We start from the raw sequence: 72,089 nt of genomic DNA, 5'->3' as shown, positions 1-72,089 counted from the left end.
ACTTGTGGGAAATGAAGTTGTTTTTTTACATGTTGCCTCAAAGGGAACCTAAAAAGAAAAATATAAAATATTATTCATATTCTTAAGAACAATCTTTTTCAAGTTATTTATAACTTACTTACGGGAAACTGAAGACGTTTTCTTCCATGTTGACTCTAAGGGGACCTGAAAAAGACAAATATCAACTGTTAATCATATGCTTAAGATCAATGTTTTTCAAATAATTTATAACTTACTTACGTGAAACCGAAGTTGTTTTTTCCATGTTGACTCAAAGGAAACCTGAAAAAGAAAATTTTCAAATATTAGTCATACGCTTAAGAATATTTTTTTTAAATAACTTATAACTCACTTACGTGAAACTGAGGTTTTTTCTTTCATGGTGACTCAAAAAGAACCTGTAAAAGAAAAATATCAAATTTTATTCATATGCTTAGGAACAGTCTTTTTCAAATAATATATAACTTACTTGTGTGAAATTGAAGTTGTTTTTTCTATGTTGACTCAAAGGGAAGCTGAAAAAGGCAAATATAAACTATTAGTCATATTCTTAAGAACAATCTTTGTCAAATTATCAATAACTGACTTACGTGAAACTGATGTTATTTTCTTCCTTGTGGCCTCAGAGGGAACCTGAAAAAGACAAATATCAAATAGAATTCATATTTTTACTAACAATCTTTTTCAAATTATCTATAATTTACTTACGTGAAACTGAATATGTTTTCTTCCATGCTGACTCAAATGGGACCAGAAAAGAAAAATATCAAATTGATTTAGAATTATCAAATTAGATTTAATTTAAAAAAATCAAAATTTGGAACAATCTTTTTCAAATAACCTTACTTATGTGCTCTTGGGAATATTTTTTCTTAAATAATTATAACTTACTTACGTCAAACTAAGGTTTATTTCTTCCTTAATGACTCAAAGGGAACCAAAAAAATTATATAAATATAAAATATTATTCATATGCTTAAGAACGATCTTTTTCAAATCGTTTATGACTTACTTACGTGAAACTGAAGCTGTTTTCTTCCAAGATGACTCAAAGAGAACCTGAGAAAAAATCAAATATTCTTCCTATGCTTAAGATCAATCTTTTTCAAATAATTTATAACATACTTACGTGAAACTTAATTTGTTTTCTTCCATGTTGACTCAAAGGGAACCAGAAACAAACAAACAAATATTAGTCATATGCTGAAGAACAATTTTTTTCAAATAATTTGTAACTTACTTACTTGAAACTCATATTCTTTTATTCCATGTCGACTATAATTTATATTTTGCTTCTATAAAACTGGAATTGTTTTCTTCCGTGTTTATTCAAAGGGAACCTGAAAAAGAAAAGTATCAAACATTATTCATATGCTTAAGAATAATCTTTTTCAAATAACTTATAACTTACTAACGTGAAACTAAAGTTGTTTTCTTCCTTATGGACTGAAACGGAACCTGAAAAAAAAATTATCAAATATTATTCATAAGCTTAAGAATATTTTTTTGAAATAGTTTATAACTTACTTATGTGTAACTGAGGTTTTTTTTCTTCCATCTTGACTCAAAGTAAAACTAAAAGAAATATAAATATCAATTATTATTCATATGCTTAAGAATAATCTTTTTCAAATAATTTATAATTTACTTACGTGAAATTGAAGTTGTTTCCTTCCATGTTGACTCAAAGGGAACCTGAAACAAACAAACTAATATTAGTCAAACGATTAAGAACAATTTTTTTCAAATAATTTATAATTTACTTACGTGAAACTAAATTTGTTTTCTTCCATATTGACTCAAAGGGAACCTGAAAAAATATATCAAATATTATTTTTATGCAGAGGAACAAACTTTTCCAAAAAAATTATTATTTACTTACGTGAAACTGAAGCTGTTTTCTTCTATGTTGAAGAAAAGGGAATCTGAAAAAAAATACCAAATTTTATTCATATGCTTAAGAAATTTTTTCTGAAATATTTAATAAGTTACCTACGTGAAACTGAGGTTTTTTTCTTCCATTTTGACTCAAAGGGAACCTGAAAAGAAAAATATCAAATATTGTTTATATAGTGTATTACAGGTAATAACTTGGTCCAAAAAAATTGTCTTCTTAATTTAGTAACTGAGATAAATGAGCACCTGAACAAGGTCTAGACCTTATTCATCCATCTAATCACCTAGAACAAAACAGTAAATCCAAACCAATAGTCCAAAAAACCTCTTAAGTTCAATTTATGGCTAAGTAATTTATATTTTACTCACGTGAAATTGATGTTGTTTCCTTCCATGTTTACTCAAAAGGAACCTGAAACAAACAAAGTAATATTAATCAAACGATTAAGAGAAATTTTTTTTAAATAATTTATAATTTACTTTCGTGAAACTAAAGCTATTGTCTTCCATGTTGACTCAAATAGAACCTGAAAAAAATATATCAAATATTATTTTTATGAAGAGGAACAAACTTTTCCAAAAAAATTATTATTTACTTACGTGAAACTGAAGTTGTTTTCTTCTATGTTGAAGAAAAGGGAATCTGAAAAAAAATACCAAATTTTATTCATATGCTCAAGAAATGTTTTCTGAAATATTTAATAAGTTACCTACGTTAAACTGAGCTTTTTTCTTCTATTTTGACTCAAGGGCAATCTGAAAAAAAATATCAAATATTGTTTATATAGTGTATTACAGGTAATAACTTGGTCCAAAAAAAAACTGTCTTCCTAATTTAGTAACTGAGATAAATGAGCACCTGAAAAAGGTCTATTCCTTATTCATCCATCTAATCACCTAGAACAAAACAGTAAATCCAAACCAATAGTCCAAAAAACCTCTTAAGTTCAATTTATGGCTAAGTACTTTACTTCTACTTTTAAAATCAATGTAATTAGTACAAATTCTCGCATATCTAAATAGTTGGGAATAATACGATGAACATGTTATATTCGAATGTATATTACTTTTAATGAATGGGAAATTAACTATTTCAAAATCAAAATCTTCTGTTTTATTATATATTTTAAAAACTAATGTATTCCTAGGTGAAACATTAATATCTAAATCTAGAAAATGGTCATAATTGCCTTTCCCATTGGTCAGTTCCATATTTAACTCTGGTGGGTAAATCGTATTCGATATCTCTAAAAACTCTGCACAATTTATCACCAGAAGGTCATCTAAATATCTTTTATTATTTGGGTTCTTTTTATCAATCATAAGTTCATATTCTAAATGGCTTAAAAACAGGTCCGCTGTAATGGACTGGCATTACCCCCGTAGAAATTCCAATACTTTACTTATACAGATTACCATTAAAATTATAAAAGTATTAAATAGAATAAATTCTAGTAAATCGTAAATCATATCAGTAGTAAGCGCCCAATTACCACTGGTCGTGATTGCGTAATATGCCTTACCACGGGTTAGTGACCTATTACTATGAAGTATACATGGCTCGGCAGACAGGTTTTCTAATGTGAAATCCATGTTTTGGAGGTTAAACAGAGAGAGAGAGAGTAGCGGTCACACTAACTTGATTAGTAATTGGATTCAGATATTCTACGAACGGACTTTCAGTCCTACATTCACGGGTTTCTGCAAAGTGTTATGGGCTTCATTGAAAAAATATCAGTATAAAAAAAAAAAATAATAAATAAACATTTATCCATGATCTTTCTTCTGGCAAAAAAATACGAATTCCAATCAAAACTGGTAAAACGTGTTAATAAGCTGTATTCTTTACATGGTGTTCGTTCAAAAAGTGAGGATTTCTGTTAAATAAATAATTCTTATATTTTTTCCGTTCAATTGAAAGTGAGGATTTCTTATAAATAAATAATTGTTTTAACTTTTAAAATACCTTTACGGGGTTTGAGGGACTCTGTCGTTTTTGTCCTTGTGGTTTTTTATTTAAATGGTGTTCGTTCAAAAAGCGTGGAATTCTGTTAAATAAATAATTGTTATATTTTTTCCGTTCAAATGAAAACGAGGATTTCTGGTAAATAAATAATTGTTATACCTTTTAAAAGAGCTTTACGGGGTTTTAGGGTCTTTGTCGTTTATTCTGTGGGATTTGTTCTGTACATGGGGTTCGTTCAAAAAGAGATAAATTCTTTGATATAAAATTTTATATAATTTTTTTTCCGTTAAATTTACATCAAGGATTTACGATAAAAGATTACCTTCTATTAACTGTGCAATAGCTCTACGGGGTTTTAATGACTCTGTCAATCTATTGCTTTTTATTTTCAAATATAGTATCTGTTTTTGAGGGACTATGTCGTTTTATTCCGTTTGGTTTGTTAATTAAAATGAGTTAGTTAAAAAAAAGAGGATTTATGTGCAATAAATAATTATTATATTTTTTTACCTTCAATTTAAAGTGAGAATTTATGTTAAATAAATAAATGTTATACCTTTTAAAATAGCTTTACGGGGTTTGAGGGACTCTGTCGTTTTATTTCAAAAAGCGAGGATTTCTGTTAAATAAATAATTGTTATATTTTTTTCCGTTCAATTGGAAGCAAGGATTTCTGTTAAATAAATAATTGTTATACATTTTAAAATATCTTTACGGGGTTTGAGGGACTCTTTCGTTTTTTTACGTGTGATTTTTATTTAAATATTGTTAGTTCAAAAAGCGAGGATATCTGTTAAATAAATAATTATTATATTTTTTACGTTCAATTGAAAGCGAGGATTTCTGTTAAATGAATAATTGTTATACCTTTTTAAAATAGCTTTACGGGGTTTGAGGGGCTCTGTCGTTTTATTCCGTGTGATTTTTTCATTAGATGGTGTTCGTTCAAAAAGCGAGGATTTCTGTTAAATAAATAATTCTTATATTTTTTCAGTTAAATTTAAAGCGAGGATTTCTGTTAAATAAATAATTGTTATACCCTTTAAAATAGCTTTACGGGGTTTGAGGGGGCTCTGTAGTTTCATTCCGTGTGATTTTTTCATTACATGGTGTTCCTTCAAAAAGCGTGGATTTCTGTTAAATAAATAATTCTTATATTTTTTCCGTTCAATTGAAAGCGAGGGTTTCTGTTAAATAAATAATTGTTATACCTTTTAAAATAGCTTTACGGGGTTTGAGGGCCTCTGTCGTTTTATTCCGTGTGATTTTTTCTTTAAATGGTGTTCGTTCAAAAAGCGGGGATTTCTGTTAAATAAATAATTATTATATTTTTTACGTTCAATTGAAAACGAGGATTTCTGTTAAATAAATAATTGCTATACCTTTTAAAATAGCTTTACGGGGTTTGAGGGGCTCTGTCGTTTTATTCCGTGTGATTTTTTCTTTACATGGTGTTCGTTCAAAAAGCGAGGATTTATGTTAAATAAATAATTCTTTTATTTTTTTCCGTTCAATTGAAAGCGAGGATTTCTGTTAAATAAATAATTGTTATACCTTTTAAAATAGATTTTCTGGATTTTAGGGACTCTTTCGAGTTATTCCGTTTTATTTTAAAATATCATTAAAGTGGTTGATGGGTTTCTGTGGTGTTTTTACGTGTGATTTTTTATTTACATTGTGTTAGTTCAAAAAGCGATGAATTATGTTAAATAAATAATTCTTTTATATTTTTTCGTTCAATTTAAATTGAGGATTTATGTTAAATAAATAATTGTTATAGCTTTTAAAATTGCGTTACGGGGTTTGAGGGTCTCTTTAGTTTTATTACGTGTGATTTTTTAATTAAATGGTGTTATTTAAAAAAGTGAGGATTTCTGTTAAATAAATAATTATTATATTTTTTACGTTCAATTGAAAGCGAGGATTTCTGTTAAATAAATTATTTTTATACCTTTTAAAATTGCTTTTCGGGGTTTGATGGGGCTCTGTCGTTTTATTCCGTGTTATTTTTTTATTACATAGTGTTCGTTAAAAAAGCGTGGATTTCTGTTAAATAAATAATTATTATATATTTTCCGTTAAATTTAAAGCGAGGATTTCTGTTAAATAAATAATTGTTATACCTTTTAAAATAGCTTTACGGGGTTTGAGGGCCTCAGTCGTTTTATTCCGTGTGATTTTTTCTTTACATGGTGTTCGTTCAAAAATCGAGGATTTCTGTTAAATAAATAATTATTATATTTTTTCCGTTAAATTGAAAGCGAGGATTTATGTTAAATAAATAATTGTTATACCTTTTAAAATAGCTTTACGGGGTTTGAGGGCCTCTGTCGTGTTATTGCGTGTGATTTTTTCTTTAAATGGTGTTCGTTCAAAAATCGAGGATTTCTGTTAAATAAAAAATTCTTATATTTTTTACGTTCAATTGAAAACGAGGATTTCTGTTAAATAAATAATTGTTATACCTTTTAAAATAGCTTTACGGGGTTTGAGGGGCTCTGTCGTTTTATTCCTTGTGATTTTTTAATTAAATGGTGTTCTTACAAAAAGCGTTGATTTCTGTTAAATAAATAATTGTTTTATTTTTTACGTTCAATTGAAAGCGAGGATTTCTGTTAAATACATAATTGTTATACCTTTTAAAATAGCTTTACGGGGTTTGAGGGCCTCTATCGTGTTATTTCAAAAATCGATGATTTCTGGTAAATAGATAATTCTTATATTTTTTTCCTTTCAATTGAAAGCGAGGATTTCTGTTAAATAAATAATTGTTATACCTTTTAAAATAGCTTTACGGGGTTTGAGGGACTCTGTCGTTTTATTCCGTGTGATTTTTAAATAGCTTTTCGGTAGTTGATGGGGTTTTGTCGTTTTATTCCGTTCTATTTTTTCTTTAAATTGTTTTAGTTAAAAAAGCGAGTATTTATGTTAAATAAATAATTCTTTATTATTTTTCCGTTAAATTGAAAGCGATGATTTATATTATATAAATTATTTTGATACCCTTTAAAATAGCTTTCAGTGGTTTGAGGGGCTCTATTGTTTTATTTAAAAAAGCGAGGATTTCTGTTAAATAGATAATTCTTATTTTTTACGTTAAATTGAAAGCGAGGATTTCTGTTAAATAAATAATTGTTATACCTTTTAAAATAGCTTTACGGGGTTTGAGGGACTCTGTCGTTTTATTCCGTGTGATTTTTTCTTTACATAGTGTTCGTTCAAAAAGCGAGGATTTCTGTTAAATAAATAATTATTATATTTTTTCCGTTCAATTGAAAGCGAGGATTTCTGGTAAATAAATAATTGTTATACCTTTTAAAATAACTTTACGGGGTTTGAGGGGCTCTGTCGTTTTATTCCGTGTGATTTTTTTATTACATGGTGTTCGTTCAAAAAGCGAGGATTTCTGTTAAATAAATAATTCTTATATTTTTTCCATTCAACTGAAAGTGAGGATTTCTGCTAAATAAATAATTGTTATACCTTTTAAAATAGCTTTACGGGGTTCGAAGGACTCTGTCGTTTTATTCCATGTGATTTTTTCTTTACATGATGTTCGTTCAAAAAGCGAGGATTTCTGTTAAATAAATAATTGTTATAGCGTTTAAAATAGCTTTACGGGGTTTGAGGGACTCTGTTGTTTTATTCCGTGTGATTTTTTCTTTACATGGTGTTCGTTTAAAAAGCGAGGATGTCTGTTAAATAAATAATTCTTATATTTTTTCCGTTCAATTGAAAACGAGGATTTCTCTTAAGTAAATAATTTTTATTCCTTTTAAAATAGCTTTATGGGGTTTGAGGGGCTCTGTCGTTTTATTCCGTGTGATTTTTTCTTTAAATGGTATTCGTTAAAAAAGCGAGGATTTTTGTTAAATAAATAATTCTTATATTTTTTTCCCTTCAATTGAAAGCGAGGATTTCTGTTAAATAAATAATGTTATACCTTTTAAAATAGCTTTACGGGGTTTGAGGGACTCTATCGTTTTATTTCAAAAAGCGAGGATTTCTGTTAAATAAATAATTGTTATACCTTTTAAAATAGCTTTATGGGGTTTGAGGGGCTCTGTCGTTTTATTACGTGTGATTTTTTATTTACATGGTGTTCGTTCAAAAAGCGAGGATTTCTGTTAAATAAATAATTCTTTTATTTTTTTCCCTTCAATTGAAAGCGAAGATTTCTGTTAAATAAATACTTGTTATACCTTTTAAAATAGCTCTAAGTGGATTGAGTGAATTTGTCTTTGTGATTCAAAAAGAAAGGATTTCTGTTAAATAGATAAATTTCTTATTTTTCTCCGTTAAATTTAAAGCGTGGATTTATGTAAAATAAATAATTTCTATAAATTTTCAAATATATTTACGGGGTTTGTGGGTCTCTGTCGTTTTATTCCGTGTGATTTTTTTTTTAAATAGTGTTCGTTCGAAAAGCGAGGATTTCTGTTAAATAAATAATTCTTATATTTTTTCCGTTCAATTGAAAGCAAGGATTTCTGTTAAATAAATAATTGTTATACCTTTTAAAATAGCTTTACGGGGTCTGAGGGGCTCTGTCGTTTTATTCCGTGTGATTTTTTCATTACATGGTGTTCGTTCAAAAAGCGAGGATTTCTGTTAAATAAATAATTCTTATATTTTTTACGTTCAATTGAAATCGATGATTTCTGTTAAATAAATAATTGTTATAACTTTTTAAATATCTTTAAGGGGTTTGAGGGGGCTCTGTCGTTTTATTACATGTGATTTTTTAATTACATAGTGTTCGTTCAAAAAGCGAGGATTTCTTTTAAATAAATAATTATTATATTTTTTACGTTCAATTTAAAGCGAGGATTTCTGTTAAATAAATAATTGTTATACCTTTTAAAATAGCTTTAAGGGGTTTGAGGGGCTCTGTTGTTTTATTCCGTGTGATTTTTTCTTTACATGGTGTTCGTTCAAAAAGCGAGGATTTCTGTTAAATAAATAATTCTTATATTTTTTACTTTCAATTGAAAACGAGGATTTATGTTAAATAAATAATTGTTATACCTTTTAAAATAGCTTTACGGGGTTTGAGGGGCTCAGTCGTTTTATTACGTGTGATTTTTTCTTTAAATGGTGTTAGTTCAAAAAGCGAGGATTTCTGTTAAATAAATAATTATTATATTTTTTTACGTTAAATTTAAGTCGATGATTTATTTAAAATAAAAAATTTTTATAAATTTTAAAATAGCTTTAAGTTGTTTTAGGGACTCTGTCGTGTTATTGCGTGTGATTTTAAAATAGCTTTACGGGGTTTGATGGGGTTCTGTCGTTTTATTCCGTGTGATTTTTTCTTTACATGGTGTTCGTTCAAAAACCGAGGATTTCTGTTAAATAAATAATTCTTTTATTTTTTTCCGTTCAATTGAAAGCGAGGATTTCTGTTAAATAAATAATTGTTATACCTTTTAAAATAGCTTTACGGGGTTTGAGGGACTCTGTCGTTTTATTTCAAAAAGCTATGATTTCTTTTAAATAGATAATTCTTATATTTTTTCTGTTAAATTGAAAGCGAGGATTTCTGTTAAATAAATAATTGTTATACCTTTTAAAATAGCTTTACGGGGTTTGAGGGACTCTGTCGTTCTATTCCGTGTGATTTTTTCTTTACATAGTGTTCGTTCAAAAAGCGAGGATTGCTGTTAAATAAATAATTCTTATATTTTTTCCGTTCAATTGAAAGCGAGGATTTCTGTTAAATAAATAATTGTTATAACTTTTAAAATAGCTTTACGGGGTTTGAGGGGCTCTGTCGTTTTATTCCGTGTGATTTTTTCATTACATGGTGTTCGTTCAAAAAGCGAGGATTTCTGTTAAATAAATTATTCTTATATTTTTTCCGTTCAATTGAAAGCGGGGATTTCTGTTACATAAATAATTGTTCTACCTTTTAAAATAGCTTTACGAGGTTTGAAGGACTCTGTTGTTTTATTCCGTGTGATTTTTTCTTTACATGATGATCGTTCAAAAAGCGAGGATTCCTGTTAAATAAATAATTGTTATAGCGTTTATAATAGCTTTTCGGGGTTTGAGGGACTCTGTTGTTTTATTCCGTTTGATTTTTTCTTTACATGGTGTTCGTTCAAAAAGCGAGGATTTCTGTTAAATAAATAATTCTTATATTTTTTCAGTTCAATTGAAAACGAGGATTTATGTTAAATAAAAAATTGTTATACATTTTATAATATCTTTATGGGGTTTGAGGGTCTCTGTCCTTTTTTTCCGTGTGATTTTCTCTTTACATGGTGTTCGTTCAAAAAGCGAGGATTTCTGTTAAATAAATAATTCTTATATTTTTTTCCGTTCAATTGAAAGCGAGGATTTCTGTTAAATAAATAATTGTTATACCTTTTAAAATAGCTTTACGGGGTTTGGGGGACTCTATCTTGTTATTCCGTGTGATTTTTTCTTTACATGGTGTTCGTTCAAAAAGCAAGGATTTCTGTTAAATAAATAATTCTTATATTTTTTATGTTCAATTTAAAGCGAGGATTTTTTCTGTTCAATTGAAAGCGAGAATTTATGTTAAATAAATAATATTTTTTCCGTTCAATTGAAAGCGAGGATTTCTGTTAAATAAATAATTGCTATACCTTTTAAAATAGCTTTACGGGGTTTGAGGGACTCTGTTGATTTATTCCGTGTGATTTTTTCTTTACATGGTGTTCGTTCAAAAAGCGAGGATTTCTGTTAAATAAATAATTGTTATACCTTTTAAAATAGCTTTACGGGGTTTGAAATAGATACCAAGAGTTCAATGACTCTTCCCCGCAATGACTTCCAAGGGTTTTATGACTTCTCCCCATAATGAATTCAGATGGTTTTAGGGCTCATCCCCCATAGCCATAACTCCATTCAACCTTGATCGAAGGTATAAAAGTTTGATAAAGTATTTCTCTACTTAACAACTACATTAATATCTTTCAAGATGATAGGACTGTATGATACCGAATTTATAAGTTTGAAAAAATCATCTTGTGGTGTTATATTTGAATGTGCATTTTTAATATTGTCTATGGAACTCGAAGAAATTGACTGTTATCATTGGCTAGTGAACTATAACATGTTTGAGTATGATATTACGGGGTTTGAAATAGATACCGAGAGTTCAATGACTCTTCCCCGCAATGACTTCCAAGGGTTTAATGACTCCTCTCCACAATGAATTCAGATGGTTTTAGGGCTCATCCCCCATAGCCATAAATCCATTCAACCTTGAGCGAAGGTATAAAAGTTTGATGAAGTATTTTTCTACTTAACAACTACATTAATAACTTCCAAGATGATAGGAGTGTATGACACAGAATTTATCAGTTTGAAAAAATCATCTTGTGGTGTTATATTTGAATGTGCATTTTTATTATTGTCTATGGAACTCGAAGAAATTGACTGTTATCATTGGCTAGTGAACTATAACATGTTTGAGTATGATAAAAGCTTGTGGAGTACTACATTATGTCATATAAACAGACTGGGATTCTATGATAGAGTGATTACACCACTTAATAATGCTGGTCAGGAACTGAGAAATGTTCAGGAGGAAGTCAGTGAAATTTGCAGCTTTTTCGGGGTTGAAGCACTCTACGTAAAGGGCAATGTACCTACAGATAAATTTTTAATTCAAAACTGTGACCCTAGGATTCCACTTTTCAATTTAGGAGAGTTTAAATGTCCTAACTTTGAAGGGGCTTATCACTGTCCCGAAGACGAGGTTAGGTTCTTCGCACAGTGAATACGGAGGGACATACCTGATCGTGATAAGTGCATACGACATGGTAAAAACAATTCTATATCATAAGACCATCGTTTGTGGATGTTTAAGAGTGAACTCTAAGTACTATTTTTTATTTAAACATTTGTTGTTGTGTTTTTTTTCTCAAAAAAAATCTGTTAATACGTTCAAGCAATAAAAATCTTTAAGCTTAAACCGTCTTTATTCTTTAGAATAGTTCTATTCTTTTCATTAAATTGTGAAGAAATTGTAAGTAACAATCGCTTTCTTGAATTCGCTTCCTGGACACAATACAGATATTTAATTCGAGAAATCATGATAAAATGGCAAGTAAGTAATAAACTCTTTATTGTTTTGATATTTAATTCGAGAAATCCCATGAATTGAATTCAAGAAAGAGTTTGCTACTTACGATACTTTGATTTTGTCAATGCTATCCCAAGTACCTGTCAATAGATGTCGATAGAGAATTTATTCATTCTTATACCTAGATTTTCTCTATGTTAACCTATTTATCCAATATATGATGTCTGTAAATTCCTTTTCTTACATCTCCTATGTTTTAATAGACATTCTAAACGTTCGATCTGCTATCTTACTCTAAAAATAATGAACACATAACAATGTAAGGTATAATATATTTTTAATTAAATAATGTCATGTAGAATTGAACAACTTTGAACATTTTGAATCTGTTCCATAAAATGCCTCACCATTTACTCTCTTGATAGTATAGCTATTGTCTTCTCTTAGTTCGTAATCAGTAGAATAATCATTATTCCATTTTGACTCATACACAATTTTTATAGGTGTGTCATCGACAGGGTCAATATGCTTTTCTTCTTTTGTATTATTTGATTCATTGACTGTTTGATCAATGGCAGTAACATTTGCTGGTACTTTGTTTTTCATCGATTCATCTTTATATTCCTTAGTGATATTTTCTGCCAATGCCCTTTTTATTTTTCTAGGAATTTCACTGTCTATTATCACACTATTTTTAAACAGGTAACAGTTCTAGCACGTAGACAGGATATGGTTTATGATATTAGTAGAAGAGTAGGCCTTTCTTTTCGTCTTTGCTTTCATTTGAATGCTAATACCCGAAAGCTGACGATATGGTTTAACACTGGGTAACATGTTACCACAAGCACTAGCAAGAAGATGCCCCTCTTTATCAACTATTATTTTTATGTTGGCATTCTCTTTTTGAGTGTATTCATCTCCGGAGATCTCAATCTCGCATATCCACCATCATAAGAGTTGAATTTTTTTGGTACTCCAAAGAAATTCAATTCCTTACTGTCATGACAATGCACGCATACGTTTCCGATAGTACTACCACTTGTACTTATTTCATAGTTTAAATACTTCTCCTTCTCAGCATTCAATGCTACAATAACACTAGCATGTGAACACACTTTCTTAAAATGCTTCATCTTCATTTTTTTTGGAGATATTAGTTATGTGTTTATCGTTCCACTGTGTAAAAAATACTGATTTAATGCATGCAATAAACTAGGTAGCGTCGATAACCGGCCATAGAGCAATAGCGGTAAAGCCACATCGTGTCTCAGGGACAAGCATAGAGTACAATTGTTAGAGCTATAAAAATATATGTCGAGGAGGTATCATTAGCAATAACATGTAAAAATTAAATCCAAGCAATTATGAAAAAATTCTGGGTTTTCGAAAGCAATTCATGCCAGAGTACAGCACTATAACTAGTCTAAGACATCCACTACATCGTGTCTCAGCGAAAAGCATAGAGTACAATTGTTAGAGCCATAAAAATGTCTGTCGAGGAGGTATCATTAGCAATAACATATAGAAATTAAATTCAAGAAATTATGAAAAAATTCTCAGTAAGTAACCATTTCTTTCTTGAAGTCAACTCTTGGATACACAATACGGATATTTCATTCAAAAAATTATAAAAATATTTGTAAGTAAGTTACAAACTCTTTATTGATTTCACCTCTTGGATATACAGTACAGATACTTCATTCAAGAAATTACGAAAAAATCACAAGTAAGTAACTTTTTTCTCTTTATCACAAACAATTTTCACCTAGCTAAACGATATAGAAAGTTAATTCAAGATATTATGAAAAAATTCTCAGTAAGTAACAATTTCCTTGTAGAAGTCAACTCTTGGATACACAATACGGAAATTTCATTCAAGAGATTATAAAAATATTTGTAAGTAAGTAACAAGCTCTTTATTGTTTTCAGCTCTTGAATATACAGTACAGATACTTCATTCAAGAAACGTGATTAAACACGTTTTGAAACTACATGCCATTTGCATGGCTTTCCTTGGCACCTTTCCAAACCAGCGGGGATCCCCACTGGTTCCTACACATTGCAAAAAGTGAGCAGTACGAAAACTCCACGTTTTCAGCCAGACTGGTTTTTTAGACAACACCCATTTTTAGGGACCAATCAGAGACAGCGGAGGTTGCTCAATATACAATAACCATGCAAAGTCGACATAGCTTTATTTAATTTTTTAGGTTAATTTAGACGACGTTACGTGCGCGCTCGTAACTTCGTCTAAATTAACCTTAAAAAAATTAAATAAAGCTATGTCGACTTTGCATGGTTATTGTATATTGAGCAACCTCCGCTGTCTCTGATTGGTCCCTAAAATGGGTGTTGTCTAAAAAACCAGTCTGGCTGAAAACGTGGAGTTTTCGTACTGCTCACTTTTTGCAATGTGTAGGAACCAGTGGGGGATCCCCGCTCGTTTGGAAAGGTGCCAAGGAAAGGCATGCAAATAGCATGTAGTTTCAAAACGTGTTTAATCACGTTTCTTGAATGAAGTATCTGTACTGTATATTCAAGAGGTGAAAACAATAAAGAGCTTGTTACTTACTTACAAATATTTTTATAATTTCTTGAATGAAATTTCCGTATTGTGTATCCAAGAGTTGACTTCTAGAAAGAAATTGTTACTTACTGAGAATTTTTTCATAATTTCTTGAATTAAATTTCTACATCGTGTAGCTAGGTGAAAATTGTTTGTGATAAAGAGAAAAAAGTTACTTACTTGTGATTTTTTCATAATTTCTTGAATGACGTATCTGTACTGTATATCCAAGAGGTGAAATCAATAAAGAGTTTGTTACTTACTTACAAATATTTTCATAATTTCTTGAATGAAATTTCCGTATTGTGTATACAAGAGTTGACTTCGAGAAAGAAATGGTTACTTACTGAGAATTTTTTCATAATTTCTTGAATTTAATTTCTACATGTTATTGCTAATGATACCTCCTCGACAGATATTTTTATGGCTCTAGCAATTGTACTCTATGCTTGTCCCTGAGATACGATGTAGTGGATGTCTTTGACTAGTTATAGTGCTGTACTCTGGCATGAATTGCTTTCGAAAACCCAGAATTTTTTCATAATTTCTTGAATTTAATTTCTACATGTTATTGCTAATGATACCTCCTCGACAGATATTTTTATGGCTCTAACAATTGTACTCTATGCTTGTCCCTGAGATACGATGTGGCTTTCCCACTATTGCTCTATGGCCGGTTATCGACACTACCTAGTTTATTGCATGTATTAAATCAGTATTTTTTACACAGTGGAACGATAAACACATAACTAATATCTCTAAAAAAAGTGAAGATGAAGCATTTTAAGAAAGTGTGTTCACATGCTAGTGTTGTTGTAGCATTGAATGCTGAGAAGGAGAAGTATTTAAACTATGAAATGAGTACAAGTGGTAGTACTATCGGAAACGTATGCGTGCATTGTCATGACAGTAAGGAATTGAATTTCTTTGGAGTACCAAAAAAATTCAACTCTTATGATGGTGGATATGCGAGATTGAGATCTCCGGAGATGATTACACTCAAAGAGAATGCCAACATAAAAATAATAGTTTATAAAGAGGTGCATCTTCTTGCTAGTGCTTGTGGTAACATGTTACCCAGTGTTAAACCATATCGTCAGGTTTCGGGTATTAGCATTCAAACGAAAACAAAGACGAAAAGAAAGGTCTACTCTTCTACTAATATCATAAACCATATCTTGTCTACGTACCGGTACAGTTAGCTGTGTTAAAATAGTGTGATAATAGACAGTGAAATTTCTAGAAAAATAAAAAGGGCATTGGTGGAAAATATCACTAAGGAGTATAAAGATGAATCGATGTCAAACAAAGTACTAGCAAACGTTACTGCCATTGATCAAACAGTCAATGAATCAAATAATACCAAAGACGAAAAGCATATTGACTCTGTCGATGACACACCTATAAAAAATGTGTATGAGTCAAAATGGAATAAAGATTATTCTACTGATTACTAACTAAGAGAAGACAATAGCTATACTATCAAGAGAGTATATGGTGAAGCATTTTATGGAACAGATTCAAAATGTTCAAAGTTGTTCAATTCTACATGACATTATTTCATTAAAAATATATTATACCTTACATTGTTATGTGTTCATTATTTTTAGAGTACGATAGCATATCGAACATTTAGAATGTCTTTTAAAACATAGGAGATGTAAGAAAAGGAATTTACAGACATCATATATTGGATAGATAGGTTAACATAGAGAAAATCTAGGTATAAGAATGAATAAATTCTCTATCGACATCTATTGACAGGTACTTGGGATAGTATTGACAAAATCAAAGTATCGTAAGTAGCAAACTCTTTCTTGAATTCAACTCATGGGATTTCTCGAATTAAATATCAAAACAATAAAGAGTTTATTACTTACTTGCGATTTTATCATGATTTCTCGAATTAAATATCTGTATTGTGTCCAGGAAGCGAATTCAAGACAGCGATTGTTACTTACAATTTCTTCACAATTTAATGAAAAGAATAGATCTATTGTAAAGAATAAAGACGGGTTAAGCTGAAAGATATTTATTGCTTGAACGTATTAACATATTTTTTTTTTAGAAAAAAAAAACATAACAACAAATGTTTACATAAAAAATAGTACTTGGAGTTCACTCTTAAACATCCACAAACGATGGTCTCATGATATAGAATAATTTTTACCATGTCTTGTGGATTTATCACGATCAGGTATGTTCTTAGGTATCCACTGTGCGAAGAACCTAACCTCGTCTTCAGGACGGTGATAACCCCCTTCAAATTTAGGACACTTAAACTCTTCTAGATTGAAAAGTTTACATTGACATTGCCCTTTACGTAGAGTGCTTCAACCCCGAAAAAGCTGCAAATTTCACTGACTTCCTACTGAAAATTTCTCAGTTCCTGACCAGCATTATTAAGTGGTGTAATCACTCTATCATAGAATCCCAGTCTGTTTATATGACATAATGTAGTACTTCACAAGCTTTTATCATACTCAAACATGTTATAGTTCACTAGCCAATGATAACAGTCAATTTCTTCGAGTTCCATTGACAATAATAAAAATGCACATTCAAATATAACACCACAAGATGATTTTTTCAAACTGATAAATTCTGTGTCATACACTCCTATCATCTTGGAAGTTATTAATGTAGTTGTTAAGTAGAAAATACTTCATCAAACTTTTATACCTTCGATCAAGGTTGAATGGAGTTATGGCTATGGGGGATGAGCCCTAAAACCATCTGAATTCATTATGGGGGGAGTCATAAAACCCTTGGAAGTCATTGCGGGGAAGAGTCATTGAACTCTCAGTATCTATTTCAAACCCCGTAAAGCTATTTTAAAAGGTATAACAATTATTTATTTAACAGAAATCCTCGAGCCCCTCAAACCCCGTAAAGCTATTTTAAAAGGTATAACAATTATTTATTTAACAGAAATCCTCGCTTTCAATTGAACGGAAAAAATGTTATTTATTTAACAGAAATCCTCGCTTTCAATTGAACGGAAAAAATCCTCGCTTTCAATTGAACAGAAAAAATATAAGAATTATTTATTTAACAGAAATCCTCGCTTTTTGAACGAACACCATATAAACAAAAAATCACACGGAATAACACGACAGAGCCCCTCAAACCCCGTAAAGCTATTTTAAAAGGTATAAACATTATTTACTTAACATAAATCCTCGTTTTCAATTGAACGGAAAAAATATAAGAATTATTTATTTAACAGAAATCCTCGCTTTTTGAACGAACACCATGTAAAGAAAAAATCACACGGAATAAAACAACAGAGTCCCTCAAACCCCGAAAAGCTATTTTAAACGCTATAACAATTATTTATTTAACAGAAATCCTCGCTTTTTGAACGAACATCATGTAAATAAAAACTCTCACGGAATAAAACAACAGAGTCCTTCAAACCCCGTTAAGCTATTTTAAAAGGTATAACAATTATTTATTTAACAGAAATCCTCTCTTTCAATTGAACTGAAAAAATATAAGAATTATTTATTTAACAGAAATCTTCGCTTTTTGAACGAACACCATGTATTGAAAAAATCACACGGAATAAAACGACAGAGCACCTCAAACCCCGTAAAGCTATTTTAAAAGGTATAACAATTATTTATTTAACAGAAATTCTCGCTTTAAATTGAACGGAAAAAATATAAGAATAATTTATATAACAGAAATCCTCGCTTTTTGAACGAATACCATGTAAAGAAAAAATCACACGGAATAAAACGGCAGAGTCCCTCAAACCCCGTAAAGCTATTTTAAAAGTTATAACAATTATTTATTTAACAGAAATCCTCTCTTTCAATTTAAATTAAAAAAATATAAGATTTATTTATTTAACAGAAATCATCTCTTTTTGAAATAAAACGACAGAGTCCCTCAAACCCCGTAAAGCTATTTTAAAAGGTATAACAATTATTTATTTAACAGAAATCCTCGCTTTCAATTGAACGGAAAAAAATAAAAAAATTATTTATTTAACAGAAATCCTCGCTTTTTGAACGAACACCATGTAAAGAAAAAATCACACGGAATAAAACGACAGAACCCCAACAAACCCCGTAAAGCTATTTTAAAATCACAGGTAATAAAACGACAGAGTCCCTCAAACCCCGTAAAGCTATTTTAAAAGGTATAACAATTATTTATTTAACAGAAATCCTCGCTTTAAATTTAACGGAAAAAAATATAAGAATTATTTATTTAACAGAAATCCTCGTTTTTTGAACGAACACCATGTAAAGAAAAAATCACCCGGAATAAAACGACAGAGCCCCTCAAACCCCGTAAAGCTATTTTAAAAGGTATAACAATTATCTATTTAACAGAAATCCTCGCTTTAAATTGAACTGAAAAAATATAAGAATTATTTATTTAAAAGAAATCCTCGCTTTTTGAACGAACACCATGTAATGAAAAAATCACATGGAATAAAACGACAGAGCCCCATCAAACCCCGTAAAGCTATTTTAAAAGGTATAAAAATTATTTATTTAACAGAAATCCACGCTTTCAATTGAACGGAAAAAATATAAGAATTATTTATTTAACAGAAATCCTCGCTTTTTGAACGAACACCATGTAATGAAAAAATCACACGGAATAAAACGACAGAGACCCTCAAACCCCGTAAAGATATTTTAAAAGGTATAACAAATATTTATTTAACGTATATCCTCGCTTTCAATTGAACGTAAAAAATATAAGAATTATTTATTTAACAGAAATCCTCGCTTTTTGAACTAACACAATTTAAAGAAAAAATAACACGTAATAAAACGACAGAGTCCCTCAAACCCCGTAAAGCTATTTTAAAAGGTATAACAATTATTTATTTAACAGAAATCCTAGCTTTCAATTGAACGGAAAAAAATATAAGAATTATTTATTTAACAGAAATCCTCGCTTTTTGAAATAAAACGATAGAGTCCCTCAAACCCCGTAAAGCTATTTTAAAAGGTATAACATTTATTTATTTAACAGAAATCCTCACTTTCAATTGAACGGAAAAAAATAAAAGAATTATTTATTTAACAGAAATCCTCGCTTTTTGAACGAACACCTTGTAAATAAAAAATCACACGGAATAAAAGACAGAGCCCCTCAAACCCCTTTAAGATAATTTAAAATCACACGTAATAACACGACAGAGTCCCTCAAACCCCGTAAAGCTATTTTAAAAGGTATAACAATTATTTATTTAACAGAAATCCTCTCTTTCAATTTAACGTAAAAAAATAAAATAATTATTTATTTAAAAGAAATACTCTATTTTTTAACGAACACCATGTAAAGAAAAAATCACACGTAATAAAACGACAGAGCACCTCAAACCCCGTACAGCTATTTTAAAAGGTATAACAATTATTTATTTAACAGAAATCCTCGATTTCAATTGAACGGAAAAAATATAGGAATTATTTATTTAACAGAAATCCTCGCTTTTTGAACGAACACTATGTAAAGAAAAAATCACACGGAATAAAACGACAGAGATCCTCAAACCCCGTAAAGCTATTTTAAAAGGTATAACAATTATTTATTTAACAGAAATCCTCGCTTTCAATTGAACGGAAAAAATATAAGAATTATTTATTTAACAGAAATCCTCGCTTTTTGAACGAACACCATGTAAAGAATACAGCTTATTAACAGGTTTGACCAGTTTTGATTGGAATTTGTATTTTTTTGGCAGAAGAAAGATCATGGATACATGTTTTTTTTTTTTTTTTTTTTTAAATGTTATTTTTTAAATTAAACCCAAAACAATTTTCAGAAACCCGTGAATGTAGGATTGAAAGTCCGTTCGTAGAATATCTGAATCCAATTACTAATCAAGTTAGTGTGAACGCCAGCTCTCTCTCTCTCTCTGTTTGACCTCCAAAAAATGGGTGTCACATTAGAAAACCTGTCTGCCAGGCCATTTAGGGTTCATAGTAATAGGTCACTGGCCCGTGGTAAGGCATATTACGCAATCACGACCAGTGGTAATTGGGCGCTTACTACTCATATCCAAGCTACAACATCTTGAACTAGTAGTACTACTAAAGAAATAAGTCCATCTAGTCTTCTTATTATTAGTATCAATTTTTAGAAAAACAAAATTAGGTAAAAGAAAAGCTTTCTTAATAATTTTTTTCAATTTTAAAAATACTAAAATAATTGGTAGATTTGTCTATAATGTAGTGTAATCAAATGAATCCACTCTTTTGGTTAAAACTAAAGCCTGAGAATCTATTTCTTGCAATGAATTGTTAACGCTCCAATATGGATTAAAAGTAGAAATTTTTTGAATTCCATATGCCTTAAATTTAGTTTAATTTTCCCTAAACTACACGACAGGTCAGTCACCGAAATTCTTGTAGGGTATCGGGCTGCACCAGCAATAAAGTGTGGTTTCTGGGAATTATTTTGAAATTTTGACGTTCAATATAAAAAAGAGAAATTTTTATCATTATCATCATACTTATTATTAATTTTTTTTAAAGTATATCTTCTATTCTTTTCATTAAACTATTATTAACATCTTGAACCTTTTCATATGTATTCGTAGTACTTAGCTCCTTTGATAAAATATCCGAATATAGCTTCTGACAAATTATTGCAAAATTATTATTAGATTTATCAATTGCTACAATTACAAAATCATTCTTTATATTAGCAATCGCTAAGGTAATTTTAGAAAATTACCATATTATTACAATTATTTGCATTATTATATATCTTATTTCTAACCCTATTAATAATTAAATTTTTCCCATTCTGAAAACTATTTTTATTAAATTTCTCTTTTTTTACCACTTACCACTAAATAAATATAAATCATTATTTAATCCACTAAGCACATTACAGGGTCTTAGATGATTAGAAAGACGGAATTTAGCACCCATTTTCATTGTACTCTGCAGATCCATTTGTTTTATTATTGCCAAATCACCTTTTATAATATGATCACAAATTGGATTTACAAATGATAAAAATTGCTCGCACTTACACATAGGTTTTCAATTACTGTCCAAGTGAAAATTCCTAAGTATTAAATTATAATTAAAAATCATTTGTCCTATCGTTTTTGAGAATTTATATGCTATAATTTGATTATTCTTATAATTTAAATTACTAGGAAGGGCCTGTTTCATATCACGCTTGTTTAAAATTTTAGAGTGCTATCAAATTTTATTTATATTCTTAAGAACAGTCTTTTTCAAATAACCTTAAGTAAGTACTTAAGTAAAACACAAGTTTCTATTTCCATGTTGACTCAATGGGGACCTGAAAAAGAAAAAATTTCAAATATTCGTCATAATTTTTATATTATATACGAATATTTTTTTTAAAATAATTTATAGCTTGCTTTAGTGTAACTGAGGTTTTTTCTTCCCTGTTGACTCAAACGAAACCTAAAAAAAAAAATATCAAATATTATTCATATTTTTAATGACAATCTTTTTCGAGTAGTTTATAACTTACTTATGAGAAACTAAAGTTGTTTTCTTCCTTATTGACTCAGAGGGAACCAGAAAAAAAAATATCAAATATTAGTGTTATGCATAGGAACAAAATTTTTCAAAAAATTTGTTACTTACTTACGTAAAACTGAAGTTGTTTTCTTCAATGTTGACGCAAAGGGAACCTGAAAAAGAAAAAAATGCCAAATTTTATTAATTTTCTTAAAAATATTTTAACAAAAAAATAGTTTATAGCCTACTTAAGTGAAACTGAGGTTTTTTTCTGCCATGTTGCCTCAAAGGGAACCTGAAAAAGAAAAATATCAAATATAAGGTATATGCTTAAGAACGATCTTTTTCAAATAATTTATAAATTACTTATGTGAATCTATGGTTGTTTTCTCCCGTGTTGACTCAAAGGAAACATAAAGAAGACAAATATAAAATATTATATTTTTAAGATCAATCTTTTTCAAATTATTTACAACTTACTTACGTGAAGCTTAATTTGTTTTCTTCCATGTTGATTCAAAAGGATCCTGTAAAAGACAAATATCAAGTATTAGTTATATACATAAGAACAATGTTTTTCAAATAGCTTATAACTTACTTATGTGAAACTAAAGTTGTTTTCTTCCATATTGACTTAAAGGGAAAATGAAAAAGAAAAAGAAAAACCAATATTATTCATAAGCTTAAGAACAATCTTTTTCAAACACCTTACTATCCTCATCTGCGTGAAACTGAAGTTGTTTTCTTTTAAGTTTACTCAATAGGGACCTAAAAATGACAAATATCAAATATTAATCATATGCTCAAGAACAGTTCTTTTCAAATAATATATAGCTTACTTACGTGAAGCTAAAGTTGTTTTCTTTCATGTTGACAAAAAGGGGACCTGAAAAGAAAAAATATCGAATTTCATTCATATGCTTGAGAACAATCTTTTTCAAAAGACCTTACTAACCTTTCTTACGTGAAACTGAAGTTGTTATCTTCCGTGTTGACTCAAAGCAAACCCGAAAAAGAAAAATATCAAATATTAGTCATATGCTTAAGAACAATCTTGTTCAAATTATTTATAACTTACTTACATGAAGCTGAAGTTGTTTTCTTCTGTGTTGTCTCAAAGGGAACCTGTATAAGACAAATATCAGAGACTAACAACAATCTTTATCAAATACTTTATAACTTACTTACGTGAAACTGATGTTTTTTCTTGCATGTTGACTCAAAGGGAACCTGAAAAAGAAAAATATCAAATATTCGTCATATGCTTGAGAAGAATCTTTTTGTAATAATTTATAACTTACTCACGTGAAAGTGAAGGTGTTTTCTTCCTTGTTGACTCAAAGGGAACCTAAAAAAATAAAATCAAATATTAGCCATGTGCTTAAGAACAATCTTTTTCAAATAGTGTAAAACTTACTTACTTGAAACTGAAGTTGTATTCTTCCGTGTTGACTCAAAGGGAGCTTAACAAAGAAAAATATTGAATATTAGTCATATGCTTAAGAGTTTTTTTTTAATAATTTATAACTTACTTACCTGAAACTGAAGTTGTTTAATTCCATGTTGACTCAAACTATTACTACTAGCAACTAACTGCAGCACCAAGCCACCTGAGGCAAAGACAGCTACGCAAGCCCCTCCTCTATCCCAATCTATTCAGAGCCTCCCTTTTTACACCCTCCCAGGAAGTTCACAATTCCTTTAAATATTTCTTTATGATGTCCTCCCAGACGAGGACGACCTGCTTTCCGTTTAGCCCTAGACTGTTGGCCAAAAAGAACAATCTTCGGCAATCTGTCATCTTTCATCTGCACAACTTGCCCAAGCCACCACAACCTTTCTTTAATTACAGCCCTAGAGAGCAGTATTGAACCACTTTTTTTGTACAGCCTATTGTTTGAAATACGGTCAGTCAGCCGGGTATCCCGTACAATCCTTAAGCAATTTCACTTGAAAACATCTAGTAAATCTTCATCCACTTTTTGGAGTGACGACAAGCATGGGCGCTCCGAAAAGCGGATGAAGATTTACTAGATGTTTTCCAGATGTAAAACAGTCAAGATTTTAAAAGTAGAATAGCCCAGGCACAGGGTATTTCTTCACAGTTTAAAAAAAATTTTGAAGTTGGAAAGTTGTAAAAAAGTTTCTACTTTTAACACCTTCACTGCTCCCACCTTCTTTACTAATAATACTACCAAGGTAAGTGAAGCTGCCCACCTGATCAATATTTTCTTTACCCAACGTCACCTTTTCATCTTCTCTTTTTCCTAGGTTTAGTAACTTAGTCTTTTTAACACTCATTTTCTATCCTATTCTAGCACTCTGAACTCGTAAAACCTCTAAAAGTTCATTCATTTTGCTCACACTCATCAGGAGGATGCTTAAATCATCAGCATAATCTAAGTCCAGGAGACTTGTTCCTCCCCATTTGATTCCGTGGTCTCCCATTGTGTTTTCTTTGCTCCTTAAGACAAAGTCAATCAAAATAATCCATATAAAGGGGGATAGAACACAACCCTGCTTAACTACTGATTTAATACAAAACCAGCTGCTAATCTCATTTCCAACCTTAAGCGCAGCAGTTTTATTCTCGTATATAGTACTAATCACTTTAATGTATTCGTCTGGTATACCACACAAGGATAAAACCTTGACTAAAGCTCTTCTATGAACCGAATCGAACGCTTGCGCATCTATAAAACGCAGAATCTATAAAACTGAGGACCAAAGGTGTCTGACAACTCAGGCACTTCTCAATTACTAACCTAAGAGTGAAAATTTGGTCGACACATCCTCTACCTTTTCTAAAACCGCACTGTTCTTCTCTTAAAACTTTGTCTACGGCATCTCTTACTCTAAAAAGTATCATATTACCAAGTAATTTGCTACCTAGAGAGACCAGACTAATGCTTCAATAATTACCACACTCCCTTTTATCACCTTTCTGATAAAGCGGCTTAATTAAGGTTTTTCTAAAATCGTTAGGTATTTCTTCTTTTTCAAAAATCATATTCATAATCTTCAGTAACTTATTTCTAACCTCAGAGCCACCATATTTAAGAAACTCATTACCACCCTGTCAGCACCTGGAGCCTTATTACTTTTAATACTTTTAGTACTGTCACCAATTTTTCATCACAGAATAAATCTGCCTTCACAACCCAGGCGTCGCAAACTTTTTCATTTCCCTCTATATCTTTTCCTGCAACTCTATCTCGGTTAAGCAAATTACCAAAATGTTCTGCTCATCTCTCTTTAGTTCTTTCCTCATGGCTCATTGTGGCCCCATTCCTATCTTTAACTGACCCAAGTCCGGATTGACTACTCACTCTCAATTTATTAACATGCCAGTACAATATTTTTGCCGTCTAGCTGCATCTTTCAGATCCTCGGCAATTTTATCCATGGCCTCCACTTCACGCCTCCTTAGTTCATTTTTAATGCTTTCTCCACTTTCTTTACATTCCTTTTGTTTTCAAATGATCTATCCCTCAGATAATTCTTGTACAAGACCTTTCTCCTTTCTATTAAACATAACGCTTTGCAAAATGCTATGTTCCACCTAACCAATTTGGATTCCAGCCACGTATCGGTTGTGCCCATGCTTTGTTGGTTGTCGCGAACGCATTGATCGATGCTGATGCATCAGGTGAAACTCTCGTGTTGGCTGGGCATGATGTTCGTAAAGCGTTCGACTCTCTCATTCACGCCGCTATGCTACTCCATGCAGCAAAACGTGGAGTGAGCCCCTCATATATCAGAGCCCTTCGAGACATGTATTATTGTCTTAAAGTTCACCTAATACTTCACCTATTAGCTAAAGTTGACGGCTCTCAAGTCTACGCACCAACCCCTAATATTTTTGTCAATGTTGAAAAAGGTACCCGTGAAGGTGCTGTTTCTTCCCCTTCACTCTTAAATAATGGAGTTCTTGATGCACAGTCAGCTGTTCCCATATCATTCATCTTTGCCGGTCTTGACTTATCGCTTGTATGTTATGCAGATGACATTTTGAATGGGAGCCGCACTATCCAGCGCATAAGTAAGACTTTCGCAACGCTACAATCTGAGTATGCGAAACTAGGTCTTCAGTTCAATGCTGAAAAGTCCGAAGTTGTGTTCTTCAATTGGAAGCAAGCGTCACCTAGAGATATTCCTCTCTGAAATAGTAGGATTAAGCCAGTAGATCATATCACGTACCTCGGTCTTCCCATTGGTTCGTCAGTAATGCACACGCGACAACTATTAATTGCTCACATTGAGCGTAGAGTTTGGTTATCATATGCTTCTTTTGTAACTAATAAGTTACGGTTCAACCGCCGTCTTCTCTCGAAACTTTTTAACTCTGTCGCTCTACCACATTATTTGTACATATTGCCGTTTTGGAAAATGCTTACAAATTCTGACAAGTCAAAAATTTGTTCAGTTTTCTTCTGGTTCGCAAAATGTCTTTTACGTTATCCCCCTTGGACGCGCAATTCTTATCTGATTAGAAAATTCAGCATTGCTGACCCCATTATAGCTACGGAAAAGCAAATTCGTGCTTATAATTCCCGTTTAATGAAGATGAATCATCCCTGGTCGTCATTATTAACCCAGTACTTAAGATTTTTTTTTTTTTTTTTTTTTTTTTTTTTTAAGTGTTCGTTTTCGCGCTTAGTGTAATTAGTGTTTTTTTTTTTTTCTTTTTTTACCAATTACGGCTTGATGCAATGATGTTCATATTATTTATGTTTGTTCAGTATTTAGGAGCCTAAAAAAAAGAAAAGAAAAATGTCGCGTGCCTACAGAGCAGTGTATAATTGTGTTTTTCTTTCTCGTTTTGTGTAATTTGTTCTAAGTGCTGATTTAGATCTTAGCTCCAGCGTTCGTCACTACAAACCGCATGTATAACTCCTAAGTTCATGTGCATTGCTTTTTTTGTTGTTTTCCTTATTGCTCCGTCTTTTCCTTTTTTGTATGACGGGTTTTCCAATAAATAATAATAATAATAATAGTCTTAGCTCCAGTTCGTAGCTTTCTTCCCTAAGACACCTTCAGCTACTTCATAGATCATTTAAACTAAAATTATTCCAACCACATGGGCGCCCATATGGGGGGGGGGGCAGGGGGCTCTTGCCCCCCCCCTGGATGAATGATGCTGCCTTATTTTTACATTTTTGTTCTGAGATTTCTATTATATAGCATTAAAAGTAGCAATTAGACGAAGTTTGCCCCCCCCCTGGAATTCAGCTTATGGGCGCCCATGTCCAACCATCTTCCACATTATCAGATTTTAAACTCTCAAGTTTATTATTCAACTGTTCCCGGAAAGTTTCTCTCAAATTCTTATCCTGAAGTCTACCAAAATCATAACTTCCCGACAGGTCAAAATTTCTAAGTTTTCGGTCGAAAATTTCGGCTTAAAATTAACCCTTGACACTACTAGATGGTGATATTTACTTTTGAAGTCAATAACAGCACTCCTATATACCCTAGTGTCTTGTATTGATCCTGCCAGTCTTCGGTTACCTATAACATAATCAATAAGGTTTGCTGTCTTACCATCACATAAATACCATGTTAACTTATGAGCCATTTTATGACCAAACACCGCATTGGTATAACTAGATTGCTATACCTACAAAATTGCAAAAGTCTGTATCCATTACTGTTTTCTTTTACTACACCAAATTTACCTAGGTAGGATACCATCTATTCATATTTCTACCGACCTGGGTGTAAAAAATTTCTAATAAAAACATCATATTTCTACCTGGGACCCTGTCTATTTGCTCCTGTAACTGTAATTAAAATTCATCTGAGTCACTAGTATCTTCGTCAGTCGGTTCTACAGGCACATGTACTACTATAACCGATACCCTGAACTTTTTAGTCATAAAATGAGCAATTAGTATTGAATTATTATTACCTTCCCAGCCTAAACAAGACTTAGCAGCTTCCTTATTCATCATAAGCCCTATTCCCTAACTATGTACCCCATCCTTCCTGCCTGAGTAAAAAAATTCTACACCACAAAATTTCATGCTTCCTACCCCTGGGATGTGAGTCTCTGAAACTCCTAATAAGTCTAGTTCGAATCGTCGTCTGTTGACTCAAAGGGAACCCTAAAAAGAAAAAGAAATATTAATCATAGGCTTAAGAACAATCTTTTTCAAATAATTTATAACTTACTTACGTGAAACTGAACTTCTCTTTTTCCATGTTGGCTCAAAGGGAACCCGAAAAAGAAAGAGAAAAACAAATATTACTCATGTGCTTAAGAACAATATTTTTCAAATAATTTGTAACTTACTTACGTGAAACTGAGGTTTTTTTCCTCCATGTTGACTCAAAGTGAACCAAAAAAAATATAAATATCAAATATTAATCAGATGCTTAAGAATATTCCTTTTCAAATAGTTTATAACTTACTTCCGTGAACTTACTTACGTCAGACAAATATTAGGAATATGCTTAAGAACCATCTTTTTAAAATTTTCATAACTTACTTACGTGAAACTGAATTTGTTTTCTTCCATTTTGACTCAAAGGGAACCTGAAAATGAAAAAAGAAAACAAATATTAGTCACAAACTTAATAAAAATCTTTTTAAAGTAATTTATAGCTTACTTACGTGAAACTGAATTTGTTTTCTTCCATGCTGACTCAAAGGGAACCTGAAAAAGAAAAAGAAAAACAATAGACTTAAGAACAATCTTTTTCAAATAATTTATGACTTTCTTACGTGAGACTGAAGTTGCTTTCTTCTATGTTGACTCAAAGGGACCTGAATAATAAAAAATATCAAATATTATTCTTGTGCTTAGGAATGTTTTTTTTAAAATAGTTTACCACTTATTTAGTGAAGCTGAATTTGTTTTCTTCTATGTTGACTTAAATGGAACCTGAAAAAGAAAAAAAAATATTAGTCATATGCTTAAGAATAATATTTTTCAAATAATTTACAACTTACGTACGTGAAACTGAATTTGTTTTCTTCCATGTTGACTCAAATGGGACCTGAAAAAGAAAGAGAAACACAAATATTAATCATAGGCTTAAGAACAATATTTTCCAAATAGTTTATAAGTTACTTACATCAAACTAACGTTGTTTTCTTCCATGTTGACTCAGAGTGAACCTGAAAAAGAAAACTATAAAACAAATATTAGTCGTATGCTTAAGAACAATCTTTTTCAAATAATTTATAGCTTATTTACGTGAAACTGCATTTTTTTTTTCCATGGTGACTCAGAGAGAACCTGAAAAAGAAAAACAAATATTAGTCACGTACTTTAGAACAATCTCTTTCAAATAATTTATAATTTACTTACGTAAAACTGAAGTTGTGGTCTTCGATGTTGACTCACAGGGAACCTGAAAAAGAAAAAGAAATATTAGTCGTATGCTCAAAAACAATATTTTTCAAGTAATTTATAACTTACGTACGTGAAACTGAATTTGTTTTCTTCCATTTTGATTCAAAGGGAACCTGAAAAGGAAAAAGAAAAACAAATATTAGTCACATACTTAATAAAAATATTTTTGAAGTAATTTATAGCTTACTTACGTGAAACTGAATTTGTTTTCTTCCATGCTGACTCAAAGGGAACCTGAAAAAGAAAAAGAAAAACAATAGACTTAAGAACAATCTTTTTCAAATAATTTATGGCTTTCCTACGTGAGACTGAAGTTGTTTTCTTCTATGTTGACTCAAAGGGACCTGAATAATAAAAAATATCAAATATTATTCTTGTGCTTAGGAATGTTTTTTTTTTAATAATTTACCACTTACTTACGTGAAGCTGATGTTGTTTTCTTCAATGTTGACTTAAAGGGAACCTGAAAAAGAAAAAAAAATATTAGTCATATGCTTAAGAATAATATTTTTCAAATAATTTACAACTTACGTACGTGAAACTAGATTTGTTTTCTTCCATGTTGACTCAAAGGGAACCTGAAAAAGAAAGAGAAACACAAATATTAATCATAGGCTTAAGAACAATCTTTTTCAAATAATTTATAACTTACTTACGTGAAGCTGAAGTTGTTTTCTTCTATGTTGACTCAAAGGGAACCTGAAAAAGAAAAAGAAAACAAATGTTAGTCGTATGCTTAAGAACAATCTTTTTCAAATAATTTATAGCCTACTTACGTGAAACTAGATTTGTTTTTTTCCATGTTGACTCAAAGGGAACTTTGAGTATAACTTACTTACGTGAAGCTGAAGTTGTTTTCTTCTATGTTGACTCAAAGGGAACCTGAAAAAGAAAAAGAAAACAAATGTTAGTCGTATGCTTCTGAACAATCTTTTTCAAATAATTTATAACTTACTTACGTGAAACTAAATCTGTTTTTTTCTATGTTGACTCAAAGGGAATCTGAAAAAGAAAAAGAAATATTAGTCATATGCTTAAGAATAATCTTTTTCAAATAATTTATAACTTACTTACGTGAAACTAAAGTTGTTTTCATCCATGTTGACTCAAGAGGAACCTGAAAAAGCAAAACAAATATTAGTCGTATGCTCAAAAACAATGTTTTTCAAATAATTTATAACTTACGTACGTGAAACTGACTTTGTTTTCTTCCATGTTGACTCAAAGGGAACCTGAAAAAGAAAGAGAAAAACAAATATCAATCATAGGCTTAAGAACCATCTTTTTCAAATAATTTATAAATTACTTGCGTGAAGCTGAAGTTATTTTCTTCTATATTGACTCAAAGGGAACCTGAAAAAGAAAAAGAAAAAAATATATTAGTCGTATACTTAATAACAATCTTTTTCAAATAGTTTATAACTTACTTACGTGAAACTGAATTTGTTTTTTCTATGTTGACTCAAAAGGAACCTGAAAAAGAGAAAGAAAAAGAAACATTAGTCATGTGCTTAAGAGTAGAGTAGAATATTTTTATTTAGAATATTTTTTTTTATTTATGAAAATATTGCCAACGAAAATACACAGCTATTTTCTAACTAAATTTTACAACAACGAAAAACAAAACCCTAATGAACAAAATGCTTGGCATGTCATAAGATATTTCTTCATCAGTCTTAGAAAATGTCGCTTGTTGCTGCATTCTCGAACTGATGCTGGAATTGATTTCCAGATTTTTGGCAAAGTCTGACGGATGCTGAATCCCACTCTCGATGTCGGGCGAATTTCACACGAAAAGTCATAACGATGCGTAGTAGGATAATTATGAAATTGAGAATTAGTTGGGAAAATGCCGGAGAAATTTACAGGTAAATTACTATATTGATAATCGTGATAAATACTAGAGATAGAAATTAGACGAAGTAAGTCCAAAGAAAAATTCGTGAAGTCCCATATAGGTCTAATTGAAGATCTGCAATCCACATTAAAAAGAATCCTCATTGCTTTATTCTGAAGTATTTGGAGATATTTAAAAACAGACGAAAAGGTAGATGCCCAAACCGAAATGCAATAGAGAAAATATTGGTGGACGAAAGAATAATAAATAGATTTTAGAATAGATTTAGGAAAGAAATCACGAAGACGAGTTGCCATGCCAATATTTCGGGAAGTTTTTAACGACAGTGTTTTTACATATTTATGAAACGACAACTTTTCATCTAAAACAATCCCAAGATATTTGAACTGATCTACCCGTTTTAATTCAAGACAATTCAAGAAAGAAAGAAGCTATCTGACACTACTGATCCGATTCGCGAAAATAACATATATTGGCATTTTATTTTCATTAAGAGCTAGTAAATTCCTTGAATACCAATCAGATACAGCTAGTAACGTACTTTTATATGTTCTGGAATAGAACTGATAGGTCCCAGTGAGAAGAAAAAATTACTACATAATCAGCAAAAATCATAATTTTACAAAGAGGCAAAACTTCTGGCAAATCATTTATAAAAGAAGAAATAGAATAGGCCGAAGGACAGACACCTGAGGCACTCCGTAGTTAATCGGAAGAGCTTCAGAACAGAGATCACGAGATTTATCAACACAATCTAGTCGTCTCCCAGAAAGGTAAGATACAAAAAATTTAACAGCATGTGTTGAATACCCATAAGACTTGAGTTTAAAAAGCAGCAATGAATGATTTACGGTGTCAAACGCCTTGGCGACATCAAGAAAAATCGCCAACGCGTGTTGACCATCATCTAGTGAATCATTAATATTTAGTAAAAGCTCATGTATTGCCAGTTCAGTTGACTTTCCTTTTATAAAACCATATTCAGACGTGTGTAAAATCTTGCTATCAAATAAACATTTTTGTAATTGACTATTTGCAAGTTTTCCCAAAATTTTGCTGAAAATCGAAACTAGAGAAATGCCTGTATAATCTGAAGGGTCAGTTGAACTCCCAGCTTTAGGTAATGATATAACATTTGCTTTTTTTTAAAGCTCAGGAAAAATCCCATGCATAAGTGATAGATTAAAAATATGTGGCAACAAAGGTGAAATGCTTGACGCTATTTGCTTTACGGTTTGAGCCGAAAATCCTAATTCGTCCTTAGAAAAACTCCATTTAAGCTTCAGAATAACTGTTTCAATCCCATGAGGCTTAATCTCAGAAAAAGAAAACGAATTTTCTGCATGTTGCTCATTAACTGGAACAGAAGGAGAATTCAGTTGCATATTCATGGTGATGCAAGTTTAGAACCAATATTACTGAAATAATCTCTGGAAGCATTTACAATTTCATTGAGCTGTGTAACATTTTCTCCATTTATAACAAAGCAATTAACACTAGTACATTTACGACTATGAGGACGTATTTTTTCATTTATCAATTGCCATGTTTTTCTCATATTTGATTTATACTCCAAAAATTTTTCTCTTTATAATATTTTCTCTTCTCATGTCTGATAATTTATTTTCGATTATTCCTATAAACTCTTAATTATACAAACGACTCAGGTGTCTGTAATTTTAAATAATTCTTAAATTTTCTATTTTTATGTTTTAACGATGTCAAAATACCTTCAGTAATCCATGGGTCAAATTTCTGCGCATACTTTCCATGCAAAACTCGTGTTGAAGAAGCCCGATCCCGCAGTCGCATCATTTGATCAATAAAATCTGAAAACAAAGCATTTGCGTCATCTGAGCCATAAAACGAACTCCAATCATGGTCACCAATTAACTGACGTAGAATTTTACAATCAATCCATTTATATCACTTTTTTGAATTATCCAATGTTGAATCTCGATGTTGTTTATTACTATTATTTAAATTTAAAAGAACACTCACCAGAAAATGATCCGACATATCAGACAAAATTACTGACGATTTTTCAGCACCAAATAAAACAGAAGAGAAAAATATATTATCTAATAAGGTAGCTGTGTTAGCTGCAACTCTTGTCGGCAAAGAAATACTTGGAAGAAAATTAGAACACAACATCATACTTAAAAACTCCTCATTATTTCCAACATCGAGATTCAAAAGATGAAAGTAAAAATTACCCGAAATAATAACCGGTTTTTTCAACGCTTCCAGATTTTTCAACAGCGGTTCAAAAGCTTCAAAAAATCTTTTTGGGTTACCTGACGGATATCGATAAACAAACCCGAAAATAAATGGATTATAGCCCAAAGGTACAGCTTCAGCAAAAATAGTCAGACATAACCCTTCATCAAATACCGACAAATCACTGAAAATACTAAAAGACCAGTCATCAGGAATATACAGCATCTGACCTCCTCTCGCATTCTGACAGCTTGTACGCGAAATACCCTTCATCCCGGGCAGATCTAACATTGTAGGGGGTGTATTAGCAGACAAAAAAGTTTCGCTAACTCCGAAATCTCTGTAGGACTAGATTCAAGCAAGAGCTTCAATTCATTAAAGGCACTTTGTAACCCCTGGGCATTTGCATGTAACGATCGGATCGGAAAATCACAATTTTTTGTTTTATTCGATTGAGATTCGCCTGAAGAAGAAACACATTCAGGTAGATTATTTACATAAGAAATATATCTATCAATACTGTTATCCTATTTTAGAATTGCACCTACTTTCAAACGATAATCGAGAAAACACTGAAAATAATCAAAAAGCCAAAAAAAAAGAAAATAAAAATTCGCCGATTCATAGTTTAAACGATAGGTTCATATAACACATTGCGAATCTGAACTACGTCGGAAATCGTTTTACAAGGAATGATTTGCGAACCACACATGACATAAACCACACCTCGTAAAGTCAATACATTTTTCAATTCAAACTTATTGCGCGCAAGCTTGTAGATTTCTTGCCTTTCCCTGGTTAGAGCCTCATTTACAAAGATTCGGGAACCTTTCAAATTCTTGCAATTGCGCAGGATCTCAACTGCAGATGCCTCAGTAAAAAAATGTAAGTTCAATTTGAGTTTTTATTTCCGAGGCACCTCCCAAACGCCTTGCACCTTTGACAACGGATTTATCAAGATTGAATCCCATTTCACTGTTAAGACGAGCCAATACTTTCTCACCAAGGTGAGGCAAATCACGCAAGGGAGAGTCTATCCCAGATACAATGACCTTAGTCAGAAGAGAAGATTGGTTTATATCATCAAGCTTAGTTTCAAGCTTTTGGAGCTTTGCGCAATTTTGAACAATTCTAGTCCGCAAATCAACAAGTAATTTCTCAATCAGTTCAAATTACCCTTCAATCGCCTCATAGACAGCTTGCGTATCAGTATAAAAACAATTTGACTTCATCTGTATCACCGAAGAACTCCCTAATCTCCTGCACTGGTCTTCCGCTCTCCTACGAATTTCATCCTGTATGCCGTCGCGAAGGTTTACAATTTCTGACTGCATCAAGTTAACCGACTGAGATAAATCTCCGGCTAAACCTTCCGAGTCCTCCGTACAAAGCATTATAGCTCACTGAACATTTTTCTGCCATCTTTCAGCGCTTCTTCATATATCTCCGCGTAGGCCCATATATTCTCTGACGTTACTATCTTAATTTCGTCAGTTCCGTAACAGCAAACTTCATAATTGCTTTTATCATCTTTGACAGGTATCACCCACGTAATTTTGCAAGTCCACAGCTTGTAATATTTAAATTGAGCAAACGCCCGGTTTCCCACTTGCATAGCATTGGCAAATGACAAAATCAAAAAAAGCAAAATCTCTCTCGCTCAATACGTCCGCACACCTTATGTGTATGAATGTCTAGCTGCGGCTGATGAAAGTGGGCGGGATAAAAAAAAGGTAGAGCTGAAAACAGCCAATGGAAAATTTACCAAGTATCAAAGTTGAAATATCCAAAAAAGTACGATATAACTCTCTTGTGTTAACTAGTCAATGACTGAATGAAGACTGACTGAGGCAATGACTGAATGAAGAACAATCTTTTTCAAATAATATATAACTTACATAAATGAAACTAGAGTTTGTTTTTTCCATTATAACTTATGGGGAACCTGAAAAAGAAAAAAAAATATGAAATATTAGTCTTGTATGCAAGAACATTCTTTTTCAAATAATTTATAACTTACTTACGTGAAACTAAATTTAGTTTCTTCCATGTTGACTAAGAGGGAACCTGAATAAGAAAAAAAAATATTAGTCATGTGCTTAAGAACAATCTTTTTCAAATAATTTATGGGTTAATTACGTGAAACTGAATTTGTTTTCTTCCATGTTGACTCAAAGGGAACCTGAAAAAGCAAAAGAAAAACAAATATTAGTCATATTCTTAAGAACAATATTTTTCAGATAATTTATAACTTACGTACGTAAAACGAAAGAGAAAAACAAATATTAATCATAGGCTTAAGAACAATCTTTTTAAATAATTTATAACTTACTTACGTGAAGCTGGTTGTTTTCTTCTATGTTGAAACAAAGGGAAACTGAATAAGGAAAAGAAAAAGAAATATTAGTCGTATGCTTAAAAACAATCTTTTTCAAATAATTTATAGCTTACTTACGTGAAATTGAATTTGTTTTTTTCCCATGTTAACTCAAAGGGAACCTGAAAAAGAAAAACAAAAACAAATATTAGTCATGTTCTTAAGAACAATCTTTCTCAAATAATTTATAAGTTACTTACCTGAAACTGAATTTGTTTTCTTCTTTGTTGACTCAAAGGGAACCTGAAAAAGAAAAACAAATATTAGTCATATGCTTAAGAACAATCTTTTTCAAATAATTTATAACTCACTTGCCTGTAGCTGAATTTGTTTTTTTCCATGTTGACTCGAAGGGAACCTGAAAAAGAAAAAGAAAAAGAAATATTAGCCATATGTTTAAGAACAATCTATTTCAAATAATTTATAACTTACTTATGTGAAACTGAATTTATTTTCTTCCATGTCGACTCAAAGGGAACCTAAAAAGAAAAAGAAAAACAGGCTTAAGAACAATCTTTTTTAATTAATTTATAACCTACTTACGTGAAGCTGAAGTTGTTTTCTTCTATGTTGACACAAAGGGAACCTGAAAAAGAAAAAGAAATATTAGTCATGTGCTTAAGAACAATATTTTTCAAATAATTTATAACTTACTTACCTGAAACTGAATTTGTTTTTTTCCATGTTGACTCAAAGGGAGCCTGAAAAAGAAAAAGAAAAACAAATATTAGTCATATGCTTAAGAATGCTTTTTCAAATAATTTATAGCTTACTTGCGTGAAACTGAATTTCTTTTTTTCCATGTTGACTCAAAGAGAACCTGAAAAAGAAAAAGAAAAACAAATATTAGCTATATGTTGAAGAGCAATCTTTTTCAAATAATTTATAACTTAATTACGTGAAGCTAAAGTTGTTTTCTTGCATGATGACTCAAGGGGAACCTGAGCAGGAAAAAAAAATATTAGTAATATGCTTAAGAACAAATTTTTTCAAATAATTTATAAACTTACTTACGTGAAACAGAATTTATTGTCTTCCATGTTGACTCAAAGGGAACCTGAAGAAGAAAAATTAAAACAGATACTAATCATAGGCTTAACAACAATTTTTTCAAATAATATATAACTTACTTACGTGGAGCTGAAGTTTTTTTCTTCTATGTTGACTCAAGGGGAACCTGAAAAAGAAAAAGAAATATTAGTCGTATGCTTAAGAACAATATTTTCCAAATAATTTACAACTTTCTTTGTTTTTTTTTAAACTGAATTTGTTTTTTTCTATGTTGACTCAGAGGGAACCTGAAAAAGAAAAAGAAAAAGAAATATTAGCCATATGTTTAAGAACAATCTTTATCAAATAATTAAGAAAAGGAAATATTAGTCGTATGCTTAAAACAATCTTTTTCAAATAATTTGTAACTTACTTACGTGAAACTGAATTTGTTTTTTCCCATGTTGACTCAAAGGAAACCTGAAAAAGAAAAACAAATATTAGTCATGGAATTAAGTACAATCTTTCTCAAATAATTTATAAGTTACTTACCTGAAACTGAATTTGTTTTCTTCCATGTTGACTCAAAGGGAACCTGAAAAAGAAAAAGAAAAAAAATATTAGTCATATGCTTAAGAACAATCTTTTTCAAATAATTTATAACTTACTGGCGTGAAATTGAATTCGTTTTTTCCCATGTTGACTGAAAGGGAACCTGAAAAAAAAAGGAAAAAAGAAATATTAGCTATACGTTTAAGAACAATCTTTATCAAATAATTTATAACTTACTTATGTGAAACTGAATTTTTTTTTCTTCCGTGTTTACTCAAAGGGAACTTGAAAAAGAAAAAGAAAAAGAAATATTAGTCATAAGCTTAAGAACAATCTTTTTCCAATAATTTATAACTTATTTACATGAAGCTGAGGTTGTTTTCTTCTGTTTTGACACAAAGGGAACCTGAAAAAGAAATATCAAATAATTTATAACTTACTGATATGAAACTGAATTTGTTTTCTTCCGCGTTCCCTCAAAGGTAACCTGAAAAGGAAAAAGGAAAACAAATATTAGTCGTATGCTTAAGAACAATCTTATTGAAATAATTTAAAACTTACTTACGTGAAACTGAATTTGTTTTTTTCCATGTTGACTCAAAGGGGACATGAAAAAGAAATATTAGTCATGTGCTTAAGAACAATGTCTTTGAAATAATTTTGAACTTACTTACGTGAAACTGAGGTATTAAACTTCAAAGGGAACCTGAAAATGAAAAACAAAAACAAATATTAGTCATGTGGCTAAGAACAATCTTTTTCAAATAATTTATAACTTACTTACCTGAAACTGAATTTGTTTTCTTCCACGTTGACTGAAAGGGAACCTGAAAAAGAAAAAAGAAATATTAGCTATATGTTTAAGAACAATCTTTATCAAATAATTTATAACTTACTTATGTGAAACTGAATTTGTTTTCTTCCGTGTTTCCTCAAAGGGAACCTGAAAAGGAAAAAGGAAAACAAATATTAGTCATATGCTTAAGAACAATCTTTTTCAAATAGTTTATAAGTTATTTACATCAAACTAACGTTGTTTTCTTCTGTTTTGACACAAAGGGAACCTGAAAAAGAAATATCAAATAATTTATAACTTACTGATATGAAACTGAATTTGTTTTCTTCCGCGTTCCCTCAAAGGTAACCTGAAAAGGAAAAAGGAAAACAAATATTAGTCGTATGCTTCAGAACAATCTTATTGAAATAATTTATAACTTACTTACGTGAAATTGAAGTTGTTTTTTTCCATGTTGACTCAAAGGGAACCTGAAAAAGAAAAAGAAATATTAGTCATGTGCTTAAGAACAATGTTTTTAAATAATTTTGAACTTACTTACGTGAAACTTAGGTTTTTTTCTTCAAAGGGAACCTGAAAAAGAAAAACAAAAACAAATATTAGTCATGTGCTTAAGAACATTCTTTCTCAAATAATTTATAACTTACTTACCTGAAACTGAATTTGTTTTCTTCCATGTTGACTCAAAGGGAACCTGAAAAAGAAAAAGAAAAAATAAATATTAGCTATATGTTTAAGAACAATCTTTATCAAATGATTTATAACTTACTTATGTGAAACTGAATTTGTTTTCTTCCGTGTTTCCTCAAAGGGAACTTGAAAAGGAAAAAGGAAAACAAATATTAGTCATAAGCTTAAGAACAATCTTTTTCAAATAATTTATGACTTATTTACATGAAGCTGAAGTTGTTTTCTTCTATTTTGACACAAAGGGAACCTGAAAAAGAAATTTCAAATAATTTATAACTTACTTATGTAAAACTGAATTTGTTTTCTTCCGTGTTCCCTCAAAGGGAACCTGAAAAAGAAAAAGGAAAAGAAATATTAGTCGTATGCTTAAGAACAATCTTTTTCAAATAATTTATAGCCTACTTACGTGAAACTGAATCTATTTTTTTCCATGTTGACTCAAAGGGAACCTGAAAAAGAAAAAGAAATATTAGTCATGTGCTTAAGAACAATCTTTTTAAATAATTTATAACTTACTTACGTGAAACTGAGGTTTTTTTCTTCCATGTCAAAGGGAACCTGAAAAAGAAAAACAATAACAAATATTGGTCATGTGCTTAAGAAGAATCTCGTTCAAATAACTTATGAATTACTTACCTGAAACTGAAATTGTTTTCTTCCATGTTTACTCAAAGGGAACCTGAAAAAGCAAAAGTATATCAAATATTAGTCATATTCTTAAGAACAATATTTTTCAGATAATTTATAACTTACTTGCGTGAAACTGAATTTTTTTTGCCATGTTGACTCAAAGGGAACCTGAAAAAGAAAAAGAAAAACAAATATTAGTCATATGTTTAAGAACAATCTTTATCAAATAATTTATAACTTACTTATGTGAAACTGAATTTGTTTTCTTCCGTGTTCACTCAAAGGGAACTTGAAAAAGAAAAAGAAAAAGAAATATTAGTCATATGCTTAAGAACAATCTTTTTCAAATAATTTATAACTTACTTACGTGAAACTGAATTTATTTCCTTCCATGATGACTCAAACCGAACCTGAAAAAGAAAATGAAAAACAGATATTAATCATAGGCTTAAGAACAATCATTTTCAAATAATTTATAACTTACTTACGTGAAGCTGAAGATGTTTTCGTCTATGTTGACTCAAAGGGAACATGACAAAGAAAAAGAAATATTAGTCCTAGGCTTAAGAACAATCTTTTCTAAATAATTTATAACTTACTTACGTGAAACTGAATTTCCTTTCTAAAATGTTGACTCAAAGGGAACCTGAAAAATTTATAACTTACTTATGTGAAACTCAGGTTTTTTTCCTTCATGTTGACTAAAAGGGAACCACAAAAAATGTAAATATCAAATATTATTCATTTGCTTAAGAACAATCTTTTTAAAACGGTTTATAACTTACTTACGTGAAACCAAATTTGTTTTCTTCCCGGTTGACTCAAAGGGAACCTGAAAAAGAAAAAATTTTTAGCCATATGTTTAAGAACAATCTTTATCAAATAATTTATAACTTACGTGAAACTGAATTTGGTTTCTTCCGTGTTCACTCAAAGGGAACATAAAAAAGAAAAGGAAAAACAAATATTAGTCATATGATTAAGAACAATCTTTATCAACTAATTTATAACTTACTTACTTGAACCTGAATTTTGTTTTTTTCATGTTGACTCAAAGGGACCTGAAAAAGAAAAAGATATATTAGTCATGTGGTTAAGAACAATATTTATAACTTACGTGAAACTGAATTTGGTTTCTTCCGTGTTCACTCAAAGGGAACATAAAAAAGAAAAGGAAAAACAAATATTAGTCATATGATTAAGAACAATCTTTATCAACTAATTTATAACTTACTTACTTGAACCTGAATTTTGTTTTTTTCATGTTGACTCAAAGGGACCTGAAAAAGAAAAAGATATATTAGTCATGTGGTTAAGAACAATGTTTTTAAATAATTTTTAACTTACTTACGTGAAACTGAGGTTTTTTTTCTTCCATGTTGAATCAAAGGGAACCAAAAAAAATATATGTAAATATCAAATATTATTAATATGCTTAAGAACAATCTTTTTCAAACAGTTTATAACTTTCTTCGGTGAACTTATTTACGTGAAACAAATATTAGGCATATGTTTAAGAGCCATCTTTTTCAAATTTGTATAACTTACTTACGTGAAACTGAATTTTTTTTTTCCATATTAACTCAGAGGGAACCTGAAAAGGAAAAAGAAAAAGAAATATTAGTCAAATGCTTAATAACAATCTTTTTCAAGCAATTTATAACTTACTTAAGTGAAACTGAATTTTTTCTCTTCCATATTAACTCAAAGGGAACCTAAAAAAGAAAAAGAAAAACAAATATTAGTTATTTGCTTATGAACAATCTTTATCAACTAATTTATAACTTACTTACTTGAAAATGAATTTGTTTTTTTCCATGTTGACTCAAAGGGGACCTGAAAAAGAAAAAGAAATAATAGTCATGTGCTTAAGAACAATGTTTTTAAATAATTTTTAACTTACTTACGTGAAGCTGAGGTTTTTTTCTTCCATGTTGACTCAAAGGGAACACAAGAAAAAATATAAATATCAAATATTATTAATATGCTTAAGCACAATCTTTTTCAAACAGTTTATAACTTTCTTCCGTGAACTTACTTACGTGAAACAAATATTATGCATATGTTTAAGAACCATCTTTTTCAAATTTGTATAACTTACTTACGTGAAACTGAATTTGTTTTCTTCCATATTGACTCAAAGGGAACCTGAAAAGGAAAAAGAAAAACAAATATTATTCATTTGCTTAATAACAATCTTTTTCAAGTAATATATAACTTACTTACATGAATTTGAATTTGTTTTTTTCCATCTTAACTCAAAGGGAACCTAAAAAAATATTAGTCATAACCTTAATAACAATCTTTCTCAAATAATTTATAACTTACTTACATGAATTTGAATTTGTTTTTTTCCATCTTAACTCAAAGGGAACCTGAAAAAGAAAATGAAATATTAGTCATAGTTTTAAGAACAATCTTTTTCAAACAATTTAGAACTTACTTACTTGAAGCTGAAGTTGTTTTATTCTGTGTTTACTCAAGGGGAACCTGAAAAAGAAAAAGAAAAATAAATATAAGTCATTTGCTTAAGAAAAATCTTTTTCAAATAAAATATAACTTACTTGCGTGAAACTGAATTTGTTTTCTTCCATGTTGACTCAAAGGGAACCTGAAAAAAAAGACAAACAAATATTAGTCATATGCTTAATAGCAATCTTTTTCAAGTAATTTATAACTTAATTACATAAATTTGAATTTGTGTTCTTCCATGTTGATGCAAAGGGAACCTGAAAAAAAATATTAGTCATATGCTTAATAGCAATCTTTCTCAAATAATTTATCAATTATGTACATGATACTGAATTTTTTGTCTTCCATGTTGACTCAAAGGGAACCTGAAAACGAAAAAGAAATACAAATATTAGTCATTGGTTTAAGTACAATCTTTTTCAAATAATTTATAACTTACTTACGCGAAGCTGAAAGTCTTTTCTTCTATGTTGACTCAAAGGAAACCCGAAAAAGAAAAAGAAAAAGAGATATTAGTCATATGCTTAAGAACAATCTTTTTCAAATAATTTATACCTTATTTACGTAAAATTAAATTTGTTTTTTTTTCATGTTGACTCAAAGGGAACCTGAAGAAGAAAAAGAAAAAGAAATATTAGTCATGTGGTTAAGAACAATCTTTTTTAAATAATTTATAACTTACTTACGTGAAACTGAATTTGTTTTCTTCCTTGTTGACTCAAAGGGAAACTGAAGAGAATAAAAAATATTAGTAATATGCTTAAGAAAAATCTTTTTCAAATAATTTATAGCTTACTTGCGTGAAACTGAATTTGTTTTCTTCCATGTTGACTCAAAGGGAACCTGAAAAAAAAAGAAAAACAAAAATTAGTCATATGGTTAATAACAATCTTTTTGAAGTAATTTATAACTTACTTACATGAATTTGAATTCGTTTTCTTCCATGTTAATTCAAAGGGAACCTGAAAAAAATATTAGTCATGACCTTAATAACAATCTTTCTCAAATAATTTATAACTTATTTACGTGAAACTGAATTTTTTTACTTCAATTTTGACTCAAAGGAAACCTGAAAAAGAAAAAGAAATATTAGTCTAAGGTTTAAGAACAAGCTTTTTCAAATAATTTAGAACTTACTTGCGTGAAGCTGAAGTTTTTTTCTTCTGTGTTGACTCAAAGGGAACCTGAAAAAGAAAAAAAAAAAATCTTATTCATATGCTTAAGAACAATCTGTTTCAAATAATTTATGACTTACTTAGGTGAAACTGATTTTTTTTTTCCATGTTGACTAAAAGGGAACCTGAAAAAGAAAATGAAAATAAATATTAGTCATTTGCTTAAGAAAAATCATTTTTAAATAATTTATAACTTATTTACGTGAAACTGAATTTGTTTTCTTCCATGTTGACTCAAAGGGAACCTGAAAAAGAAAAAGAAATATTAGTCATAGGTTTAAGAACAATCTTTTTCAACTAATTTAGAACTGTGTTGACACAAAGTGAACCTGAAAAAGAAAAAGAAAAAGAAATATTAGTCATATGCTTAAGAACAATCTTTTTCAAATAATTTATAACTTACTTAGGTGAAACTTTATTTTTTTTTCTTCCTTGTTGACTCAAAGGAACCTGAAAAAGAAAAAGAAAAACAATTGTTAGTCATATGCTTAATTACAATCTTTTTCAAGTAATCTATAACTTACTTACATGAATTTGAATTTGTTTTCTTCCATGTTGACTCAAACAATAACAATCTTTTTCAAGTAATTTATAACTTACTTACGTGAAACTGAATTTGTTTTCATCTATGTTGACTCAAAGCGGGCCTGAATAATAAAAAATATAAAATATAACTCTTGTGCTTAGGAATGTTTTTTTTAAATAGCTTATAACTTACTTACGTGAAGCTGAAGTTGTTTTCGTCTATGTTGACTCAAAGGGAACCTGGAAAAGAAAAAAAAACAAATATTAGTCATGTTCTTAAGAACAATCTTTCTAAAATAATTTAAAAGTTAATTACCTGAAACTGAATTTTATTTTTTCCATGTTGACTCAGAGGGAACCTGAAAAAGAAAAACAAATATTACTCATATGCTTAAGAAAAACCTTTTTCAAATAATTTATAACTTACTTACGTGAAGCTTAATTTGTTTTCTTCTGTGTCTACTGAAAGGGAACCTGAAAAAAAAAGAAAAACAAATATTAGTCATATGCTTAAAAACAATCATTTTCAAATAATTTATAACTTACTTACGTGAAATTGAATTTGTTTTTTTTTTCATGTTGAATCAAAGGGAACCTGAAAAAGAAAAATAAAAACAAATATTTGTCATTTGCTTAAGAAAAATCTTTTTCAAATAATTTATAACTTACTTACGTGAATTTGAATTTGTTTTCTTCCATGTTGACTCAAAGGGAACCTGAAAAAAAATATTAGTCATATGATTAATAACAATCTTTCTCAAATAATTTATAACTTGTGGACGTGAAACTGAATTTGTTGTCTTCCATGTTGACTCAAAGGGAACCTGAAAAAGAAAAAGACATACAAATATTATTCATTTTTTTAAGAACAATCTTTTTCAAATAATTTATAACTTACTTACGTGAAGCTGAAATTGTTTTCTTCTATGTTGACTCAAAGCAAACCCGAAAAAGAAAAAGAAATACGAGTCATATGCTTAAGAACAATCTTTTTCAAATAATTTAGAACTTACTTACGTAAAGCTGAAGTTGTTTTCTTCTGTGTTGACTCAAAGGGAACCTGAAAAAGAAAAAGAAAAACAAATATTAGTCATATGCTAAAGAACAATCTTTTTCAAATCATTTATAGCTTACTTACGTGAAACTGAAGTTGTTTTTTTTTCATGTTGACTCAAAGGGAGCCTCAAAAAGAAGAACAAATATTTCTCATTTGCTTAAGAAGAATCTTTTTCAAATAATTTATAACTTACTTGCGTGAAACTGAATTTGTTTTCTTCCATGTTGACTCAAAGGAAACCTGAAAAAGAAAAAAGAAAAACAAATATTAGTCATATGCTTGATTACAATCTTTTTCAAGCAGTTTATAACTTTTTTACATAAATTGGAATTTGTTTTCTTCCATGTTGACTCAAACAATAACAATCTTTTTCTAGTAATTTATAACTTACTTAAGTGAAGCTGAACTTGTTTTCTTCCATGCTTACTCAAAGAGAACCTGAAAAAGAAAAAGAAAACAATAAGCTTAGGAACAATCTTTTTCAAATAATTTATAACTTACTTACGTGAACTCAAAGGGGGCCTGAATAATAAAAAATATCAAATATTAGTCTTGTGATTAGGAGTTTTTTTTTTAATAGCTTATAATTTACTTACGTGAAGCTGAAGTTGTTTTCGTCTATGTTGACCCAAAGGAAACCTGAAAAAGGCAAAGAAAAACAAATATTATTCATGTTCTTAAGAAAAATATTTTTAAAATAACTTATAACTTACTTACGTGAAACTGAATTTGTTTTCTTCCATTTTTACTCAAAGGGAACCTGAAAAAGAAAAACAAATATTATTCATTTGCTTAAGAAAAATCTTTTTCAAATAATTTATAACTTACTTACCTGAAACTCAATTTGTTTTCTTTCATGTTGACTAAAGGGAATCTGAAAAAGAAAAAGAAAAACAAATATTTGTCATTTGCTTAAGAAAAATCTTCTTCAAATACTTTATAGCTTACTTACGTGAAACTGAGGTTGTCTTCTTCCATGTTGACTCAAAGGAAACCTGAAAAAGAAAAAGAAAAACAATTGTTAGTCATATGCTTGATTACAATCTTTTTCAAGCAGTTTATAACTTTTTTACATGAATTTGAATTTGTTTTCTTCCATGTTAACTCAAAGGGAACCTGAAAAAAATATTAGTCATAACCTTAAAAACAATCTTTCTCAAATAATTTATAACTTATTTACGTGAAACTGAAATTGTTTTCTTCAATTTTTACTCAAAGGGAACCTGAAAAAGAAAAATAAATATTAGTCTAAGGCTTAAGAACAATCCTTTTCAAATAATTTATACCTTACTTACGTAGAACTGAAGTTGTTTTCTTCTGTGTTGACACAAGGGGAACCATAAAAAGAAAAAGAAAAAGAAATATTAGTCGTATGCATAAGATTAATCTTTTTAAAATCATTTAAAGATTACTTACGTGAAATTGAAGCTTTCTTCTTTCATATTGACTCAATGGAACTCTGAAAAAGAAAAAGAAAAACAAATATTACTCATATGCTTAAGAAAAACCATTTTTAAATAATTTATAAATTATTTACGTGAAACTGAAATTTTTTTCTTCCATGTTAACTCAAAGGGAACCTGAAAAAGAAAGATAAATATTAGTAATAGGCTTAAGAACAATCCTTTTCAAATAATTTATAACTTACTTACGTAAAGCTGAAGTTGTTTTCTTCTATGTTGACTCAAAGGGAACCTGAAAAAGAAAAAGAAAAACAAATATTAGTCATATGCTTAAGAACAATCTTTTTCAAATAATTTATAACTTACTTAGGTGAAACTAAAAAAACATTTTCTTCCATGTTGACTCAAAGGGAACCTGAAAAAGAAAAAGAAAATCAAATAACAGTCATATGCTTAATTACACATCTTTTTCAAGTAATTTATAACTTTCTTACATGAATTGGAATTTGTTTTCTTCCATGTTGACTCAAACAATAACAATCTTTTTCAAGTAATTTATAGCTTACTTACGTGAAGCTGAAGTTGTTTTCTTCTATGTTGACTCAAAGCGGGCCTGAATAATAAAAAATATCAAATATAACTCTTGTGCTTAGGAATGTTTTTTTAAATAGCTTATAACTTACTTACGTGAAGCTGAAGTTGTTTTCGTCTTTGTTGACTCAAAGGGAACCTGGAAAAAAAAATATTAGTCATGTTCTTAAGAACAATATTTTTCAAATAACTTATAACTTACTTACGTGAAACTGAATTTGATTTCTTCCATGTTGACTCAAAGGGAACCTGAAAAAGAACAATAAAAACAAATATTAGTCATATGCTTAAGAAAAATCTTTTTCAAATAACTTATAACTTACTTGCATGAAACTGAATTTGTTTTCTTCCAGGTTGACTCAAAGGGAACCTGAAACAGAAAAAGAAATACAAATATTAGTCTTATGTTTAAGAACAATCATTTTCAAATAATTTATAACTTACTTGCGTGAAGCTGAAGTTGTTCTCTTCTGTGTCTACTCAAAGGGAACCTGAAAAAAAAGAAAAACAAATATTAGTCATATGCTTAAAAACAATCATTTTAAAATAATTTATAACTTACTTACGTGAAACTGAATTTGTTTTTTTTCATGTTGACTCAAAGGGAACCTGAAAAAGAAAAATAAAAACAAATATTAGTCATTTTCTTAAGAAAAATCTTTTTCAAATAATTTATATTTTACTTACGTGAATTTGAATTTGTTTTCTTCCATGTTGACTCAAAGAGAACCTGAAAAAAAATATTAGTCATATGATTAATAACAATCTTTCTCAAATAATTTATAACTTGTGCACGTGAAACTGAATTTGTTGTCTTCCATGTTGACTCAAAGGGAACCTGAAAAAGAAAAAGACATACAAATATTATTCATTGGTTTAAGAACAATCTTTTTCAAATAATTTATAACTTACTTACGTGAAGCTGAAATTGTTTTCTTCTATGTTGACTCAAAGCAAACCCGAAAAAGAAAAAGAAAAAGAAATATTAGTCGTATGCTTAAGAACAATATTTTTCAAATAATTTATAACTTACTTACGTGAAGCTGAATTTGTTTTTTTCTATGTTGACTCAAAGGGAACCTGAAAAAGACAAATAAAAACAAATATTAGTCATGTGCTTAGGAACAATCTTTTTCAAATAATTTATAACTTACTTACGTGAAATTGAATTTGTTTTCTTCCATGTTGACTCAAAGGGAACCTGAAAAGAAAAAGAAAAAACAAATATTAGTCGTAAGCTTAAGAACAATTTTTTCAAATAATTTATAAATTACTTGCGTGAAACTGAATTTGTTTTCTTCCATGTTGACACAAAGGGAACCTGAAAAAAAACAAAAAACAAATATTATTTATATGCTTAATAACAATCTTTTTCAAGTAATTTATTACTTACTTACAAGAATTTTAATTTGTTTTCTTCCATGTTAACTCAAAGGGAACCTGAAAAGAAAAAGAAAAACAAATATTAGTCATAACCTTAATAATAATCTTTCCCAAATAATTTATAACTTCTTTACGTGAAACTGAATTTGTTTTCTTCCATGTTGACTCAAAGCGAACCTGAAAAAGAAAAATAAATATTAGTAATAGGTTTAAGAACAATCCTTTTCAAATAATTTAGAACTTACTTACGTAAAGCTGAAGTTGTTTTCTTCTGTGTTGACTCAAAGGGAACCTGAAAAAGAAAAAGAAAACCAAATATTAGTCATATGCTTAAGAATAATGTTTTTCAAATAATTTATAACATACTTACGTGAAACTGAATTTGTTTTCTTCCATGTTGACTCAAAGGAAACCTGAAAAAGAAAAAAGAAAAACAAATATTAGTCATATGCTTGATTACAATCTTTTTCAAGCAGTTTATAACTTTTTTACATAAATTGGAATTTGTTTTCTTCCATGTTGACTCAAACAATAACAATCTTTTTCTAGTAATTTATAACTTACTTAAGTGAAGCTGAACTTGTTTTCTTCCATGCTTACTCAAAGAGAACCTGAAAAAGAAAAAGAAAACAATAAGCTTAGGAACAATCTTTTTCAAATAATTTATAACTTACTTACGTGAACTCAAAGGGGCCCTGAATAATAAAAAATATCAAATATTAGTCTTGTGATTAGGAGTGTTTTTTTTCATAGCTTATAATTTACTTACGTGAAGCTGAAGTTGTTTTCGTCTATGTTGACCCAAAGGAAACCTGAAAAAGGCAAAGAAAAACAAATATTAGTCATGTTCTTAAGAATAATCTTTTTAAAATAATTTATAACTTACTTACTTGAAACTGAATTTGTTTTTTTTTCATGTTTACTCAAAGGGAACCTGAAAAAGAAAAAAAAATATTTGTCATTTGCTTAAGAAGAATCTTTTTCAAATAAATTATAACTTACTTGCGTGAAACTGAATTTGTTTTCTTCCATGTTGACTCAAAGTGAATCTGAAAAAGAACAAGAAGAACAAATATTAGTCTTATGATTAGGAAAAATCTTTTTCAAATAATTCATAACTTTCTTGCGTGAAACTGAGTTTGTTTTCTTCAATGTTGACTCAAAGGGAACCTGAAAAAGAAAAAGAAAAACAATTGTTAGGCATATGCTTAATTACAATCTTTTTCAAGTAATTTATAACTTACTTACATGAATTTGAATTTGTTTTCTTCCATGTTGACTCAAACAATAACAATCTTTTTCAAGTAATTTATAACTTACTTACGTGAAACTGAATTTGTTTTCATCCATGCTGAGTCAAAGAGAACCTGAAAAAGAAAAGGAAAAACAATAGGCTTAAGAGCAATCTTTTTCAAATAATTTATAACTTACTTATGTGAAGACGAAGTTGTTTTCTTCTATGTTGACTAAAAGGGGACCTGAATAATAAAAAATATTATATAAAGTCTTTACTTAGGAATGTTTTTTTAAATAACTTATAACTTACTTACGTGAAGCTGAAGTTGTTTTCGTCTATGTTTACTCAAAGGGAACCTGAAAAAGAAAAAAAAAACAAATATTAGTCATATGCTTAAGAATAATCTTTTTCAAATAATTTATACCTTACTTACGTGAAGCTGAAGTTGTTTTTCTTCCATGTTGACCCAAAGAAAACCTGAAAAAGAAAAAGAAAAACAAATATTAGTCATGTGCTTTAGAACAATCTTTCGAATAATGTATAACTTACTTACGTGAAACTGAATTTGTTTTCTTCCATTTTTACTCAGAGGGAACCTGAAAAAGAAAAAAAAATATTAGTCATTTGCTTAAAAAAAATCTTTTTTAAATAATTTATAACTTACTTACGTGAAACTCAATTTGTTTTCTTCCATGTTGACTCAAAGGGAACCTGAAAAAGAACAAGAAAAACAAATATTAGTCTTATGCTTAAGAACAATCTTTTTCAAATAATTTATAACTTACCGATGTGAAACTGAGGTTGTCTTATTCCATGTTGACTCAAAGGGAACCTGAAAAAGAAAAAGAAAAACAATTGTTAGGCATATGCTTAATTACAATCTTTCTCAAGTAATTTATAACTTACTTACGTGAAACTGAATTTGTTTTCATCCATGCTGAGTCAAAATGAACCTGAAAAATAAAAGGAAAAACAATAGGCTTAAGAGCAATTTTTTTCAAATATTTTATAACTTACTTATGTGAAGTTGAAGTTGTTTTCTTCTATGTTGACTAAAAGGGGACCTAAATAATAAAAAATATTACATATTAGTCTTTGCTTAGGAATATTTTTTTAAATAGCTTATAACTTACTTACGTGAATCTGAAGTTGTTTTCGTCTATGTTTACTCAAAGGGAACCTGAAAAAGAAAAAAAAAACAAATATTAGTCATATGCTTAAGAATAATCTTTTTCAAATAATTTATACCTTACATACGTGAAACTAAAGTTGTTTTCTTCCATGTTGACCCAAAGGCAAGCTGAAAAAGAAAAAAAAACAAATATTAGTCATGTGCTTTAGAACAATCTTTCGAATAATGTATAACTTACTTACGTAAAACTGAATTTATTTTCTTCCATGTTGACACAAAGGGAAACTGAAAAAGAAAAAGAAAAACAAATATTAGTCATATATAAATTATTTCCTTTTCAAAGGAAATAATTTATAACTTACTTACGTGAAACTGAATTTTTCTCTTCCAAGTTGATTCAAAGGGAACCTGAAAAAGAAAAAGGAAACAAATATTAGTTATATGCCTAAAAATAATCCTTTTCATTTAATTTATAACTTACTTACATGAAACTGAATCTGTTTTCTTCCATGTTGACTCAAAGAAACATGAAAACGAAAATGACAAACAAATATAAGTCATATGCTTAAGAACAATCTTTATCAAATAATTTTCAAATTACTTGCGTGAACCTGAAGTTGTTTTCTTCCATGCTGACTCAAAGGGAACCTTAAAAGAAAAAGAACTACAAATATTGATCATAGGTTTAAGAAAAATCTTTTTCAAATAATATATAACTTACTTACGACAAGCTGAAGTTGTTTTCTTCCATGTTGACTCAAAGAAAACCTGAAAAAGAAAAACAAAAACAAATATTAGTCATATGCTTAAGAATAATCTTTTTCAAAAAATTTATACCTTACTTACGTGAAGCTGAAGTTGTTTTCTTCCATGTTGACCCAAAGGGAACCTGAAAAAGAAAAAGAAAACCAAATAATAGTCATGTGCTTAATAACAATCTTTTTCAAGTAACTTATAAATTACTTATATGAATTTGAAGTTGTTTTCTTCCATGTTGACTCAAAGGGAACCTGAAAAGGAAAAAGAAATATTAGTCATATGCTTAATAACAATCTTTTTCAAGTAATTTATAACTTACTTATATGAATTTGAATTTGTTTTCTTCCATGTTGACTCAAAAGGAACCTGAAAAGGAAAAAGAAAAAGAAATACTAGTCATATACTTAATAACAATCTTTTTCAAGTAATTTATAACTTACTTATATGAATTTGAATTTGTTTTCTTCCATGTTGACTCAAAGGGAACCTGAAAATGAAAAAGAAAAAGAAATATTAGTCCTATGCTTCATAACAATCTTTTTCAAGTAACTTATAACTTACTTATATGAATTTGAATTTGTTTTCTTCTATGTTGACTCAAAGAGACCCTGAAAAGGAAAAAGAAATATTAGTCATATGCTTAATAACAGTCTTTTTCAAGTAATTTATAACTTACTTATATGAATTTGAATTTGTTTTCTTCTATGTTGACTCAAAGGGAACCTGAAAAGGAAAAAGAAAAAGAAATATTAGTCCTATGCTTAATAACAGTCTTTTTCAAGTAACTTATAACTTACTTATATGAATTTGAATTTGTTTTCTTCTATGTTGACTCTAAGGGAACCTGAAAAGGAAAAAGAAATATTAGTCATATGCTTAATAACAATCTTTTTCAATTAATTTATAACTTGCTTACGTGAAACTGAAGTTATTTTCTTCCATGTTGACTCAAACGGAACCTGAAAAGGAAAAAGAAAAAGAAATATTAGTCATATGCTTAATAACAATCTTTTTCAAGTTATTTATAACTTACTTATATGAATTTGAATTTGTTTTCTTCCATTTTGACTCAAAGGGAACCTGAAAAGGAAAAAGAAAAAGAAATATTAGTCCTATGCTTAATAACAGTCTTTTTCAAGTAATTTATAACTTACTTATATGAATTTGAATTTGTTTTCTTATATGTTGACTCAAAGGGAACCTGAAAAGGAAAAAGAAAAAGAAATATTAGTCATATGCTTAATAACAATCTTTTTCAAGTAAATTATAACTTACTTATATGAATTTGAATTTGTTTTCTTCCATGTTGACTCAAAGGGAACCTGAAAAGGAAAAAGAAAAAGAAATATTAGTCATATGCTTAATAACAATCTTTTTCAAGTAATTTATAACTTACTTATATGAATTTGAATTTGTTTACTTCCATGTTGACTCAAAGGGAACCTGAAAAGGAAAAAGAAATATTAGTCCTATGCTTAATAACAATCTTTTTCAAGTAATTTATAACTTACTTATATGAATTTGAATTTGTTTTCTTCCATGTTGACTCAAAGAGAACCTGAAAAGGAAAAAGAAAAAGAAATATTAGTCCTATTTTAGTCCTAATATTAGTCCTGAATTTGAATTTGTTTACTTCAATGTTGACTCAAAGGGAACCTGAAAAAGAAAAAGAAATATTAGTCCTATGCTTAAGAACAATGTTCTTCAAATAATTTATGACTTACTTACGTGAAACTAAATTTGTTTTCTTCCATGTTGACGCACCTGAAAAAAGAAAAACCTGAAAAAGAAAAACAAAAACAAAAATTAGTCATATGCTTAAGAACAATCTTTTTCAAATAATTTATAACTTACTTATGTGAAACTAAATTTGATTTCTTCCATGTTGACGCACCTGAAAAAAGAAAAACCTGAAAAAGAAAAAGAAAAACAAATATTAGTCATATGCTTAAGAATAATCTTTTTTCAAAAATTTATACCTTACTTACGTGAAGCTGAAGTTGTTTTCTTCCATGTTGACCCAAAGGGAACATGAAAAAGAAAAAGAAAGCAAATAATAGTCATATGCTTAAGAACAATCTTTTTCAAATAATGTATAACTTATGTATAACAAATCTATAACTAATGTATGACAAATGTATAACTAATGTATAACAAATATTAGTCATATGCTTAAGATTAATGTTTTTAAAAAAATGTATACCTTACTAACGTGAAGCTGAAGTTATTTTCTTCTTTGTTGACTCAAAGGGGACGTGAATAATAAAAAATATCAAATATTAGTCTGGTGATTATGAATATTTTTTTAAATAACTTATAACTTACTTATCTGAAGCTTAAGTTGTTTTCTTCTATGTTGACTCAAAGGTTTTGACATTTTCAAAGGTCAAATAATTTATAAATTACTTGCGTGAAACTGAATTTGTTTTATTCCGTTTTCACTCAAAGAAAACCTGAAAAGGAAAAAGAAAACCAAATATTAGTCTTATCATTAATAACAATCTTTTTCAAGTAATTTGTAACTTACCTACGTAAAATAGAATTTGTTTTCTTCCATGTTGACTCAAAGGGAACTTGAAAAAGAAAAAGAAAAACAATAGGGTTAAGAAAAATCTTTTTCAAATAATTTATAACTTACTTACGTGAAGCTGAAGTTATTTTCTTCTTTGTTGACTCAAAGGGGACCTGAATAATAAAAAATATCAAATATTAGTCTTGTGCTTAGGAATATTTTTTTAAATACCTTATAACTTACTTTTCTGAAGCTGAAGCTGTTTTCTTCTATGTATACTCAAAGGTTTTTACCTTTTCAAAGGTCAAATAATTTATAAATTACTTGCGTAAAACTGAATTTTTTTTATTCTGTTTTCACTCAAAGAGAACCTGAAAAGGAAAAAGAAAAAGAAATATTAGTCATATCCTTAATAACAATCTTTTTCAAGTAATTTGTAACTTACTTACGTAAAACAGAAATTATTTTCATCCCTGTTGACTCAAAGGGAACTTTAAAATGAAAAAGAAAAACAATAGGGTTAAGAACAATTTTTTTCAAATAATTTAAAACTAACTTGCGTGAAGCTGAAGTTGTTTTCTTTTATGTTGATTCAAAGGGGATCTGAATAATTAATCATATCAAAGACTAGTCCTGTGCTTAGGAATATTTTTTCAATAATCTATAACTTACTGACGTGAAAATGATTTGTTTTCTTCCATGTTGCCCCAGAGTGAAGCTGAAAAAGAAAAATAACAAATATTAGTCATATGCTTAAGAACAATCATTTTTGAATAATTCATAGTTTACTTACGTGAAGCTGAATTTCTTTTCTTCTATGTTGACTCAAAGGGGACCTAAATAATAAAAATATCATATCTTAGTCTTGTGCTTAGGAATTTTTTTTTAGATAATTTATAACTTACTTACGTGAAACTGAAGTTGCTTTCTTCCATGTTAACTCAAAGGGAACCTGAAAAAAAATATTAGTCATATGCTTAATAACAATCTTTTCAAATAATTTATAACTTACTTACGTGAAAGTGAATTTATTTTCTTCCACTTTGATTAATAGGGAGCCTGAAAAAGAAAAAGAAAAACAAATATTAGTAATATGCTTAAGAATAATATTTTTCAAATAATTTATAACTTACTTACGTGAAACTGAATTTGTTTTCTTCCATGTTGACTCAAAGAAACATGAAAAAGAAAAAGAAAAACAAATATTAGTCATTTTCTTAAGAACAAACTTTTAGAAATAATTTATACCTTACTTACGTGAAGCTGAATTTGTTTTTTTCCATGTTGACTCAAAGGGAACCTGAAAAAGAAAAACAAAAATTAATATTAGTCATAGGTTTAAGAACAATCTTTTTCAAATAATATATAACTTACTTACGTGGAGCTGAAGTTTTTTTCTTCTATGTTGACTCAAAGGAAACCTGAAAAAGAAAAAGAAACACAAATATTAGTCATATGCTTCAGAACAATATTTTTCAAATAATTTATAACTTACTTACGTGAAACTGAATTTATTTGTTTCCATGTTGACTCAAAGTGAACCTGATAAAGAAAAAGAAAAAGAAATATTATTCATGTGCTTAAGAACAATCTTTTTAAAATAATTTATAACTTAATAACGTGAAACTGAATTTGTTTTCTTCCGTGTTCACTCAAAGGGAACCTGAAAAAGAAAAAGAAAAAGAAACATTAGTCATATGATATGCATGAGAACAATCTTTTTCAAATAATTTATAACTTACTTAAGTGAAACTGAATTTCAATTCTTCCGTGTTCGATCCAAGGGATCCTGAAAAGGAAAAATAAAAATAAATATTAGTCATATCCTTAATAACAATCTTTTTCAAGTAATTTATAACTTACTTACGTGAAACTGAATTTATTTTCTCCTATGTTGACTCAAAGGGGACCTGAATAATAAAACATATCAAATATTTGTCTTATGCTTAGGAATATTTCTTTTGAAATAATTTATAACTTACTTGCGTGAAGCTGAAGTTGTTTTCTTCTATTTTGACTCAAAGGGGACCTGAATAATTAAAAATATCAAATACTAGTCCTTTGCTTAGGAATGTTTTTTTCAATAATTTATAACTTACTGACGTGAAACTGAATTTGTTTTCTTCCATGTTGTCTCAAAGGAAACCTGAAAAAGAAAAACAATATTAGTCATATGCTTAGTAACAATCTTTTTCAAGTAATTTATAACTTACTTACATGAATGTAAATTTATTTTCTTCCATGTTGACTCAAAGGAAACCTGAAAAGAAAAAGAACTACAAATATTAGTCATAGGTTTAAGAACAATCTTTTTCAAATAATATATAACTTACTTACGAGAAGCTGAAGTTGTTTTCTTCCATGTTGACTCAAAGAAAACCTGAAAAAGAAAAAGAAAAAGAAATATTAGTCATATGCTTATTAGCAATCTTTTTTAAGTAATTTATAACTTACTTACATGAATTTGAATTTATTTTTTTCCATGTAGACTCAAAGGGAACTTAAAAAGGAAAAAAAAAGAAATATTAGTCTTATGCTTAATAACAATCTTTTTCAAGTAATTTATAACTTGCTTACGAGGAACTGAAGTTATTTTCTTCCATATTGACTCAAAGAAAACCTGAAAAAGAAAAAGAAATATTAGTCATATGCTTAATAACAATCTTTCTCAAATAATTTATAATTTACAAAGAAAAGTTGGAGGCCCCCCCCTCCAACGCCCATCATTATCCCAAACACATCCAATCAAAATTTTGAGCCATTTTGTTCAGCGTAGTTGATTTGAACTTTACTGAAAAAAATAAAATGAATGTGAATTGTCAGTTTAATATACATATACTGATATATGTAACACATCCAATCAAAATTTTGAGCCATTTTGTTCAGCGTAGTTGATTTGAACTTTACTGAAAAAAATAAAATGAATGTGCATTGTCAGTTTAATATACATATACGGATATTTATTAATCAAAATATTAATATTATTTGATTTATTGAGTTTGTAAATGTAAAAAAATTTATGTGTAAAGTACAAATTTTGTTCTGGCCTTGGGAAGGCATAGGGGTTTTGCGCCTAACTTATGTTAATTTCTGCTCGTTTTGAGTTTGACTCGGTTATTTATTGTAATTTCTGTTCATTTTGGGTTTCATTTATTTATCGATGCTGATTTGTGGTACTTTCACGCTTGGTAGATTATTTGATTTTACATTTGCTCATTTTTCGTTTAATGGAGTTCTTTACTTTTCTTTGTAAAACTTATTTTGTGGAAAAAGTTTTTTTTATTAATTTAAGAAAAAAAGTAATACCTGAAAAAGAAAAATATCAAATATAAGTCTTATGCTTAGGAATGTTTTTCTTAAATAATTCATAACTTACTTATGTGAACCTGAAGTTGTTTTCTTCTATGTTGACTCAAAGAGAACCTGAAAAGAAAAATATAAAATATTAGTCTTGTGCTTAGGAATGTTTTTGTGAAAATGATTTATAACTTACTTACGTAAAACTGAATTTGTTTTCTTCCATGTTGGCTCAAAGGGAACCTGAAAAAGAAAAAGAAATATTTGTCAGATGCTTAATAATAATCTTTTCAAAATAATTTATAACTTACTTACGTGAAACTGAACTTGTTTTCTTCCATGTTGACTCAAAGGGAACCTGAAAAGGAAAAAGAAAAACTAATATTAGTCATATGCTTAAGAACAATCTTTTTGAAATAATTTACAACTTACTTATGTGAAACTGTATTCTTCCATGTTGACTCAAAGGGAACCTGTAATAGAAAAGAAGAACGAATAATAGTCATATGCTAAAGGAAAATCTGTTTTAAATAATTTATAACTTACTTACGTGAAAATGAATTTGTTTTATTCCGTGTTGACTCAAAGGGAATCTGAAAAAGAAAAAGAAAAACAAATATATCTCATATGCTTAAGAACAATCTTTTTAACATAATTTATAACTCGCTTGACTGAAGCTCAAGTTGTTTTCTTCTGTATTGACTCAAAGGGTACCTGAAAAAGAAAATATCAAATATTAGTCTTGTGCTTAGGAATGTTTTTTAAATGATTTATAGCTTACTTACTTGAAACTGAATTTGTTTTCTTCTATGTTGACTCAAAGAGAACCTGAGAAAAGGTACCAAAGGGTACCTGAAAAAGAAAAAAAAACAAATATTAGTCATATGCTTAAGAAAGATCTTTTCAAAATAATTTATAACTTACTTACGTGAAACTGAATTTTCTTTCTTCCATGTTGACTCAAAGGGAACCTGAAAAAGAAAAAGAAAAAGAAATGTTAGTCGTATGCTTAAGAACAATCTTTTTAAAATAATTTAAGATAAAAAGTAATACCTGAAAAAGAAAAATATCAAATATTAGTCTTATGCTTAGAAATGTTTTTTTTTAATTTTTTTAACTTACTTACGTGAAACTGAAGTTGTTTTCTTCTATGTTGACTCAAAAGGTACCTAAAAAAGAAAAATATCAACTATTAGTCTTGTGCTTAGGAATGTTTTTGTTAAATAATTTATAACTCAAGAACATAAAATTAAAGTTGTTTTCTTCCGTGTTCACTCAAAGGGAATCTGAAAAAAAAAATAGCAAATATTAATCATATGCTTAACAACTATCTTTTTGAAATAATATATAACTTACTTACGTGGAACTAAATTTGTTTTCTTCCATGTTGACTCAAAGGGAACCTGAAAAGGAAAAAGAAAAACTAATATTTGTCATATGCTTAAAAACAATCTTTTTCAAATAATTTATAACTTACTTACGTGAAACTAAAATTGTTTTCTTAATGTTGACTCAATGGGAACCTGAAAAAGAAAAAGAAATATTAGTCATATGCTTAACATCTATCTTTTTAAAATAATTTAGAACTTACTTACTTGAAACTGAATCTGTTTTCTTCCATGTTTAATCAAATTGAACCTGAAAAAGTAAAAGAAAAAGAAATATTAGTCATATTCTTAAGAAAAATCCTTTTTAAATAATTTATAACTTACTCACCTGAAGCTAAACTTGTTGTATTCTATGTTGACTTAAAGGGGATCTGAAATATAAAAATATCAAATATTAGTCTTGTGCTTAAGAATGTTTTTGTAAATAATTTATAGCTTACTTACGTGGAAATGAATTTGTTTTCTTCCATATTGACTCAAAAGGAACCGGAAAAAGAAAAAGAAATATTAGTCATATGCTTAAGAACAATCTTTTCCAAATAATTTAGAACTTACTTACGTCAAGCTGAAGTTGTTTTCTTCTATGTTTACTCCAAGGGGACCTGAAAAAGAAAAATATCATATATTAGTCTTGTGCTTAGGAATATTTTTTTTAATAATTTATAGCTTACTTACGTGAAACTGAATTTTTTTTCCATGTTCACTCAAAGGGAACCTGAAAAAGAAAAAAAAAAGAAATATTAGTCATATGCTTAAGAACAATCTTTTAAAAATAATTTATAAATTATTTACGTGAAACTGAATTTTTTTTCTTCCATATTGACTCAAAGGGAATCTGAAAAAGGAAAAAAAAAGAAATATTTGTCATATGCTTAAGAGAAATCTTTTTCAACTTATTTATAACTTACTTACGTAAAACTGAATTCGTTTCCTTCTATGTTGACTCAAAGGGAACCTGGAAAAGAAAAAGAAAAACAAATATTAGTCATATGCTTAAGAACTATCTATTTCAAATAATTTATAACTTACTTATTGACTCATAGGGATCCAGAAAAAGCAAAACAAATATTAGTCATATGCTTAAGAACAATCTTTTTCGAATAATTATAACTTACTTACGTGAAGCTGAAGTTGTTTTCTTCTGTGTTGACTCCAATAGCACCTGAACAAGAAAAATATCAAATATTAGGTTTGTGCTTAGAAATATTTTTTTTAAATAATTAATTGACTCAGAGGGGACCTGATAAAGAAAAATATCAAATATTAATCTTGTGCTTAGGAATATTTTTACAAATAATTTATAACTTATTTACGTGAAAATAAAATTCTTTTCTTCCAGGTTTACTCAAAGGGAACCTGAAAAAGAAAAACAAAGACAGATATTAGTCCTATGCTTGAGAACTATGTATTTCAAATAGTTTATTACTTACTTATGTGAAGAAGCTGAAGTTATTTCCTTCTATGTTGACTCAAAGGGCACCTGAAAAAGAAAAATATCAGATATTAGTCTTTTCTTAGGAATGTTTTTGTTAAATAATTTATAACTTACTTACGTGAAGGAATGTTTTTTTAAATAATTTATAACTTACTTACGTGAAATTGAATTTGTTTTCTTCCATATTGACTCAAAGGGAACCTGAAAAAGAAAAAACAAGCACTAGTCATATGCTTAAGAACAATATTTTTCAAATAATTTATAACTTACTTTCGTGAAGCTGAAGTTGTTTTCTTCAATGTTGACTCCAATAGCACCTGAACAAGAAAAATATAAGATATTAGTCTTGTGCTTAGGAATATTTTTTTTAAATAATTTATTAACTCAAAGGGGACCTGAAAAAGAAAAATATCAAATATTAATCTTGTGCTTAGGAATATTTTTATAAATAATTTATAGCTTACTTACGTGAAACTGAAATTATTTTCTTCCATGTTGACTCAAAGGGAACCTGAAAAAGAAAAACAAAGACAAATATTAGTCATATGCTTAAAAACAATCTTTTTCAAATAATTTATAACTTACTTATGTGAAGAAGCTGAAGTTATTTTCTTCTATGTTGACTCAAAGGGTACCTGAAAAAGAAAAATATCAGATATTAGTCTTTTTCTTAGGAATGTTTTTGTTAAATAGTTTATAACTTACTTACATGAAGGAATGTTTTTTTAAATAATTTATAACTTACTTACGTGAAAATGAATTTGTTTTCTTCCATATTGACTCAAAGGGAACCTGAAAAAGAAAAAACAAGCACTAGTCATATGCTTAAGAACAATATTTTTCAAATAATTTATAACTTATTTTCGTGAAGCTGAAGTTGTTTTCTTCTATATTGACTCCAATAGCACCTGAACAAGAAAAATATCAGATATTAGTCTTGTGCTTAGGAATATTTTTTTTTAATAATTTATTAACTCAAAGGGAACCTGAAAAAGAAGAAACAAATTCTAGGCATATGCTTAAGAACAATCTTTTTGAAATAATTTATAACTTACTTTCGTGAAGCTGAAGTTGTTTTCTTCTATGTTGACTCCAAGAGCACGTGAACAAGAAAAATATCAGATATTAATCTTGTTCTTAGAAATATTTTTTTTTTTAATTTATTAACTCAAATGGGACCTGAAAAAAAAATGTCAAATATTAATCTTGTGCTTAGGAATATTTTTATAAATAATTTATAGCTTACTTACGTGAAACTGAAATTGTTTTCTTCCCTGTTGACTGAAAGAAAACCTGATACAGAAAAACAAAGACAAATATTAGTAATATGCTTAAAAACAGTCTTTTTAAAATAATGTATAACTTACTTATGTGAAACTGAATTTTTTTTTCTTCCATGTTGACTCAAAGGGGACCTTAAAAAAAAGAAAAAGAAATAATAGTCACATGCTTAAGAACAATCTTTTTAAAATAATCATAGGCAGCGCGCTAGCGCTGCAAAAAAAAATTGTTTTCTTCCATGTTGACTCAAAGGGAACCTGAAAAAGGAAAAAAAATAATTAATAGTCATATGCTTATGAAAAATCTTTTTCGAATAATTTATTACTTACTTACTTCAAACTGAATTTGTTTTCTTCCATGTTGACTCAAAGTTAACCTGAAAAAAGAAAAAGAAATATTAGTCATATACTTAACAAATATCTTTGTAAAATAATTTATAACTTACTTACGTTAAACCGAGTATCTTTTCTTCCATGTGGGCTCAAAGGGAACCTGAAAAAGAAAAAGAAAAGCACATATTAGTCATATGCATAAGAACAATCTTTTTAAAATAATTTAAAACTTACTTTCGTGAAGCTGAACTTGTTTTTTTCCATCTTGGCTCAAAGGGAAGCTGAAAAACAAAAACAAAAATAAATATTACTCATATGCTTAAGAAAAACCTTTTTCAAATAATTTATAACTTACTTACGTGAAGCTGAATTTGTTTTCTTCTATGTTGACTTAAAGGGTACCTGAAAAAGAAAAAGAAAAACATATATTACTCGTGTGCTTAAGAACAATCTTTTTCAAATAATTTGAAAAATAACAAAAATCATGTGAAGCTGAAGTTAAACCTATAAGAAGAAACATAGAACATAGAAAATATAGAAAACATAGAAGAAAACCTATGTTTACTCAAAGGGTACCTGAAAAACAAAAATATCAAATATTAGTCTTGTGCTTAGGAATTTTTTTGTTAAATAATTTATAACTTACTTACACGAAATTGAAGTTGTTTCCTTCCATGTTGACTCAAATAGAACCTGAAAAAGAAAATATCAAATATTAGTCATATGCTTGAGTACAATCTTTTTAAAATAATTTATAAATTACTTACGTGAAACTGAAATATTTTCCTTCCACTTTGACTCAAAGGGAACCTGAAAAAGAAAAAAAAATCAAATATTATTCATATGCTTAAGAACAATCTTTTTAAAATAATTTATAACTTACTTATGTGAAAGTAAAGTTTTTTTTTTTTCCATGTTGACTCAGAGGGAACCTGAAAAAGAAAAACAAACATTACTCATATGCTTAAGAAAAATCTTTTTCAAATAATTTATAACTTACTTACGTGAAGCTTAATTTGTTTTCTTCTATGTTGACTCAAAAGGTACCTAAAAAAGAAAAATATCAACTATTAGTCTTGTGCTTAGGAATGTTTTTGTTAAATAATTTATAACTTAATAACGTGAAACTGAATTTGTTTTCTTCCATGTTCACTCAAAGGGAACCTGAAAAAGAAAAAAACAAATCTTAGTCATATGATATGCATTAGAACAATCTTTTTAAAATAATTTATAACTTACTTAATTGAAACTGAATTTGTTTTCTTCCATGTTGACTCAAAGGGAAGCTGAAAAAGAAAAACAAAATAAATATTAGTCATATGCTTAACAACAATCTTTTTCAAAGAATTTATAATTTACTTAAGTGAAGCTGAAGTTGTTTCCTTCTATGTTGATTCAAAGGGGACCTGAACAATAAAAATATAAATATTAGTCTTGTGCTTAGGAAGGTTTTTTTAAATAATTTATAACTTACTTACGTAAAACTGAATTTGTTTTCTTCCATATTGACTGAAAGGGAACCTGAAAAAGAAAAAGAAAAACAAATTTGATTCAAAGGGGACCTCAATAATAAAAATATCAGATATTAGTCTTGTGCTTAGGAATGTTTTTTTTTAAAGTTTATTACTTACTTACATGAAACTGAAGTTATTTTCTTCCATGTTGGCTCAAAGGAAACCTAAAACAACAACAAATATTATTCATGTGCTTAAGAACAGTCTTTTTCAGATAATTTATAACATACTTAAGTGAAACTGCAGTTGTTCTCTTCCGTTTTGACTCAAAATGAACCCAAAAAAGAAAAATATCAAATATTAGTCATATGCTTAAGATCAACTTTTTAAAATATTTTATAACTTACTTACGTCAAACTGCAGTTGTTTTTTTTTTCATGTTGAATCAAGGGGAACCTGAAAAGGAAAAAGAAAAATAAATACTGAAAATAATAAATAATAAAAAAATAAAATAAAACATTATTCATATGCTTAAGAACAATAATTTCCAAATAATTTATACCTTATTTACGTGGACTCGAAGTTGTTATCTTCCATGTTGACTTAGAAGGAATATGAAAATAAAAATATCACACTTAGTTCAAGGTAACAATGACAATTTCTTTGATGTACTTCGTAATTTACTTAAGGGAGAGTGAAAATGTTTCTCTTCATTCTGACTCAGAGAGAACCTGAAAAAGAAAAATATCAAACATTAGTCATATGCTTGAGTGTATTTATTAAAATAGTTTATAACTTACTTACGTATCATCCCTTCATCAACATACTTAGCCAGATTTCTAAATTTCATATTTAATTTTGTACTCGAAATTTAAGTTTCTTCCTCCGATAAATGTCGAACATTAGTCATAAGCTAAAGCAAAACGTATTTTTTTAACTAATTTTTAACAGTTTTAGTATTTGTTAAGAAATATCAGATATTGGATTTACTCGAAAATATGATAGGTTTTTCAATCATCTTAGAACTTATTTGCTGGAAAGTTATTTGACCCCCTCCCCAGGGTATATTATTGTGCTGCATACTGTAATTTTTACAGATTTTTTCCTCGAAAACCCTAATTCCTGGCTAAATTTAATTTTATTCGACCTTCAGAAAGTATTTGACCTTGTTAACAACAATATTTTAATTGAGTTCAATACTGATCCCTTACTGGTGATTAAATAAAAAAAGCAAGTTTTTTTTAACTGAAAGTAAGGAGCGACATTAAAACTTAAAACGAACGGAAATTATTCCGTATATGAAGAGCTCTTTCCCCTCCTCAACGTCTTGCTCTTTACGCTAAAGTTTGACTCTTTCTCACATCTCTATTTCTTTAAACAATAAAAAGCTTTAGCGTAAAGAGCGAGACGTTGAGGAGGGGACAACCCCTTTCATATACGGAATAATTTCCGTTCGTTTTAAAATTTAATGTCGCTCCTTGCTTTCAATTAAAAAAACGTGTTTTTATATTTCATTTCTGAACATTTTTGAGTTAATGCAGCTTTTATTTTTGCTCACCGTACATGAATAATTAAAAAAAAATTTGCATATTAATTTTACTTGTTGTTTGGCTAAATGGCTGTCTCAAAATTTTGTTCTGACGTGATTTACGAATTTACTTACGTAACAAACTTTTATATTCGTATATTGTTATTACGTATATTAGGGGGTTCGCCCCCTAGTCAATACCTCGCTCTTTACGCTAAGTTCATATTTTGTTCCAATTCCTTAAGAATGACTCCTTAATCACAGAGGCTGTTAAATTAGAATAAATAGCTCTTTTGAAAGTACTAAGATAAACTTTAGCGTTAAAACCGAAGTATTGACGACAGAGCGAACCCCCCAATATACGCAATAATTTCTGTTCGTTTTAAGTTTTAATGTTGCTCCTTACTTTTAGTTGAAAAAACCTGTTTTTTTATCTAATTTCAGATCCTTCCCATGTAAACCCCTCCCCCAACCCCCGCCCCCTCCCCCTAACAGAAAAAATCCCCCTGAAAATGTCTGTATACTTCGCAATAACCTATACTAGACCCCGGCGCCGCGTCGATGAGAGAAGACCGGTGGCGGCGAGGCCAAAAACAGCGCACCGACGCCGCGCGGCCGGTAAGATGTCGGTGGCGCGCCGCCGGCGCGATCAATGTTGACCGCAAACATTAATGCTTTCATCAGTCTTGTTTTTTGGGGGGGTTTTTCATCAGTGATTGTTTTTTTTTGCTCTTTTGGATTCCTAAAAAGCCTTCTTTGTATTAAAAACTGGTTTTAATAACAATTTAAAAAAGAAATACATTTTAAAGTTTTTTTGGCTTCTTTATAGAATATATGTTATGTAGGGTAAGACTGAACTCCTGCTTTTTTATTGCTTTTGGCTGTTCTTTCGGATATTGTTCATTTTTTCTATTGGGGATTCATTCCAAATCATAAACTCATAAATACGTAATATCAGCTAAATTATAAACTGCATCTAAAAGGAGTAAATTTATCAAATTGAAAAATACAAGATGAACACTTCACATGAGAACACTTCAATTACAATGAAACAAAAAAAACACTTGATGGTGTATTCGGTATGAAGAAAAATGAAGTCCCAGTCACTTTCTTGGGTAAAAAATGAAAAGCTCATCCGTTTTAAATGTAATTAAATAAAATAATGTGCAGACTGAAGTAGCTCCAAGAAGATGTTGAGATTTTCTTTCTAGTTCGTCACTTTTAATCCAAGCAAAATTTTAGGAGACTTAGTATCGGTTATTGAGTTTAAGCTTTGATTTCCAAATGCTCACAAAAATTACCAAATTTTTGCCTTTTTTGCTTTTCTTCAAATCTTTGAAAAAAGTGTTATAATATTCCAAATGTTACATTTGTTATATTTGTACATATTTTTGGTCATCATTTGTGGGGTGATCGAAATTTTTAACCACTGTAGATACGTAAGAACGTTGCAACATCTAGTACCCTGAGGTCATAAGAATGCCAAAGACTCCTCCTTGAACCTCCAAAATTATGACCTGGCCTTTTAATGTAACTTGGGCACTGGACCAAGGGCACCATTGTCACTCGAGCGCAACGTTAGGTGGGGATGTCGATATCGCTTTCGTCACACCAAGTCGTTTAGTGTGAATCTGCCTGGTACTTATGAATGACTGTTTTCAGAGTAAACTCGTTTCATCAATAAGAAAAAAAAGGGTTGGACACATGTGTCGCTTTCCCTTTGGACGATAAAATTATACAAGTGCTGGATCAAGTATAACTCACGAAAATCTTGTTAATTTTTGTAAACTTTTCAACTTTTTGGCATCCCTGCTTTCAATAAAAAAAAATCAAGGTACTATCACTTAAAGATAATAACTTCCCATGCCCCCCCCTCTCTGGATACCATCTTGATAGGATACCGTCTCTGCTTTAAATATAAAAAAATTAACTTATTGGCATCCCTGCTTTTAAAAAAAAAATTCGAGGTATTATCATTTAAATATGATAGCACCCCACTGCCCCTCCCCTCTGGATACCACCTTGATAGAATGCCGTTTCTGCTTCATATTAAAAAAAATTAGCTTTTTGGCATCCCTGCTTACAATAAAAAAAATTCGAGATCTTATCATTTAAATGTAATACCTTCCTAGCCCTCCCCCCTCTGGATACCACCTTGATAGGATACCGTCTCAGCTTTAAATTAAAAAAAATAATTTACTATATAATTAACTAGGTCACTATATGGTTCAAACAAGCACGCAAAATAACGTTAAACAGCTTTGTGTTCCTTGAAAAAAAAATTGAGGGTATGAGTAAAGGGGTACAAAGACAACAACAAAAATGTCGAAATTATTCAGATATAGCTCAAATTATTGGAAAAGTGAGTCATAGATTCGCCATGGCATTCAATAAATGGCTCGGCACACGTAGCTGATTTCGGGAACCGATTTCAGCATCAGTGGACAAACGAAAGCGCTAAGAAGAATGTGTTGAAAGAAAAATTTATTGCGCGAGATTTTCAAAACAAAAAATCATTGATACAAATAGTCAACTGGAGTTTATTAATAGTTGCATGATTGATCTCAGCTTTGTTCTCAGTTTAGTCATCAGCTCAGTAGCGGGGTCTTTCACCATAGACATCTCTGAATGACTTTGTATTTGTATCCCTATTTTTTGTGATGATCATGATGAATTCGGCACTGATTTTGTAAATCGGTGCCGAAAACTAGAAAATTTTTCAAGCTCAAATCGACGCCGATATCTTTTAAAATCGGCGCTGATTTGGAAATAAGTTCCCAAAATCAGCTACGTGTGCCCAGCCCTTAAGACCCAAAGAATCTAATGAAAATGGAGCACATACGAAAGCCAAATTAGGCCAGTAGCCAGTGAGAAATCTCAAAATACCTAAGACAATGAACTAGTACCAATGGGGGGTCCTGGCTTTATCAAAATATTTCAAGGGTTTCGCAGGGAATTTGATATCATTTTCTTCCGTCTCGACTTTAAATGAAAAAAAAAATTATCTTTTGGCATCCCTGCTTTCAATAATAAAAAAATGAGTTATTATCATTTAAAAATGATAACCCCCTACCCCCCCCCCTATAGGCAATAATTTACATTTTCTTATGAATCATATTTTTGGGGTAACTTCCGTTTCAACCTTTAATTCTGCAACATTGTACATAGCTTAGTCTATAGCTAAATTTTTCTCGATAGGTTTTTTTTTGGGGGGGGGGGTAAATTTTTTTAGAAAGAAGATTGTATTTTCTTTAATCTATCAGGCGTTCAACGATTGAGTATTAAACATTAAGAAAATCTTATCTAAAAACAGCAAAGGGAAAAAAAATTCTGCAAACTTGCAATTCATCTGTAGAAACAATCTGTCGGCTATCAATTTCAAAATCCAACTGAAGGCTGAAGCTGTATAGTAGTGAATGTGTTCTATAATTCTATTCAACTTGAAAATAAAATTCTTGACTACGAATGAGGTAAGAAATAGCCATTGGGATAATGCATTCGAAATTGATTTAAACTCTTTTCATAAAGACGATACTTCTTTTGTCAACACATGAAGAACTGCGTATATTGCAATATTTGCAATTGCATATTGCATCTGCCTGTTTTTTATGCAAAGTAACAACAGAGACGAAAATTAACAAACAAGAGAGTAATGAAGAATTATGGTATGCAAAGTAATATATGGCAGGGAAAGTCACTGGTGATAAATCGCAAGGGGTGGCACAGTGATTGCGTGATTTTTGGGGATTCGGGAACCAAATTTTTTTCGGGGTGACGCATAGATTTTCGGAGAAATACCCAAAAAATTGGGAATAGTGCAAGAGTGCAAGCCTTGCTTGATTTCTAATCAGGAAAGTCGAAATACTAAACCATACGAGAAAGAAAAGCTCCGACTTTGCGGTTGACGCAATAAAGAATTGCAGCAAAATTATTTTAAAGTCAGTCGAACGTCGCCGCCTCTGCCGGAAGTGGCGCGCCAGTAGAGAGGGGTCAGGAGGTCCGATCAGTACAAAATTCGGTTATCAAAAGAACGTATCTCCGAACGGGGCACCATATATGGGCATAGAGTCCCTAGAGAGAACACCTGTGCTGTCAGTCCGACAGAGCACCATATATGGGCATGGAATCCCCAAAGAGAACACGTTTCCGAGATTTTTGTTGTTGTTCTTGCTGTTCGTCCAGGTGCATGCTAGGGAGAATGTCCCTTGTCTCTGGGTGAAGTTTATTAATGTCTCTGGTGTTCGTCTAGGACAATTGTTTCCGGGCGAAGTTTATTAATGTCTGACAGATGATGTCAAGGTTGATTGATTTGTTGGTGTTCATCCAGGAGAATTGTTTCCGAGCGAAGTTTATTAATGTCTGACAGATGATGTCAAGGTTGATTGATTTGTTGGAGTTCATCCAGGAGAATTGACTCCGGGCGAATGTTTTGATCTTAGAGATGAAGAGATTAACGCGGGAAAGGATTTTCTAGGAATTTCAAATGTGACAGCGCAGGGATGTCAAAACAAAGGGAACACGCTGAAATTACGTTTAGAGATTATTTGGGCGAAACCATTTTAGGCATTTTAGGGATTATTGGGGCGAAACCGTTTTAGGCATTTTAGGGAATTATTTGGGCGAAACAGTTTGAGGCATTTTATAAGATGATTTTAGAAAACAAAAGCGGAACTTTTAAAATCACAACAACTGAAGGTCAGTAAATAATTCCTTTCTTTGTTTTTTTGTTAAACACGATTGGTTGAAATATAAGCGGAACTTTTAAAATCCCAACAACTGAAGGTCAGTAAATAATTCCGTTTTTTTTTTGTTAAACATGATTGGCTGAAACAAAAGCGGAACTTTTAAAATCACAACAACTGAAGGTCAGTAAATTATTCCTTTGTTTTTTTTGTTAAACACGATTTGGCTGAAACATAAGCAGAACTTTAAAATAACAACAACTGAAGGTCAGTAAATGATTCCTTTGTCTTTTATAAAAACGTTTGGTTGAAACAAAAGCGGAAATTTTAAAATCACAACAACTAAAGTTCAGTAAATGTTTCCTTTGTTTTTTTTTTAAACATGATTTATTTAAACAAAATATGAACTTTCAAAATAACAACAACTGTAGTTCAGTAATTAATTAATTTGTTTTTTTTTGTTAAAAAAGATTTGGCTGAAACATAATCGGAACTTTAAAATCACAAAAACTTAAGGTCAGTACATGATTCCTTTGTTTTTTTTTGTTAAACACGATTTGGCTGAAACAAAAGCAGAACTTTTAAAATTACAACAACTGAAGGTCAGTAAATAATTCCTTTGTTGTTTTTTTTTGTTAAACACGTTTTGATTAAAAAAAAGCGGAACTTTTAAAATCACAACAACTGAAGGTCATTAAATAATTCCTTTCTTTTTTTTTTTTTTAAACACGATTGGTTGAAATATAAGCGGAACTTTTAAAATCCCAACAACTGAAGGTCAGTAAATAATTCCGTTTTTTTTTTTGTTAAACATGATTGGCTGAAACAAAAGCGGAACTTTTAAAATCACAACAACTGAAGGTCAGTAAATTATTCCTTTGTTTTTTTTGTTAAACACGATTTGGCTGAAACATAAGCAGAACTTTAAAATCACAACAACTGAAGGTCAGTAAATGATTCCTTTGTCGTTTTTTTTTAAACACGATTGGTTGAAATAAAAGCAGAAATTTTAAATCAAAACAACTGAAGGTCAGTAAATAATTCCTTTGTTTTTTTTAAACACGATTGGTTGAAATAAAAGCGGAACTTTTAAAATCACAACAACTGAAGGTAAGTAAATGATTCCTTTGTTTTTTTTTGTTAAACACGATTTGGCTGAAACAAAAGCAGAACTTTTAAAATCACAACAACTGAAGGTCAGTAAATGATTCCTTTGTTTTTTTTGTTAAACAAGATTTGGCTGAAACAAAAGCAGAACTTTTAAAATTACAACAACTGAAGGTCAGTAAATGATTCCTTTGTTGTTTTTTTTTGTTAAACACGATTGGTTGAAATAAATGCAGAACTTTTAAATCACAACAACTGAAGGTCAGTAAATAATTCCTTTTTTTAAGCACGATTGGCTGAAATAAAAGCGGAACTTTCAAAATCACAACAACTGAAGATCAGTAAATGATTCCTTTTTTTTTTTTTTTGTTAAACACGATTGGTTGAAATAAAAGAGGAACTTTTAAAATCACAACAACTGAAAGTCAGTAAATGATTCCTTTGTTTTTTTTTGTTAAACACGATTGGTTGAAACAAAAGCAGAACTTTTTAAATCACAACAACTGAAGTTCATTAAATAATTCCTTTGTTTTTTTTAGTTAAACAAGATTGTCTTAAACAAATGCGTAACTTTTAAACTAAAACTAAACTAAAAATCTAAACTAAACTAAAACTAAACTAAACTGCTAAATTAAAAATCTAGCTAAAAATCTTAAATAAAACTCTAGCTAAACTAAAACTCTAATCTAAAACTAAAAATAAAGGTAATAAATAAACTTGAAATAAACTAAAAATCTAAACTAAATAGCTAATAAAATGATAATATAAAAATCTAAACTAAACTATACTAAACTAAAACTAAACTACATTTCTAAATTAAAACTTTTATTAAAACTCTAAAATATAACTCTAGCTAAATTAAAACTCTAAACTAAAACTAAAGTAAAAAACTAAACTACTAAACTAACTAAAATCTAAATTACTAAACTAACTAAAATTCTAAACTAAAACTAAACACTAATGTAAAACTAAACTAAATAAAACTAAATTAAAAATAAAGGTAATAAATAAACTTAAAATAAACTAAAAATCTAAACTAAATAACTAATAAAATAATAAACTAAAAATCTAAACTAAATAACTAATAAAATAATAAACTAAAACTCTAAACTAAACTATACTAAACTAAAACTAAACGAGACTTCTAAATTAAAACTCTAATTAAAACTCTTAAATAAAACTATCTAAATTAAAACTCTAAACTAAAACTAAACTAAACAACTAAACTACTAAACTAACTAAAATCTAAACTACTAAACTAACTAAAAATTCTAGACTAAAACTAAACTCTAATCTAAAACTAAACTAACTAAAACTAAACTAAAAATAAAAGTTAATAAATAAACTTAAAATAAACTAAAAATCTAAACTAAATAACTAATAAAATAATAAACTAAAAATCTAAACTAAACTAAACTAAAACTATACTAAACTTCTAAATTAAAACTCTAATTAAAACTCTTAAATAAAACTCTAGCTAAATTAAAACTCTAAACTAAAACTAAACTAAAAAACTAAACTACTATACTAACTAAAATCTTAACTACTAAACTAACTAAAATTCTAAACTAAAACAACTAACTAAAATCTAAACTACTAAACTAACTAAATTTCTGAACTAAAACTAAACACTAATCTAAACTAAACTAAATTAAACTGAAAATCTAACTAAAACTATAAAAAAAAAACTAAACATTAAACTAAAACTAAACTAAAAATCTAAACTAAACTAAACTAAACTGCTAAATTAAAGCTCTAACTAAAACTCTTAAGTAAAACTATAGCTAAACTAAAACTCTAATCTAAAACTAAACTAGCTAAAACTAAACTAAAAATAAATGCAATAAATAAACTAAAAATCTAAACTAAATAACTAATAAAATAATAAACTAAAAATCTA

This window comes from Artemia sp. Qi Xiang Cuo, chromosome 9 (assembly GCF_049724085.1).
Source record: "Artemia sp. Qi Xiang Cuo chromosome 9, ASM4972408v1, whole genome shotgun sequence".
In the NCBI taxonomy this organism is placed as follows: domain Eukaryota; kingdom Metazoa; phylum Arthropoda; class Branchiopoda; order Anostraca; family Artemiidae; genus Artemia; species Artemia sp. Qi Xiang Cuo.
This window is presented reverse-complemented; position numbering follows the sequence as displayed.